The sequence below is a fragment of the Osmerus mordax genome, chromosome 17, assembly GCF_038355195.1.
Source record: "Osmerus mordax isolate fOsmMor3 chromosome 17, fOsmMor3.pri, whole genome shotgun sequence".
NCBI lineage: Eukaryota > Metazoa > Chordata > Actinopteri > Osmeriformes > Osmeridae > Osmerus > Osmerus mordax.
This window is the reverse complement of record NC_090066.1, coordinates 902,525-973,074: the sequence shown is the minus strand read 5'-3', so window position 1 is coordinate 973,074 and position 70,550 is coordinate 902,525. Positions and strand designations below refer to the sequence as shown.

At 48.8% G+C, this 70,550-nt stretch overlaps 3 protein-coding genes across 10 annotated transcripts; 1 reads left to right on the top strand and 2 right to left on the bottom strand.

Annotated features, from left to right (window-relative positions):
- Positions 1–18,668: 18,668 nt before the first annotated feature.
- LOC136960164 (transmembrane protein 53-like) lies at positions 18,669–21,790 on the bottom strand. Of its 4 annotated transcripts, none has more exons than XM_067254527.1 (3): positions 21,577–21,790; positions 20,290–21,008; positions 18,669–19,720 (listed from the first exon to the last, which is right to left on the bottom strand). In XM_067254527.1, exons 1-3 carry the CDS (start codon positions 21,600–21,602, stop codon positions 19,359–19,361), a joined length of 1,107 nt encoding a protein of 368 aa, XP_067110628.1. In that variant the 5' UTR covers positions 21,603–21,790; the 3' UTR covers positions 18,669–19,358. The 4 variants fall into 4 exon arrangements, with proteins under 4 accessions (XP_067110628.1, XP_067110629.1, XP_067110627.1 ...); XM_067254528.1 differs by having other exon boundaries at positions 21,694–21,790; XM_067254526.1 differs by having other exon boundaries at positions 21,504–21,592.
- A 5,756-nt stretch (positions 21,791–27,546) lies between these two features.
- Positions 27,547–50,850, top strand: LOC136960118 (proline-rich transmembrane protein 4-like). Its single transcript, XM_067254459.1, has 4 exons — positions 27,547–27,592; positions 34,421–35,615; positions 41,968–42,114; positions 47,962–50,850. Exons 2-4 carry the CDS (start codon positions 34,514–34,516, stop codon positions 50,016–50,018), a joined length of 3,306 nt encoding a protein of 1,101 aa, XP_067110560.1. The 5' UTR covers positions 27,547–27,592; positions 34,421–34,513; the 3' UTR covers positions 50,019–50,850.
- Positions 50,851–52,190: 1,340 nt separating this feature from the next.
- Positions 52,191–65,012, bottom strand: LOC136959899 (inosine-5'-monophosphate dehydrogenase 1b-like). Of its 5 annotated transcripts, none has more exons than XR_010878794.1 (17): positions 64,874–65,012; positions 63,540–63,638; positions 63,310–63,387; positions 60,228–60,276; positions 58,055–58,156; positions 57,665–57,739; positions 57,149–57,355; positions 56,816–56,903; positions 56,375–56,574; positions 56,205–56,295; positions 55,969–56,064; positions 55,082–55,225; positions 54,798–54,942; positions 54,118–54,261; positions 53,644–53,727; positions 53,008–53,083; positions 52,191–52,933 (listed from the first exon to the last, which is right to left on the bottom strand). XR_010878794.1 is itself a non-coding variant. In XM_067254124.1 (16 exons), exons 2-16 carry the CDS (start codon positions 63,635–63,637, stop codon positions 53,062–53,064), a joined length of 1,623 nt encoding a protein of 540 aa, XP_067110225.1. In that variant the 5' UTR covers position 63,638; positions 64,874–65,012; the 3' UTR covers positions 52,191–53,061. The 5 variants fall into 5 exon arrangements, 1 of the variants encoding a protein (XP_067110225.1); XR_010878795.1 differs by having other exon boundaries at positions 64,774–64,963; XR_010878796.1 differs by lacking the exon at positions 63,310–63,387.
- Positions 65,013–70,550: the final 5,538 nt, after the last annotated feature.

The window sequence follows — 70,550 nt, the reverse complement described above, 5'->3', positions numbered from 1 at the left end:
AAGTAATATAGCCCCTAACGATCTATGATATAGTAGCCTAATATAGATAGTAAAGTAATCACATGTTATGTGAGACTTTAATTTTGTGGCTAATTAACTGACTTAACTTAGTTTCGGTAAGTGTGTTGCTGGTGACATTTAGCCAGCTGGACATTTTAGTTAAACTGCCTGGAAGCCAAAATAACTTATTTTACAAAGAGAAGAACTCGCGTTTTGATATTCACCACATATCTAGTTCCGCCACATTCGTTTATTACATGATGATAAATGTTATGCATTTATATCAGAGGTGTGAGCATTTACATATCCCCCAGTGTGTGTGCGCGCGTGTGTGTACTTATGCAAGCGTGCGTGTGTTTGTACGCGTGTGTGCAAGCGTGCGTGCGTGTGTATAGCCTCTCTCTCCGCGTGGCACTCAAGAGTTACAGTGACATTTCTGTGAGATTTGCACTTTGTAGACTACCCTGTGGAATAGCAGGGGGCCCACTCATGCCTGCAGACAGTAAACCCTGACACTAACCACACCAGACAGACAGGCCCCTGCACTCTCAAACACTACACTCACCCATCGAGCATTAAACACACAAACATAATGCCTGGCATCAACACACACACGATCGTGTCACGCAATCAGATTGCACAGCTCTGTGCACAGCCCTGTGGAGATGGTTTAACCCTTGTGTTATCTTCGGGTCATTCTGACCCATCAGTCATTGTGACCCACCGTCGTATTGCGACAAATTTACCTCATACAAAAACAAAGTGAAGCATTTTCTTTTAACTGTCGGGCTGTCTCAGACCCCCCACATTGGAATGGTTAAAAGAAAAGAAAAAAATATTTGTTTTTGTATTGGGTAAAATTGGGTAAACACAACAATGGTTCGTTATGAACCTTTGGGTCATGTGACCCGAAGGCAGCACAAGGGTTAAGCTCAGTTTGTTACAGACATGTTCAAACTGTAACAAACACACCCTCTGGGTCTGCGCTTTACATGGGACAAGAGAGAGTTTAAAAGAGACAACTTGACGCTAGGCTAACCCGGAGAGGCATGACGCTATGCTAGGCTAACTCTGAGAGACGCTAGGCTAGGCTAACCCGGAGAGGCATGACGCTATGCTAGGCTAACTCTGAGAGACGCTAGGCTAGGCTAACCCGGAGAGGCATGACGCTATGCTAGGCTAACTCTGAGAGATGCTAGGCTAGGCTAACCCAGAGAGGTATGACGCTGTGTTAGGTTAACTCCAAGAAACGCGATGCTAGGCTAACCCGGAGAGGTATGACGCTGTGTTAGGCTAACTCCGAGAGACACGATGCTAGGCTAACCCGGACAGACGCTGTTGTGCTGTGCTTTACTGTCCTCCCTGAATACATGCTAACATACACACAAACCACACTCAGTCTTTTCACAAGCATTGTACTAATGTATGCAAGCACACACAACAAGGAGTTAATTACACACGCTAACATAAACCGCACGCTTGAACGCACAGGCTTCAGACACATGCCACAACAGGGCTCCAGCATTAGCACCGAAGGCTAAACGCAGGAAGCTTATGGATCACTTGGCTTCAGGCACGCTTTATTAACTTATTTATTGTGTTCATAATTTAAAATGCTAACCTGCTGTAACATATGCCAGTTTGACGACTTCCATCACACACTGTGAGCCCATTGTCTGCAATACCACAAGGATGAAAGCCATGCAGTATTGGTTTGAAGAAGTTCTGGAAAAGGTTGTATTTAGATGTATATTATCAAAACAGGAAGCATTAGAATTCATCTTAAATTTATATCAATGGATTGTTTTTTCTCCAGGTGGGATAATTCCTCTGACGATTACAGAACACTGAATGTGACCCTCAGTAAAAAAACTAACAAATCCACTCTATGACCTAAACAAAAAAACACGTTTAAGAACGTTCCTTTGCTATGAACTTATTCTTCATTTAAAAGGAAACTACTTGGAGTCAACAACCGTGTTCGGTCTCATAACACAGTCATGACCTTGCTGGCCAGGAGGGTGTCATTAGTAATTCACTTCCTCATTTCACCCTCCAATCATATCCATGGGTGAGTACACACACACACGCTCTCTGACTCCAGAGGACCAGAACGGCCTTTTTTCGGTCCTTCATTTTCTAATCCTGGCAATTAGAGAGAATTAATTAATGATAAAAAATATATATCTTTTTTTTTTTTTTTTTTTTACAACAGTGGGAGTCAGGGAGCCTTGAAGATATAGTAGTGCTGGGTAAGCATTCTCCTCTCCTTCTGAAGGTCCTCAAGGTCCACTGCCCTCTGGCTCTGATCCCCAGGCTGCCATGGGAGGCTGGAAGAAAGGCTTTGAAACAAGTCTGCCTACTCACTGTCTTTCTGAGTCTCTCTCTTTTTCTCCCCCTCTCTCTGTGTGTCTCTCTCTCTTTCTCCCTCCCTCTCTTTCTCTATCCTCTCCCTCTCGAGTCGACTATTTGCCATTTCTCTCTCTCTGCTTCTTCCACTTCTCTTCTTGTGTCCTCTCCTACGTCGGCTGGGCTGCTGAGACCCAGATCGAGACACGATGTTTACAGTTACACAGAATTAATTCTTGCCCTTTGCTCTCCACATCCTGTGAGATTTGGAGCACAAAAACGCCCATCCCACAGATCATTCCTGTGTATCCGAGAACGTGTGTTCATCTGTCCGCCTGTGTGTCTGTGGTACGCAGTGTGGGCTGTGTCTGTGGTACGCAGAGAGGGCTGTGTCTGTGGTACGCAGTGAGGGCTGTGTCTGTGGTACGCAGTGAGGGCTGTGTCTGTGGTACGCAGTGAGGGCTGTGTCTGTGGTACGCAGTGTGGGCTGTGTCTGTGGTACGCAGTGAGGGCTGTGTCTGTGGTACGCAGAGAGGGCTGTGTCTGTGGTACGCAGTGAGGGCTGTGTCTGTGGTACGCAGAGAGGGCTGTGTCTGTGGTACGCAGTGAGGGCTGTGTCTGTGGTACGCAGTGAGGGCTGTGTCTGTGGTACGCAGTGAGGGCTGTGTCTGTGGTACGCAGTGAGGGCTGTGTCTGTGGTACGCAGTGAGGGCTGTGTCTGTGGTACGCAGTGTGGGCTGTGTCTGTGGTACGCAGTGAGGGCTGTGTCTGTGGTACGCAGAGAGGGCTGTGTCTGTGGTACGCAGTGAGGGCTGTGTCTGTGGTACGCAGTGAGGGCTGTGTCTGTGGTACGCAGTGAGGGCTGTGTCTGTGGTACGCAGAGAGGGCTGTGTCTGTGGTACGCAGTGAGGGCTGTGTCTGTGGTACGCAGTGAGGGCTGTGTCTGTGGTACGCAGTGAGGGCTGTGTCTGTGGTACGCAGTGAGGGCTGTGTCTGTGGTACGCAGTGAGGGCTGTGTCTGTGGTACGCAGTGTGGGCTGTGTCTGTGGTACGCAGTGTGGGCTGTGTCTGTGGTACGCAGTGTGGGCTGACACTGAAAAGGTAACATGTGAAGAGCTGTGATGTGGAGAGGAAGAGAAAGGTCACAACCTTAAGGATGTCCCAGTTAGCTGCGTGCGTCTACAAAATGGGAGTGTGTGGATTGATACAAAAGAAAGTGCCATGTCATTGTGTGTCTGGAGTTGTCTTCATGTCAGGTGTGCGGTGGGGGAAGTGTGTATTTTGTGTGTCAGTGCGAGATAGTTGTGTGTGCGTGCGCCTATTGTTCAGGTCTGTGTGTCTATCTGAGATCTTCTAACAGCCACAGAAGGGTTTCTGTGGAAACTGCAATTCAAAGAAGGAGGGGGGGTGGGGGGATTTTACATTTCCCAATGACCACTACTGCCCCCTGGTGGTACTTTGTAACAACAGCATGAAAGCAGTGGCAGTGAGACTGGGTTCCAAAGCTGGGAACTCACTGAAGTCTGGAGGGATTTCTGCAGATTGCAACACCTCTATTTCCCCAATGGAGGCCTTTGATCTTGCACACATTTAAATTCCAAGGACGCAAAACAGCCGACAGGAAAGTCTCTTGTTCATTCAGAATGAGAAGTGACATGAATCTTTATGGAAATGTATGATAAGAACATACAGGCACTACTGTGTTTGTCTAAGCATTCTGAAATGTTTGCAATTAATTTGCATACTATTCTAATTATTTTGTTATGTGTTTTGCTGGAACCAATGCTGAATTTTGTACTAGCAATCTGTACTACGTTGTGTGTCTGATGCTGAATGTTTACTGAAAGCTTACAGACTATAGTGGTTTAATTATTTACTAAGACTAAAAGATTAAAAAGTATTAACCAATGTACAAGTGATTATGGTCAGAAGTTGAAAATGTCAATGACTAAGATTTTAGTTCATCTAATGTCACTGTTATTAATACTCAGAAAAATATTTATAATAAAATGTGAGTCTTCATCTTTGTCTTGTTCCTTACAGTAAGAAACAAGGAGAAGAAGCCTCTTTAGACTATTGAAACCCAGCCCAACATTCAACCGCCCCAGGATGTGAGGCGAGCGATTGTGTGCAGTTTGGCCATTCAGCCAGTAGATGGCGTCAGTTAAAAAGTTAAAAAGCAGCATGTTTCTGCCCTACTGTCTGATCTGAATCATAAACACACACAATTATCCTACCAGAAACCTCAGAAAAGGGAAAAAGTCCTCTCCTCACCTCTGGCAGCCTGGTAAAACATACATCTACAATCAATAAAAACATTGGGATTAAAAAAAGAGAAAAAGAGAGATTAGATATTGACTGAGGTAATGGAGTGAGGTGATATAAATTGCATTCACCCGACTGGGTTACATGTTCAATCTAAACCAGGGGTGATATTGAGTTTCTGTGGTTGTGTGTGTCAAGCATGCCTGTGTGATCATTGTATGTGTCAAGTATGTAATCATGACTGTAAATAGGGTTTGCTATACATGTCTTTTATTACTGTGCCGTTTTAGAAGTCTATCTGAGGGTTTGTGTGTGGTTAAGGTTCAACCAGTGTATCACAAAATACATAAAATAAATCAATCAAAAGGAACATCCCTTTTTTGTGTCTACCCTACCATGTTAGTAAATATTTGCCTACTTTTCATAAAGTAAACAGAAACACAGACAGCAGAGTAGTATTATATATGCATGATCGTGTATAATGTAAAAATGTACAAATGGTAGCAACTATACTTTTTTCAGTTGTCACAGTGATCCACTTAATCAGTAAGTCATGTAGTCTTAGAATAGATCCAAACTAACCCCAAATTATTTACGTTTCTGCCGTCCACAGTTAGGATCGAAGACAAAGACAACTTTGACTCTGTGTTTTAAGACTGATAAGAAACCTCTGTGATCTTATACGTTCCATAAGCTGTTTCCAGTCCGTTAAGATGTTTGTGTTGAATGGGCAGGGGGGGTGTAGCTCTGTTTGAACAGTTAAGCGAAATCTACATGAGCTATTTAACGCTGACTTGCTGTGTTTAGTCTCCCTCACAGTAGCTCATTAGAGGAAACCACCGCAGGGACACTACAGAAGGAAGCCAAGATACACAAGCTCTTCTCATCTCAACCACTGATATGAAAGTTCTGTATAAGATCATTACAACAGGTGATGGGTCTGTTTGTTTACTCAACAACAGGTCACATACTTAAGTAAACACAAACACAAACGCCATGCCTAACCACGCTTCATCTTTACAAGGCTGAATACAATTGCTACATCTCAGAGAGTAAGAACACACTATGAATGTTTATTTGATTTACATTTTTAGAACATTTGGCCTTCATCGATCCCAAACCTGATTTGCAATCCCTCAGGTTCTCCACACAGAGAACGAAGGAGATTAGAGGTGGATTTGGGACCAACCGTCCCTGCACCACACCTACACAACGTTTCTGAGGCCCAGCAGGTCGAACAGGAAACCACTCAGCTGATTGGTATTTGCATCATTTCCTTGGCTGAAGCTTTAGTTCAACAGGACTGTTTCGGTGGAGTACAGTAGATAAGCTTGGTTCAAGAGCAGTTGTTCACTCTGACGCTGTGAAGATTTACACAATAAAACGATAATCTAGGTATCCTGCCAGTCATTAACTGTGATGTTTAAGATTTTTATGACTGGCTGTTCAAAAGGGTGTGATCCTGGAGGAGGTCTAGAGCCTACCTAACATTGGCTACGTGATTATACATGCAACATCCTCGTCTCTTAATGACTTATCAGTAGATACCGGTTTTGCATCGACTCAATCAAACCACTTACCGCTATAGGCTCCAGATGAACTAAATAATTTGAATGAACTAAGCGTCGGCTCCTGTATCGTCTGCTTAGCGTCCCTAAGATCCCAACAGAGTCCGGGTTTAGTCATTATCATCAGTTGTCTAGGCTACAGGCTATCGCAAACCTCACTTTGTACATCCCAAAAGTCTCCTATAGTTTAATAACAACCGGGTGGCAGGTTATGGCAACTGAGTTTAGGTTAAAACGATGCTTGTAAATGACGATTAAATTCCGTGTCTGAATTTGTTGTTGGAATGATAACAGTCACCATTTAAGATGCAAAGTGTGTTAACGTCTTAACAATCCTATAGGCTAATCTACGTCTATGAAGGCTACTAAAGTGGAGACGGGTGTTCCGCGCGCATCTTGGAATAACCACAGGCAAGAAGGGAGCCCTGACTAGCTCACGTGCAAACACCTGCGTTTGAGTCACGAGGCACATGAATTTGAGCGTGAATGCATCCATGCATGTGAGCGGGAGGCATGAGCTACAGTAGGCTACGGCGCATGTCATTTGATCTTCACATTGTAACTGAATGTTTCGGACGCTTAGGGGAAGAAGATGGCGCATAATAGATGAAGCTAAAGCGATTAAGGGGGATTTGCGTCACCACTGGATAGAGGACTGGATATATGAATGGATTTATAGGGGGCCGGTGAATGATTTTGCTATATGAATGGGATAAGGGAATGAATGAATGAATGCTTTTTCTGCTTCAGACCTTAAGATTTTTATGGGCGTAGGCAATAAATGTTTTTGTATACAGTTGCACATTTAGCTGAATTTGAAAGTATTTTATGAAAATTGTCACCTAAGTGTGATTTCGATTAGTGGTCTAGGCATGTTTGTGTGATGAATCATACGGAAAAGTTAGAAGAAAGAATTGTCTGTTCGGGGTAAAGGTTGTTGTAACTTTGGCCCAGCTCACATCTCAGAATCAAGTCAATTACTAGTGGAATCAGTATCTAAATCACTTTTTAGGTTTTTATCCACAGTAGTTCAATAGTAAACATCACCCTACTCGGGTCAATGTGTCAACAATGATGTGGCTAAAATGAGGGCCAGGTGGCCATCTCTTAAAGGTCCGATACCAGGTAAAACGACGGAATTCCACGTCTCGTGGCGCACTGCCCCACGAGCCCCATGGCAAACAGATGAGCTCGCGGCACTTTCTATTTTTATCCCCGTGGCGCTGTTTCTCCTCCTCGAGCGTTTTTATATTGCAGGCGGGAATAAAATACACCAAAACCCACCCTGTCCCTCGCTCTCTGTCTTTTTATAACCAAATATCTGTTTTTAAAATGCTGCCGTTTGCTGTCCGTTGCTGCCTTTGCAGAACGCGCAAGTGTTTGGGGCCCATTGAAAGGGACAGAGGGGGTAAATCAGAAGATTATGGATTGATACAAATAGTCGGTCGCGCCAACCCCAGCCCGAGTTGAATTAATGTGTTACTATTTTTGGCACTCCTGTGTTTCCAGGGGAAACCTAATGACGCAATGACGTCAATGCAGGTCACCAGAAGAAGACTGGAGGAATTGAGTGCTTCCATTAGATTTTGCAGTATTTTCCAGAAACGCGGAAAGGACAAAATGGATTAGATGAAAAGAAAAGAAATATAAAACAATAAAACGAACGTATAGAACCTTTGGGTTTAACGACTGCCAATCAAAATCGGAAAAACAATAATGCATATCAACGGGGGTGTTCAAATTCCCTGGGATCATGCAATAAGGGAGAGACGGGAGAACAAGGAATGCACACTTCACTGGATCGGTGATTACCGGGTAAGTCCAATGTATTTACTCAATTATTGAATTTAGAAAACGGAATGTGTGCGTTGTTTTTTCGTGTTCTGTTTTTTCTAAGCAGACATAGCGAGCCATTGATATTTGTTCGTGTTTGATGGTGTGACGTCCGTGGTCAATGCTGGCGGATTGTGTTCGCTCTTGAAAGATGTCTCGTGCGATGATGAAGTCAACAGATGAAGGAACAAAATAATTCTGTATCCAACTCGAATCTAGTTGATGGACTACGTGAGCATTGCTTGTTAATTCTATAAGGCAATTGCCTGAATGTTGACCGGTTACATTTTGATGCATTTTCTAATTCATACCCTCAGCATATTCTACCCTTCGAGCATAAACGGAATAATTACAATCTTGTTGCAATGCTCATTCGTTAGATCATTTATTGGAATTCAGACATTCCAAGATATTTCATCAAATATACTGGCCACCTTAGCTCTTATCATCACTTTAAAAAGCATATGCATTGTTCGTTTATTCATGACCATGCATATGTTTATTTTAATCAAGTATGGCGAACAACAGCGTGTTATCGTTTTTCGTTTGCATGGATGCTATACTTTTCATGGCAGGGGTGGGGGGGGGGGGGCAGTCGTGCGCGTGGAGTAGAGAAGTCCCTTCTATGTGGGTTCACACACACACAAAACAGAAAGACTGCCATTGCCATCCGAGGGGCATGCGTTATTGCAACAAGTGCTAGTCAACTAATCTACACATTGTCTACCCAAATGGGGGAGAGAGAAAAAACATATTAAGAGAAAGGCAAAGTGGAAGGGTGGGCGAGAAAGAGAGAGAGGGAGAGAGACAAAGAGTAAGTGTTGGGAATATTTAAGAAATTATGTCTTCAAATAACTGTCTTAATTTACAGCAGAGCAATGGTCTTTCATTCACAAACTGGGCGTCAGTGGGAGAGGGCGTGCACCGCGCTCGAGGTGGCCTGCATTCAGCACCATGGACAACTCTCACAGCGCCACTGTTTGACGCGACATTGAGCACCATGGACAGCTTCGCCTATTCGCTGACAAAAACCTGAACAAACGGTACTTGAATTAGCTTACGCCTTTGTCAGTTACATTTAAATTAAACTATTCTTCACCAAGTGTCCCGCCCTGCGTAACTTTAAGCACAGTCTATCAAGGCGTTAAAGGTTGATCATCAAAGCTTACAGTCACGGGCCTTGTATAAACTCAATTAATGTCTAATTCTTTTTTCTCTCTCGATAATACACGAATGTTGGATCCATAATAGTAAAAACAACCATACAAAAGTATGCCGTTAGAATAGCCCACTGAGCACGGAGAACTGGCCCGCGGCCAGGACGCTTTTAGAAAACACGTAGGAGATATGACACTTTTTTTTCTCCACACATGACGCATTTTGTGAGGTAAGCGTGGCAGACGCTTACGTCTGCAGATGGCCTTGTCTGTCGGTCCTAGACCGCCTCTGGCTTGACGTAACACACAGAGTGCCTCCTCTACAGCTATGGCCGTGTGCACGCCCTTCACACAACATCCTATGTCTGCACGAGCGAGCGAGCGTCTTGTTTAGATCCGGTTTGATTCTTATCAGTCCTCTTATAAGTTCTCTTATCAGTAAACTGCTCGATAGCGGTATTTAGTTAGCATTCGTTAGTGTTTCGTAAAATTGCTGTGGAAACAAAAAGGTCCCACACCTACAGTGACGTATGCATGTAGACCAAAACCTGGTTTACAGTAATGACAACATACTTGGCACCAGGCACACACACACACACACACACACATTCCTCTTATCACAGTGGAAGTTTCATGCTAACTGAATAATTGACATGATATACAAAGCGAGTGCCACAGTTTCCTACTTATGCTCTCCCAAGAATTGATTATAACAACTTCATTTTGAGAAATGCTTAAATCACCCTCTAACTACTGTGTCCGAAACATCTATGTTGTTTCAAAACAAAATGTTTACCGTTCCTGTATTATAGTGACACCTCCCATTAGGGTCTTACACTTTGGTGCTCAAGCAGCCTAAACAAGATGTAAACACTCAGATCTGGGGCGACCCGGAAGCTGACTGTGTTGGGTGCGTACCATACATGCTAAGGCCCACACTCAGTGACCTGGGTTTGATTCCGGCTCGGGCCATTTCTGCCTGTCTCCCCCCCTCTCTCCCATACCTTTCCTGTCTGTCTCCCCCCCTCTCTCCCATACCTTTCCTGTCTGTCTCCCCCCCTCTCTCCCATACCTTTCCTGCCTGTCTCTGCCTGTCTCCCCCCCTCTCTCCCATACCTTTCCTGCCTGTCTCCCCCCCTCTCTCCCATACCTTTCCTGCCTGTCTCCCCCCTCTCTCCCATACCTTTCCTGTCTGTCTCCCCCCCTCTCTCCCATACCTTTCCTGTCTGTCTCCCCCCCTCTCTCCCATACCTTTCCTGTCTGTCTCTCCCCCTCTCTCCCATACCTTTCCTGTCTGTCTCTGTCTCTGTCCAAATGCTGTGTCTGTTAGTGGCATTCCCGTCCTCCATCTTGTCTGAAAGCACAGCAGTGCTTTAAAAGCGTTCCAGCTGTGAGCATGACGTGTTAAAGCCCAACAGGTAGAGAGGCATCACACCGGCCATTTTAAACGATGCATCTCCTGAACCTCTCGTGTCTTCGACAGATGTCTCCCTGCCAGGTCGACGTGTGGGCTTCCTCAGGTCCGCTTCCTCAGGTCCACTCCCTCAGGTCCACTCCTTCAGGTCAACTTCCTCAGATCCCCTTCCTCAGGTCCGCTCCCTCAGGTCCCCTTCCTCAGGTCCCCTTCCTCAGGTCCACTTCCTCAGGTCCACTTCCTCAGGTCCACTTCCTCAGGTCCGCTTCCTGTCCTCTGCTGGTCTTTTTGCGGTCTGGGCTTGCTGTTCCTAAGGCAGTAGCCAGGAAGCCCTTACCCCAAAAAGGATCGGCAGGGGACCCAAACGTCTCTCCTCCAGGGCCGGGAAGGGGCCCTCCTCCAGCCCGGCGCCACACCCAGAACCACACCCAGAACCAGAACCACACCCAGAACCAGAACCACACCCAGAACCAGAACCACACCCAGAACCACGAAGTAGAAGTAAAATAAGAGAAAGTTCTAAGTAGAAACTTTTACCAAAGATGGGGACACCAGCTCTTTAAGAGGTATATACACATTTCATCTATATAGATACACATTTCATCTGTATAGATACACATTTCATCTGTATGCAACAGATCTATATCTCAGGTGCTTTTGGGTTGTTCTGAATAAACAGCATGACCATAACATGAATCACCCCCAGGAGTGGAAGAGAATGGCCAGGGGCATCATGAAGTCGCACCGAGAAACACTGTTAACTGTCCTGCTGTAAGCCAAGCAAGTGACGTACGTGACAATCCCTCCTTTCCAGGGCTTTAATCAACCAGCGCTGGAAACCGATTCATAAGGAGACTTTCTAGAATGTAGAGCTGTAGGAACTTCAAGCATAGACCCTGTGACGTGTTGGGCTTACGTAAGCTTGGTAATCATCCAGGCCCATGTGCATCGACCCCCCCGGCTCTTCCTGCTTCTTGTGCACTCTCTCCCCGGGACACCAGCTAAAAGCTGCTGCTTTAACCCAAACCATGTGACACTTCACTGCCCAGGGCATCTCCCCCTTTCTCCCCCCCTGTCCTCCTCTCTCTCTCCATCTCCCCCTCTGTCTCTCACTCCCTCTGTCTCCCTCTCTCTATCCTTCTCGTTCCCTCTCTGTCTCTCTCTCCCTCCCTCTCCCCCTCTCCCTTTCCAGTCTATTTTTCCACCTCCTTGTTCTTCTTACTTGCTGGCCTCTCTTTCTTTGCTCCATACCCCCACAGCCTCTCTTCCTCAGCCTCACACTCTCTCAGTCTCTGTCCCCACAGCCTCTCAGCCTCTCTCCCCCTATCCTTCTCTCAAACAATGATTCGCATCAGATAGAGGAGGTGATGTCACTACAGAGCCACAGGTCCTGGATTAGCACCTCAGATTACGATGCTCTAACTGTGACCCAAAGAACACCAGCAAAGCTACACCATTCAGTCACTCACAAAGAACAGGAAGAAGTCCAGCGATGTCGAGTCATTGTTTAGTTGCAGATCGTGAAAAGACTCATCTGATGTCCCCAGCGCTCACATCTCCTTCCCAGAACACCCCTCTCCCTGCCCCCACGGTCAGCCCAGAACACCCCTCTCCCTGCCCCCACGGTCAGCCCAGAACACCCCTCTCCCTGCCCCCACGATCAGGAGGAAACAGCACTGGAATGACCCGGAATCAATTAACAGTGAGTGCTGCATCCGCTAATTGAGCTAACAAACCTCTGACCTTCAGATTTGGGGGCGGGACTCCTGGGAGGGGCGAGCACTGCCTATTGGGAACGCATCACGCGTCACCTAGGAAACAGGGCGACGCCTCAATTGTGTCATCAAGGGGGTGGTGGGGAGGGGGGGGGGGGGATGCAGATGGACTTTTGCTCCCCTCCATGTTGCAATAGATCTAATTAAGTTGGTGGTTTAATGGTGGAGTGTGGGGTTCTGCTAGGGCAGCGAGGGTGGAGTGTGGGGTTCTGCTAGGGCAGCGAGGGTGGTGGAGTGTGGGGTTCTGCTACGGCAGCGAGGGTGGTGGAGTGTGGGGTTCTGCTAGGGCAGCGAGGATGGTGGAGTGTGGGGTTCTGCTAGGACAGAGAGGGGCCTCGTCTCAAATGGGTCATTATGAACAGTCCCGCATGTCAACTCAGTGTGCTTTAGTTTGTGACCTCTTTGCTGACCTCAATAAACATGAAAGGAATAAAACAACTGTTTTTGAACTGTGTTTGTCTGTGATTTCTGTCCATAGTATAAACAAATGTGTTGTTGAGATAGTATAAGCAGGAACAGTCTTTGACGTAGCTTGGTAGAGATGAGTATGTGAGCAGAGCACACTTCACACTATTGAGATGCCCCCATCAGATCCCTCGACTCCGTTCTGCTCTCCGCTCTGCAAATCAAATATCTGGGTCTCTACCGCCCCCAAGAGGACACTTAAAGAACTGCAACAACCTCTTAATATTAGACCTGCAAACAAAGCTTTTTTCCCCACACGTTCTTCTGCTTCTTCATCGGTCCAACTTTTACAATAGAAATGTGTCCTGTAGATGTTTACATCCAACTTCAAATACATGCGTCTTCGTTGACGCGGGTGACCTCAGGAGTTTCACCGATTCACAGCGGTTACACAAGCAAGCAGCTAGCTAGCAAGTGGTAGTTAGTCTAGCTACTTTAACTGTGTGAATTAGATAAACCTTACTGTACCTTCGTAATTGTCGATGTAGCTCGAAACACGTTATGAAACCCTTTTCCCTCTTGCTTGAAGGGCAGCAACATAGAATCCAATGTAACTACATCCTTAATTGTCATTTTGGGAAGATCACCCAAACTCCTTGGAAAAACTGCATTTTGGGTGAGAGAACTAGGCTAGTGCTAACGTAACTTGCTAGCTATCGGAGGTTGTTGACCTGGCATGCGTGTCAAAAATATTTACAAGTAAAGAAAAAAACTAAATATGAACACCGCATATAGATTTCTATCTTTGAAACCTGAATTTAGGTGCTGAAAAGATTAGTATCTTCGAAATCCGATTTTTAAAAGGTAAATTAAGGAGTTCCATTTCCCCCAACTTTTGCAAAACAAACCATTTGAAACTTTTTGGGTATTTAAAAAAAAAAAATAATAATATTTTGGGGGGGGGGGATTTTTTTTTTTTTTTATCAACCATTTGAAAATAACACTCAAAACCTTTTTTTTAACAAACATTCATTTTTTTTTTTAACGTTTTTTTTCTTCTTGCCTTCTGCCTTGCTCCATTCTAGCTTCGTAGACTAGCTTACGTTTGGTGTGTGTGATAGCCAGGAAATGAAAAAAGGCACACAATGACAACAAATAATATTGATCATGCCTCTAAATAAAGACAAAAACTAAACTGAGTCTGGCTTTAAAATGTAATAAATAGAAAGTTCAGATATTTGTGTAAAAATGTAAGGAGTGAAAGTAAAAAGTTGTCAGAAAATAAATAGTTAAGTACTGATACCAGAAAAGTCCGCCCCCCCTAATGTTAGGAATGTTCTGGCCAATCTGGTCCAGTGTTTTCCAGATGGTGATTAATAGGCATTACAAAGTTTGGGAGAATATTGGGTCAACACTTTTTTATTGGTTGGAACAATGACTAACTTCTTGTACAATCGAAAGGTACAATAACAAACACTAACAAGTTCTGTTCGAGAAATTTATTCTGCCCTTAGGGTCTAAAGTCTGGTGAGACAATGACATGATAATGGAGAAAAGATTTGTGGAAGAATGGGGGGGGGGGTTTTCGTTGAAAAACATTTTGGGCTGTTTGCCTATTCAGTTTACTGGAAGTGACACTGACTGAACTGCGACTCACACAGATTCTTAATTGGTGCCAGGTTTGTGATCAGAATCAGAATGGGATTTATTCGCCATGCAAGTTTGCACAGACAAGGAATTTGCTTTGGCAGGAAGGTGCATACAATAAACATATAGGGACCTAAAAATTTAAATATGTGGACTATCTATACTAAGGGTACATAAACTAGCAGTACTAAGTACTAAATCAAAACACCTCTTCAGTCTGTCCCATTAAATCCTGCTCGCACTACCTTCCCCCCTCCCTCCTTCTAAGCCACTCTACCCATCCATCCCTCCATCTATCCATCCATTCATCCATCCATGTATTTATTCATCCACCCACCCACCCACCCATCCTGCCATCCATCCCATCTCGCTCTCCATCTGTAACTAAAGCACAGCTCTGTCATCCCACATTATCCAACAACGTCCTACCATGTTCCCTGTCCCAGGCCAGTCCTCAGACATACAGTAAGCGAATCCAACTGCGCTGCAAACAGTCGACCATTAGAGGCTGTCAGTGCCAATTACTGTAAGGGTTAGGGTTACTGTAAGACGGGACGTTAGTGACTTCCAACACAGCACTATTAGTCAGCAACACACTCTCTGTCTATGTCTCTCTGTCTCTCTCTGTCTCTCTCTGTCTGTCTCTCTCTGTCTCTCTCTCTCTGTCTCTCTCTGTCTGTCTCTGTCTCTCTGTCTCTCTCTGTCTCTCTCTGTCTCTCTCTCTGTCTCTCTCTCTCTCTCTCTCTCTCTGTATCTCTCAGTTCAGTTCAGTATGCTTTATTAACATGACAGTTCGGGTTGAGCAGTATTGCCAAAGCAGTCCATATTGAATGGACATTTTAACATATATATCATAACATTTTACAAGGAGTCTAACAATAATAATATGGCAAAATAACAGTAACATAGTAAGTTGAGGACTGTAGAAAAGTAACCTCTCTCTCTCTTTCTCTGTCTCTCTCTCTGTATCTCTCTCTGTCTCTCTCTGTCTCTCTGTCTCTCTCTGTCTCTCTCTCTCTGTCTCTCTTTCTCTGTCTCTCTGTCTCCCTCTCTCTCTGTCTCTCTGTCTCCCTCTCTCTCTCTCTCTCTCTCTCTCTCTCTCTCTCTCTCTCTCTCTCTCTCTCTCTCTCTCTCTCTCTCTGTGTCTCTCTGTCTGTCTCTGTCTCCCTCTCTCTGTGTCTCTCTGTCTCCCTCTCTCTGTCTCTCTCTCCACAAACACACTCACTGATTGTTTTTGGGAGAGCAGTCACCATCAATTAAAGTGACATTCCGCTGATTCACTGAGCACAGATTCAGGGACCCAATTAGTTTCTCCCTGCGTGTGCCTGAGTGGGGGAGTTCACCTAATAAGTCCATCTAATGGCAATTTAGTATGCATAAGCCACCTTATCTCAGTATCCGATTGCACTATGTTGACCACTCACGCTGATCATTTTATTCTTATTTTTATATATATTTTATTTTATATTTAAATTTTTGTATTCTTAGATTGTTTGGTTCTTAAAAATAGTTAAACTTTTGTACTTTTACTTAATTTAAGATTCGTATATGTTTAGTGTTTGCACCTCCCTGACACAGTAAATTCTGTGTTTGTATAACATACATGTTCCCTCACAGCTGAAAGGAGAAGCTGTTACACAGCCCTGCCGCTACAAGGGGACACGGGTGGGTGGTGAAGACCAGGGCAGGACATTTGGGTCTGGGGCTAGGCCTGGGGCTGAGGCTGGGGATAGGTCTGGGTCTGGGGCTAGGTCTGGGTCTGGGGCTAGGGCTGGGGCTAGGCCTGGGGCTAGGTCTGGGGCTAGGTCTGGGTCTGGGGCTAGGGCTGGGGCTAGGCCTGGGGCTGAGGCTGGGGATAGGTCTGGGGCTGGGGCTAGGGCGGGGGCTGGGGCTAGGTCTGGGGCTGGGGCTAGGTCTGGGGCTGGGTCTGGGGCTAGGTCTGGGGCTAGGTCTGGGTCTGGGGCTAGGGCTGGGGCTAGGCCTGGGGCTGAGGCTGGGGATAGGGCTGAGGCTGGGGATAGGTCTGGGGCTGGGGCAAGGGCGGGGGCTGGGGATAGGTCTGGGGATAGGTCTGGGGCTGGGGATAGGTCTAGGGTTATTCAGGAGAAATCTGGATTTCAGGAGAATCCAGATTTAATAGGTGTTCCTGGCAGCTAGGGGGGGGGGGGGGGCTTGGGGGAGGGGGGGCCACCCACACTGGGGCTCATCCCAGTGATGATTCATACCAGCTTTGAGTCCACAACACCAGGGTATAAAACTGGGAAACCCTGTTGGTCGTCACTTCTGCCCCATCCTGGCCAGACACACCAAGAAAGGTAAGTGCCTCAGCAGCCACTGGGTCTCCTGTAGGTGGGAGAAGGATTAAGGTGCTTTAGGATGTAGATATTAATAAGGGAAAAACACTTAATGGGGTGCAATCCCTTTTGAAGGTGACTTGGTGTTGTTTCTCGAGTCAGTCCTCAGGATGCGTCTCTCCCTCGCTACCTCCCTCGTCATGTTCTGCTTCTCCTCGCTGGGGGCCACATCAGCAGCACGCAACAGCACAGAAGTTCTGGAGTGGAGCATAAAATTGTTGGCCAACAACACGATCATTCAAATCAAGAGAGAGAAAGAAAGGGTACACACACTTTGCTCAGTGTTCTGAAAACCTTGTTTGATTTGTCATCAAAGCGAAATGTGTGTGTTTGATGTGGGGAGAATGTTTAGTGGATAAGATGCTTACATCCAACATGTTGAACATTAATTTAGTCACTCTGGCATGTCTCTTGATCTTAAATCATTCAGAGACAAATCTTCAAATGACAGAAGATAAAATAATAATGTTTAATTTAGTCGAGGTCCATTCAACACTATAAATCATCAAACCACACTGAGACTGACAAGACCACAGAGACAGGATCAACAGGATTCTCATCACTCTTCTCTTGCACCCAGTTACTCAAGGACAGCCATATAACTATGGACCTGCCAGCCATCCCCCCTATCCAAGGCCTGGTCTCCCTCCTACACAACCTGGCCACCCTGAAGAGACAGCTGCAGAGCTCTCGGCTCTCGGTTCCGGAACAGATCCAGGTCAACATCTCCACCATGAAGAACGACGTGGAGAGATTAAACCGGATCCTGGAGTGCCCAGGCTGGGTCCAGGGTCCAGGGGAGCTCCCGAGTGCCCAGGCTGGGTCCAGGGTCCAGGGGAGCTCCCGAGTGCCCAGGCTGGGTCCAGGGTCCAGGGGAGCTCCCGAGTGCCCAGGCTGGGTCCAGGGTCCAGGGGAGCTCCCGAGTGCCCAGGCTGGGTCCAGGGTCCAGGGTCCAGGGGTGCCCAGGCTGGGTCCAGGGTCCAGGGTCCAGGGTCCAGGGGTGCCCAGGCTGGGTCCAGGGTCCAGGGTCCAGGGTCCAGGGGAGCTCCCGAGTCTAAATGCCCCTGGGAGATTCAGGGAGAGTCAAACCTTAGAGAGTCTGGAACTGGTGCAGCGCTACATGGAGACACTGATGCTGAACACCGCCAAGCTCAGCGTGTGCTGATGAGGGAGAGGTCTTTTTTAGTACAAACACATTTATACCCACTCACACAGGCCTGAAGAGATGTGTGACCCTATTTTCAATTCACTTTTTCAACATGCTGTATAAAACAAAGATACAAATGCATATATATAGAGAGAGTAACTTAAAACACCATGTAGCCGACAACAAACAGTAATAACGGCACTTAGGAATGCTTGGCTGGACCTGATGTTAGTTTCCTCCAGGATCACAATGACTCGTATTGAGAGACTTGTTGCTCTTGTTGGTTAGTTGTAACGGTTTTAAATTCTTGTACTCGCTGTGAAATATTTTACTGTTGTTGTTTTGTCTTCTTTTCTACGGGTACACTCTTGCACTTTTTGAGCTTCATGTTGTTTAATTGTAACTTGTTAAGATAAGATTTCCAGAAGACACCCAAGTTCTCCTAACCCTCCAGGACAGCGTCTTGTTTTAACTAATTATTATTATATAATTATCAATAATTATTAATATTATCATAGCAGCCTTTCAACAACAGTGTGCATCATCTAGCAAGTATGGGTGGGTTTAAGAAAGAGTTTGGAAATAGAAATGCTTAGGGATCAGTCACAGTAACTTTGGCCTTAATAGACTGGATCCTAGGAAGAGCAAAGGTTGACAAACAGAAATGATTAAAGTGCAGAGGGCAGCTTACTGAACATGAAGAAAGTTACATGTCTTTGAGTCAATGAAATTAGCACCACACATTATGTCAGTATCAGGTTCACTTCTTTTTAAAGTTCAAGTAAATAAAACATTTTGTCTGTTAGCTCAACAGATTCCTTGCGTTTCATAAAAACAAACATGTTTTTCCACTCACTGTTATCGTGTAACCCTAACCCCAAACTCTGAGTTTACAAACTAAACAGAATTGAACTCACATGGCTTTGGCTTGACCTATATCACCCGTGTAATTTATTGTATGTAACTGTGTCACTCAAGTTGTTTAAAGCACCACAAGATAAGATTGGATCAAATATTGATGCATGGTACTGTACCGTAGAAAAACATCTTGCCCCACAAGACAATACTGTGAACGCTAAAGATAAATACAAAACAAACTGGTATATATGGACAACTTATTGATTTGCAAACTGTTTATACACTTTATGAACAGATGAATATTTGAGTACAATAAGTCAAATCAGATCAATAAATAAGTTCAAATGTTATTTTTGTTAGTGAAACTTAAAGACTCTTCTGGGGGGGGGAAGTGTTATACATTACATTTCTATAGTGAGAATGTCACTTCTTTCAGACAGAAGGTATATCTGCAATGTGCCAACTGGTAAAAGTACTAATTTCTCAAAGATAATCAATAATCAATAGCACTGCCTTTTCCAGTGAAGTGAGGATCAGATGGAACATACTCTGACAGTTTGACCTGGGTGCACCAGCAGCATGGCCGTTACATCTTCGCCTGGAGAGGGTCGAGGGAGAGAGAGTTCACAAACGTCTCCAACATGGAGAGATATTCCTGCGGGTGACAGCGCAGATGCCCCGCGTGTATAGACTCTTTCCACTTCCTGGTTTCCACGACAACGCCCCTCTTCCTCCAGTGGTCGATGACCGCCTCCATAGCAACGGGGTTGCACAGACAATCGTTTTCACAGAAGAAGAAGAGAGCAGGGGAGGTCACAGGGCTGTTGTAGAACACCTGGATGCAGTTCAGGTAAGTGTCTGCTGTGTGGGTCTTAAAGAGCCAAAAGTACCCCAAGGCCAGTCTCCTCACCAGAACCTCCATCCGAGGAAACAGTGTCTTTCCTAGACCTGAAGGACACACAGAGAGATACACACACACAAACACACAAGATAGTTATTCAGACTATGCGATTGCAACAAGCCTCACAGCAGCTAGACAGCTTACTTCACAGTTGCAAGTTGGATTGAAAGCAGACATCAGCTTAACATAATTTCACTTGAGAAATCATCGTACTTAGCTCCTACAAGCATAAAAAACAGGTTTTATATTTCTTCTTTGACATATGATTGGAACGTGTAAAGTATAATAGCAGTTGATAAGAGGGCTGATTAAAGCTCATTAAGTTGACCTCAGTAAGTTGGACATTTACATTTAGTCATTTAGCAGACGCTCTTATCCAGAGCGACTTACAGTAAGTACAGGGACATTCCCCCGAGGCAAGTAGGGTGAAGTGCCTTGCCCAAGGACACAACGTCATTTTTCACAGTCAGGAATCGAACTGGTAACCTTCTAATTACTAGCCCGAATCCTTAACCGCTCAGCCACCTGAACCCCGGACTCCTGGACAACCCAACCTGCACAGCCAGAGGCTTAACAACATACGTGAGCACACTACGGTCTTCCTTCTTTGCCTTACCTGTCGCCATCTGCTCCAGGGACCCCACCACCATGCTGTCGTACACCTGACCTCTGACCCTGCGGGCCAGGTGGGAGAGCTCCCCGGGCCCCTGGGCCATGTGCATGAGCAGCTGGGTGAAGGTGAAGCCGCCGATGGAGGAGGCGTGCACCAGCAGGGGGCGCTGTGTGAAGCGCGGGTCTCCCAGGACCTGGAGGACCTCGGCCCCGTACTCCAGCGCCCAGCGGGGCCACAGGAAGAGCCACACGTTGCTCTCCACCACCAGCACGTCCAGGCCGCGACCCAGGTAGAGGTCCCGGTACTTTGCGATGCCGGCCGGCCTTGCGCCCAGCCAGGGGAAGAGGAGGAGGAGTGGACGGACGGGGGAGGAGAGGGGGAGGAGGGGGGAGGAGGGGAGGACGGGTGAGTCTGAGGGGGAGAGGGGTGCAAGGATGTAGGGTGAGTCTGAGGACGGGGGGCGAATGGAGGATTCTGGGGGAGAGGAGGGAGGGGGGTCTGTGTGAGATGTGGCTGTTTCAGGGAGGAAGGGAGGAGAGGATGTGGAAGGTGACTGGGTCGAGGACAGGGAGGTGAAGGGAGAGGAGGAGGAAGGGTTGGAGGGACGTGGGCCCATGTCTGCCTGGGTAGGGCTGCTGGAGTAGTAGATGATGTTTTTGCTGATCCTTTGTGCGATGATCCCGTCCTCACACATCACAGACATCTTGGCGCTGGAGTGGGAGCTGCAGGGAACACATTCAACATGTCAATGATTCCAGCAAGGAAATTATTCACAGCTTATCACACGCTCAAACACATACACACACTGCTAATCGCATCAACAAAAATATGTTACAGTGGTTCAATTGTGTTCTAGTGGTTTGTAGACTACAGGTTTAAATGTTACAGGCTAAGCCTGTTGCCACTTAAGAGACTGTTGCTGCTAATGAGAGATTGGGCTTAAAGCATAAATGTGGTAACAGAAGTAGGCATACTCTACCACTTTTCCTGGTTTTGCAGTAATATTGGTTACAGCTGATAAAGCGTAAACCTTTGTATTCCATAAAACACGTCCTCCTTCCGTGAACATTAGGCTGCATAATTAACCAGAATAAGTGCTGGGACATTATTACAAACACTAAAAACACGCTCTGTTATGTTTCCTGCCCTCGAAAAGCTACGAAATATAAAAGTCGGAACAAACCCATCATCGCGGTCAGTAAAACAGTCAATCCTACCTATTTCCATGCAAGTTATCGTATGGTAGAGCAATCAACGTTACACACATGCAGTGCTCATGTTTAACTTTACCCCCACAAGAAATCGAAAATCCCCATTGCAGCTTGAAGTCGTTGTTGGGAATTAACCCCTTAACAGATAACCCATCAAATATTAACACAATTGGAGGTGTTCGCAGAATAAACGGACTGTCTGTTCGTCATCCCACTTGGGTCGATAAGGAACGGTGCTCAATGCCAAAAGTCTTTACTCCGCCTCCACGAGCTCCTCTTCCGTACCCCTCAGCTGCGCGTGACCAGTTTCCATCAACGTAGAACTGCGCTCAGCACAGTAAACTGCGTTATCGGTAGCGCCGCCCCGTCGATTAGATCTGACGAGGTTGGATGTTTTATTGCTATAGGCTAGTAAAAATAGGAAGTGTCAGTTGTTTATATTGTGTTCTTAATCCATCCGAGGTTATTTTTACTACGTAGGCCTACACCCTGATCCTGATAGCTCTACAAATCTACAGATGTTTTTAAATACTGCACTCCAGAAATAAAAAAAAATCACTTGGCAATTGAATTCAAGCATAATTATTCTTGATTGTCATGGCTTTTTTCTCTCGGTCCTGTGCTGCAAGGTGTCACGTCGACCCCTTGAGTTTCATCTTAGGTTTCAAATAACACGACATTCTGTATTAGGACATGGCGCTGTTGCAATGAGTTGGTGGCATGAAATTGTGATGACGTGGCCCAACTGACTTCCACGCGGTGGTGCCAGACACCAATTCAAATATCTTGCATCGATTCAGAAGTCTGGACGAGCGGAAATGACAGCTCCCGTGCTCGCTTTTTCTCGAATAACCGTTTCCATGGGTTTGAAAACATGTAAACTTTTCAATATTTTTATTTAATTATACATCAAGCACCTCCTACTATACGATTATTATTAATAAGACTTTATTTATATAACGCATTTCATACAATAATTGAAGCTCAATGTTCTTTACATAAAATCAATAAAAACAATAATACAAGTGATAAAAGTAATACAAATAAATACGAAATTCAAATATAACTCAACAAAGTACAAGCCGCAGTCTTATTGTTGATATATCTTTGTAATATGTTTTTTCGAAGAAATGTAATAATATTTCTGTATTTTTTTTTTTAACTTTCCATGGGTTAGCTACTGAACAACCCCTCTCACCCAGTCCGTCAGGTAGGTTACTAAGTGTTACCTGAGTAAGGGCATATGGCGTTACTCAGCGTGATATGGCGTGAGTGGATATGACGGTTAGGCTTGTCTATTTTCCAAACATGTTTCTCTTCTAAAATACTGGAATTCTGCTATAGCTCACTTGTAAATTAACTGAAACTGAACATATTTGTATGCATGTTTTAGTTTGAGTATTGTTTGGTCAAGGCGTAACACATTACTGCATTTTTAATCAGTGATTAATCATTCGATTTTTGATTAATGTTCTCCGTCAGAATAACACAAACAAATCCGACCACTGTTTATTTGAAAGGTCAAAGATAAATAGCCTAAGCCATATCCATATTCATGGAATTTCATGTTCTGATGGTCAGGCTTTCCTTGGTCAGGCTCTAGACTGTAAGGACATTTGTTTGGGTGAAAAACCACACTAAATAACACAATATCTTATATCAGGGAGTCAGGTGGCTGAGCGGTGAGGGAATCGGGCTAGTAATCTGAAGGTTGCCAGTTCAATTCCCAGCCGTGCCAAATGACGTTGTGTCCTTGGGCAAGGCACTTCACCCTACTTGCTTCGGGGGGGATGTCCCTGTACTTACTGTAAGTCGCTCTGGATAAGAGCGTCTGCTAAATGACTAAAATGTAAAAAAAAAAAATATCCTGGAATCTCCATGGACACGGACATACCAGGAACAAGCCATATCAGTATATCCAAAAGTACAGATTGTCATGGATGAAGCACACTCAATGGAGCTTTTGTGATATTATTAGAAGCTGGCTGTGTGACCACAGTATGTGACGATGTGTGTGTGTGTGTTATCAGTGCCCCCTAGTCTTTCTCAGGACATGATTCAGAGGTAGTTTCAGTTCATCCTCCAAATGTCCTCGGTCGTACCGTGACACCAACATTTCTTTATTTCATCTTTTATGAAACATATTTCATCTCTGTCTGCTTCTCACTCTCCCCGCCACCTCACCCCCCTTCAACACCCCCACTCTTTATCACCTCTCACTGTCATGATAGCTCTGCTGTCAGCTGTCAGAGTGGCCACTGTGCGTGTGTGTGTGTCTGGTGAAATATCTAACTGAACTATAAGTGTTGACATACTGAATCTGTCTTTACATTTACATTTAGTCATTTAGCAGACGCTCTTATCCAGAGCGACTTACAGTAAGTACAGGGACATTCCCCCGGAGGCAAGTAGGGTGAAGTGCCTTGCCTAAGGACACAACGTCATTTGGCACGGCTGGGAATCGTACTGGCAACCTTCAGATTACTAGCCCGACTCCCTCACCACTCAGCCATCTGACTCCCTTTAAGGGGTAGTCTTTAAGAGCTAGTGAGGCAGATAATCGTCTCTCTCTCTCTCTTTCACTCAAACCCAACCTTACTCTATCTCTTTCACACACTCATTCTCTCTCTCACGCACACACACATTAACAAAACATACCCCTTCACTCATGTAATCCTCTAAGGCTCTCTTAAACACACATCCCTCACCCTCTAAAATACAACCAGCTCACCCTACCCTACCCTAACCTACCCTGCCCTGCCCCCCTCCTCATCCCAGACCCCCCTTGTTGCTGTCACGTATTCAGCCGTGCAGCCTCTTCCTCGGTCATTGTTTCTCCATGGCCCCTATTGTCCAGGGAGAGGGAAGAGGAGGAGATGGAGAGAGGGGAGCGAGGCATGGGGGAGGAAGGAGAGAGAGTTCTCTGGCTACGGGAGACCTCCCACTAGCCAGGGAGGTTCTGATGTTCTCTCTAACCCTCTTTCGATGTCTCGCGCCTCAGCAACCTCTCCCTTCTCTGTTAACATGCTCAACATCTACATTTCCCAGACATCTCCAGCCCTCTTCAGCCAGGATGGGACCGCTGTCACCAGCGTAGCTGAATCCCCCCCAGTCGTGTGGAACACGTCAAGAATCCCCCAGCCAGACAAGCTCATGTATTAAACATGCTCTCATCGATTAGGATAAACACATGTATATTCCATGGATACATTGCCAATGCATGTTCGGAGTTGGAATGGCAATGCCAGACTTAGTATGGAAATTCAATTCAAGATGCAGTTTTATCTATCTATCTACATACATAAACTTTAACAATGACACATAATTCTCACACGCCCGCGCCTCGCACGCCCGCGCCTCGCACGCCCGCGCCTCGCACGCCCGCGCCTCGCACGCCCGCGCCTCGCACGCCCGCGCCTCGCACGCCCGCGCCTCGCACGCCCGCGCCTCGCACGCCCGCGCCTCGCACGCCCGCGCCTTGCACGCCCGCGTTGACATTTACATGAATGAAAACAAGCACACACACTACTGAGTACACAAGGACCAGGGGAATGCTTGAATGCACATTTCCTGAAAACACCTGCTTTTCCTGTGTGTGTGTGTGTTTAACACATAAATATGCATAGGCTATTTACATAATGAAAAGGATCCCATTACAGTGCCCACAGAACAGAAAATATTGATGGTGGCTGACACGTAGTGTAGAGGCCTGAACACACACACACACATACACCACAACAGCAACTAATAACAGTATAAAACACATGTTGTGATTTGGTGTTCTGCCAGGAGCTCTATAAAAAGCCAAACAGTGGCAGGGCAGGGTGTGTATATGCCATGGATAATAATGACTGCTGCAGTCCATTGTTCCCTATGAACAAAGAAACATCATCAACATCACAAGGTGCCACATTGTTTCATTGTTTCACCCTTTCCGGATTCTAAGAGCCGGCAGAGCCAGTTCGGAGAGACATAACAACACACACACACATGTACACACACACACATGTACAGACACACACACACATGTACACACATGTACGCACACACATGTACAGACACACACACACATGTACACACACACACACACATGTACACACACACACACACACATGTACACACACCATGTATACACACACACACACATTTACACGCACACACATGTACACACTGACTTTTGACTGGGCTGCAGAATGAGAAAGATGAGTCGAGCGTGTTGGATAAAGGAACTGACTGATCTGTTTAATAATAAAGTAGTAGATATTCACTGTCAGCATGTTTGATTCAAGAGACAAACTGAACACTGATGTACTGTGGAAAATGTGACGCTTAGGCAAGAACACACTCACACACTGTCAGATGAACACTAATAACACACAACACACAAGTAGGGCATTCACTAGAGATCAATAGTGTTTGACTGTATCATATCTGAAAGAAACTGAGACCCACAACAGTCAACAAGGCCCCATGGGAAATATTCTAATCATCCATCAGCCCATTGGCTGTGTCCCTGGTGACCGACAACAATATTGATCTGTGCAGGAGGTCTGTTTAAAGAGTACTGGGTGGTTTAAAATTAAACCTCTTTGAAGTTCCATGGCGAACTTCTATGTTTTCATTACTGAAATATCAAAAAAATAGATTAGTTTTGGGGCTGGCTGTATGGTGTTGTTCTAGATGTTGGAGAAAACAGGATGGTGTTTATAAGTGAAAGTGTGTGGGAACTGCAGCCTGTTTTTCAATCATACCCTCAAACTGCTGTTATGGTTTCCTTCCACAACAGATCTCATGTCAGCTCACCCTCTCTCATTTCCACAGTAAAAGATCAGTCTTTGAGGAAAAGGTTATCAACCTCATTCCTCTTCTCCTCCGTGTATCAGTATTATGCTGTTCTAAGCAGCTTCCAAATACAGCAAACCCAGAATCACAACGTTTAAAACAAGGTAGAAGGCTCAGGCCACAAGAACAGGCTCCCACAGAACCATCATGAAGGAATCTAATGTCCTGTGTCTCTCCAGGGCAAAAGCAAGAGTCAGGATTAGAAAGGAGGGCCAAGGTCAGTCCTGTTATTGAGATCGTACCGGTTACTGCCGAGGGGACCAGACTCTGACAAATTCATCTCATACAAAAGAGCGCTCCTCTCCATTCAGGAAATGATGTTTCCCCTGCGCAAGGACCCTCCATGATTGTTTCTATATTTGGCATTGTTCCTGGGGATGGGGTGCACAGTGACATTCTCCAATCGGACATCTCAGATTGGCATCGCTGATAAGCGATTGAGAAACGAACCGTTCAGAAACATGTCAAAGGTCAACATCCTCTTTCACGCAACATGGGACTTCGTTGGTCTTTGCTCGGGTTTGGAGTGAAATTACACATCCAGACAGAGGATCCAGAGAATGTTTCACATTCTGCACGTGGTGTTTTGATCTGTGTGGTGTCAGATATTTACTTGATCTTATCTACCAGCTTACTACACGAATGTGTGCGTGAGTGTGTGCGAGTGTGTGAGCCATTATTGTTTGCCTAACTCCGACACCCAGTGTCCATAGAGCCGACTCTGCTAATGAACAATTTGCTCAGTGAGGTGTGACCATCGTCATTGTGGTAGAGCCTAACCCTGGACTACTGATGCAGGGGGTGAGAGGAGAGAGAGGGAGAGGAGGGAGAGAGAGGGAGAGAGAGAGAGAGAGAGAGGAGAGGGAGAAAGAGGAGAGAGAGGGAGAGAGAGGAGAGAGGAGAAAGGGAGAAAGAGGAGAGAGAGGAGAGGGAGAAAGAGGAGAGAGGGAGAAAGAGGAGAGAGGACGGAGGGAGAGAGAGAGCGAGAGAGAGAGAAAGAGAGAGGAGAGAGAGAGCGAGAGAAAGAGAGCGAGGAGAAAGGGAAACAGAGGTTGGACAGAAAGAGAGAAAGCCAGAGCTGGGAGGGAAAGTGAGCGAGCGAGGGACAGAGAGAGTGGGAGGGAGACTGTAACTCTCTCACACACACACACACACACAGACGGGCTCACACACAGACGAGGCAGGGAGACGGAACAGTCCAGCAGCTAACCACTGGCTTTGGTAGATGCAGCATCTCTACAGCGTTTAAGGGGGTGAGTAATTCTTATTCACATTGAACATGCAGTCTGGTGTGTGTGTGTCTAGTTTGTGTGTGAGGGTGGATTGAAGTGCAGGTGTGCGTAGGCATGTGTGGATTTGTACGCGTGTTTTTTCCATAATTCACACATCTAGAACATGGGTGAGCACAGCAGCAGAGGAGAAGATGGATCATGTCAGTAAGACTAACCATGGTATCACCACGACGTCAACACCCTTACAACCCCCACACACACCTCGTCTGGGAATGATTGGAGGGGTGTGGATTCAGCGGATCAACCTTGGTACACACACACACACACATACTTCTGTGAGCAGTGGGTGTGTTGGTTGTGGCTGCTAGCCGCTAGCTGCAGCATAAGAGCTGGAGAGACCAGGAGGAATCATGCAGAGATACATCTGCAGTTTACACTGGGCTATATGTGAGCAGGTGTGTGTGTGTGTGCTACGATGCCAGCTGATGTTTCACCAGGCTTAGCTGTCTTCATTTGGCATGTTTGTTATAGCACAAGTACAGTCAGCAAGCGTGTGTTTACTGCATCCCACAAAACACCTCTATATTATGTGGCAGTTTGAATGTTTGTGTTGAGAGAGCAGTAATCTGTTCAATAAAGATGCCGACATGACAGGCTGCTTGAGCAAGCAAAGGATATTTGTGTGCATTCTCTGTGTGTGTGTGTGTGTGTGTGTGTGTGTGTGTGTGTGTGTGTGTGTGTGTGTGTGTGTGTGTGTGTGTGTGTGTGTGTGTGTGTGTGTGTGTGTGTGTGTGTGTGTGTGTGTGTGTGTGTGTGTGTGTGTAGCAGCGATCTCCGAAAAGCGGCACAGCGTTCCCTAAAAAGAAGCTCAAATCGCTAGGATTAGACACGTCTTTGGCTTCGTCCGTAACCATGGCAAAGGCAGCTGGTGTAAAACCCGCATTTGAGTGTTCCGTTAGTCTCATCCAGATTTACCGCGACCACGCATCACAGTCAGTAGACGTTTTTCAGTAGCCTACTCAATAGTTCACACTCAGACTGAGAGAGAGCAGGTGAAAATAGGGCAACGGAGAGGCAGAAAGAACAGTGTTTATACAGGGAATCAATGCGATGGTTTAGAATAGCCTGTCATGTATGCGGATGCTTTCCTGTGGGTATCAACAGGTTATTACGGTGCAAATGACATAGGCTACTGTAGCACCGAAGACCGTTATCAAATTTGTGTATCAACCTTAAATTATTTGATACAGCAGCATACCGTATATTTAATTTATTTAAGGCTACTGTAGGTAGCCTATGGGTTGCTTGTTTGTAGCCAGTGCTAACTGAATGTGGTGGTGAACTAACCAGTAGTAGCTACGGCTGTAAACTCGAAGTCGATCACATTGGCCAACGGAAGAAAATGTTAGTTCATTCGCTATGGTTAGTCATAACACACATAATCTGCCGGGACCGGGCCTGTGTTGGCTATTGCGAGTAGCTTCGACTGCTCTCTGTGACAACAAGGTAAACCAGGACACGGAAGCGGTCGCGGTCACGCTCGATATCCCCGGGAGGATGATGTGACCGTGACCGCTCATGCTCACTCTTTGTGTTGGGGACAATCTCCCCTCACATAAGCCTACGACTTTATACAGAGCTGGGTGAAGTTCACTGCTCTGTCGACTGTTGAGTTGATTCAACTTGGAGGGTCGTGAGGGCAATAAGGAGCACGGTTGATTCTCTGTGTTTAAATGTAAAAATCTGATGCCATTTTCAGAGAAATAGGCTATAGTAGGCTACAGAATTTAACTTGCTTCAGAGGATTTAAATCACAATTTACAAATCAGTATCACTTCCGAATGAAGATTATTCTGACCGTGATTCGTAAAAAAATATAATTTAAAAATATATAAATATTCCTGACAATGTGTTAGTTGACAAAATTAACCTTATCCAGAACTGGAATCACTTACTGTACAAAACATATATAAAATTACATACATATTTCATATAGGCCTAGATGGGTCAACAGAGGCTTGTTCCAGGCTGATGCCCACTGATGTGTAAAATTACCCTGTAGTAGCATCTTACTGAATCAACAACATGTGGCGAGGCATACTTCAGCATATCTCCACACACACACACCTTCCTGGTTTCATTATAAAAACATGCCTCCAAAAGAAATCATTTCACACATGGATACACTGATTGATTCAACTGATTTGAATAAAGTACATTCTGCAATAATATTCAATTAAGGGGATTTGAAAAGAAAGATATGACTTCTGATGTGAAACCGTGACTGTACCGTACCCATGAGCGAGTGACTTAATTTGTGACCTGTTTTTGTCACATTAAGAACCATGTTAGAGGTGAAGCCAGTTGTGCCATCTACTGTCCTGGTTTCAGACAGGATTGCCTGTAACTGCTCGTCATTTCTCAAACGACTTGACGTGGGCTGGGGTATATTGAGGATCTTGGATGATCTTGACGTGGGCTGGGGTATATTGAGGATCTTGGATGATCTTGACGTGGGCTGGGGTATATTCAGGATCTTGGATGATCTTGACGTGGGCTGGGGTATATTGAGGATCTTGGATGATCTTGACGTGGGCTGGGGTATATTCAGGATCTTGGATGATCTTGACGTGGGCTGGGGTATATTCAGGATCTTGGATGATCTTGACGTGGGCTGGGGTATATTCAGGATCTTGGATGATACATTAGAGACTAAAATACATCAGTTTCGTGACACTCAGCCCTCTCTCCCCCTCTCATACTGTCAAACACACTCACACATGCACACACACACACAGACTCTCACATACGTAACCCAGACACTCTCAGGGACGTAGATCAGTCTATTATCAAGGAGCACGCGACATCGATCCCAGAGTGTGGCTATGGTCTGTTTAATATAAGTGGAGTTGCCCACAGTCAATCTATCTCCATTTGTGAGTTCTCAGTCCAGGAGAAATCATTTTAATATCTCAGAAAGAAGTGGCTGGCTACTCCTCTAATTCAGTGGAGAGCTTTTCAGCTCTCTCTGTTTCCCCCCTATCTCTCTCTCCCTCTATCTATCTATCTATCTATCTATCACCTCTTCTGTCTCTTAATAAACATACATTCATGAAGCAAAATTGATGCTGAAAGCCTAGACTTCCAATCAGATTGATCAGTGTTCAGCCCCCTCACACAGGAAGGAGTTTTCATAGACATGAACTCTGTCCTGCAACGACACAGATCGAGTAATGATGGGACTCAACACCACAGAGGACAGAGTTGGGTTTTAATTTGACGTCTAAATGAGGTTCTCAGAGGTTGGGAAAGCGCGCTCACAAGCACGCACACACACAGGCTACCCATACTGTGTGTTGTCAGAGTTAATAAACAGGGTTTTGGCAGAGTAGAGGGATTTGCCTCAGAGAGACTAGAGAAGAGCTGATTCCTCAAATCTAAATACCACAATTAGAATGTCTAAAATGCCTCCTCCATCCCTCCCTCTCTCTTTCTCTCTCTCCCCCTATCTCTCTCTCTCTCTCCCTCCTCTCCATCTCTCTCTCTCTTTCTCAGCTCAGCCTAGCTCGGCCCTCTCTCTCTCTACATCCGTTTCCCTTTCAGCCCTGCATTCTCTTCTTTCTTACCTCTCCATTTCTCTCTTTCTCTCTTCCCCTCTTTATCTTTCTCTGTCATCCTCTCTCTGCTCCGGTGAGCACCGACTGGGCAGAGTCCTGCCTTTGTGAGGAGCAACGAGACGAAACGCCAAAGAGAGGGAGAGGGAGGGGGGGAACTCGTAAATTTCCCCACAGACGTTTTTTATCCTCTTTTCAAACTCTTTTCTCTCTGTTTGGTCTGCTACCCATCAGGCCAGACAGCCAACGTGTATATTTCCTTTTTATTTGATGATAAGTGCTCTAAGACTGAGTTGATTGCTGATTGAGGATGAAAGTAGAACAGTCTGGAGCTGTATACTGATGTTGCTGTTTCTTAGAACCCAGTAAAGTAACTAGTTTATCTTTGGATCTTTAACGGAGAGTGTAGCTTAGTGGGTAGAGCATTTGACTACAGATCTAGAGGTTGCAGGTTCATGTGCTGTACGTCAGTATGGATAAAAGCATCAGTTAAATGAATACATTATTATTATTAAGATCATCAAATGTCTGATTATGGCCAAATCAAAAGCTGATTATATCATCACATTATCATGTCGGTTTCACGGCGACCACATTCAGAAAACTGCAGTATGCTCTCATGGTCTCATTCATTATAGAACAGAACACTTGAAAGACACGTTTTATCTTTGCGTTACCTCACAGCTGTACCAAGTACAGCTATGAAACCGATTCTCTCCTCTAACAAGTTAAAAATATCCTGTCCTGGATATAGTTTGGTTTCATGTAACGTTAAATATTTACATTTACATTTAGTCATTTAGCAGACGCTCTTATCCAGAGCGACTTACAGTAAGTACAGGGACATTCCCCCCGAGGCAAGTAGGGTGAAGTGCCTTGCCCAAGGACACAACGTCAGTTGGCATGACCGGGAATCGAACTGGCAACCTTCGGATTACTAGCCCGATTCCCTCACCGCTCAGCCACCTGACTCCCATTTGGAAGCATTCCAATCCTGTCCCGTATATTAATGTGTTATAAGGTACGAGGATAGATAAAATTTCTGGTCTGTAATATGATGGTAGTTTACCTCTCAGACATTTAACACCAGGTGCCAACCATAGTAAATTGATACTGAGGGAAAGTGAAATTTGAGAGTATTAGCCCAAATAAATTATACATAATACCATGTGCGTTAATAATTGATTCTTGCTGTGTCACATTTTCAATGCTGTTGGGTAATTTTCCCCAAAGCTTCCGTTTAGCCAATTAAAATAGCTTGACTGTGAAAATGAAAATAACCAATTTCACAAGAAATATTTTAACAGAACCAAACATTTGACTTGCCCCCATGCAACACTTCATGACCTATTCAGCCACCATGGTGTCTGGGCTGTTTCCACTGATAGAAATGTGTGTGTGTAATGTGTGTGTGTGTTTTCAGTTTGGTGTATTTCTTCAGGATCTGTGGGTGTATGTACATTGTGTCTCATTCTATTTCTGTGAAGGAGGGTGTGGGGTGGAGCGTGAACACGAGTCTAAAAACAGCCTAACTCAATGGAAATTGATTTCAGGGTGTTCACTACGGAGCTAGCACAATGTGTGGGCAGCCCTACCAGTGTGTACGTGTGTGTGTGCACTGTGTCTGTTTGTGTGAGGGTATTGTGTGTGTGTTTACTGTGTATATGTGTGTGTACTGCGTGTGTGTGTGTGTGTGAGAGAGCCCCCGTGCGTGCTCCTCGTGTGTCCCCAAGGAGCTGCAGAGCACTGGGCCCCACTCAGGTCAGCGAGGTACCAGAGCCGCGTTACAGAGAGGAAGGCTCAGGGCTCCTGAAGGAAGATCTGGCGGAGATAGAGAAGTTAGAAGTGGGTCGAACGATGAGAGGGAGTTGGAGAGAGAGAGACAGTGGGAGGGAGGAGGAGCAGAGATATGGGGAGAGAGAGGGGGAGAGAGGGAGAGAGAGTGTCTCAAAACACAAGATAACTGCTTGTGTGCGTCCTTGCATGCAAGTGCGTACTGTATGAGATGAGCAGGAGGCCCCAGGAACAACACAACACATAAAAAAGACGGATTCTGTTTCGGTTGTGAAAGAGTCAGAGCAGAGAAGTAGATGAAAAACAGAACCTAGAAAAACAAGACAAGAGTTAAAGAGAGAAAGAAGAAAATATAACATGTGTTGAGCAATCAGCAAACAGAGAGAGACAGCAAGAGAGACCGACAGCAAGAGAGACCGACAGCAAGAGAGACAGACAGCAAGAGAGACAGAGAGCAAGAGAGACAGGCAGCAAGAGAGACAGGCAGCAAGAGAGACCGACAGCAAGAGAGACAGACAGCAAGAGAGACCGACAGCAAGAGAGACAGACAGCAAGAGAGACAGAGAGCAAGAGAAACAGGCAGAAAGAGAGACAGGCAGCAAGAGAAACAGCCATCAAGAGACAGACAGCAAGAGAGACAGGCAGCAAGAGACACAGGCATCAAGAGACAGACAGCAAGAGAGACAGGCAGCAAGTCACACAGGCACGGCTCAGCTGTTTGTTGATTGCTTGTAATATGGACCTTCTCATTAGATAGAAAACCCCCACTCTGAGACGGTGTCTCCTTCTGCTTGTGTTTGGGGGAGGGCAGAGCACACTGGTTGCTCTCGCAGGGGAAATTCCACTGCAGCTCAAGCCTTTTCACTGAGGCAACTGGCTAGTGACTTTGAACCCCCCCTTTCTACTCCACAGACAGAAGGGGGGAGGGGGGTGGGGCTTATTATGGGGATTGAGGCCCCCACATGCCTCCTTAGCACACACACACACACACAGTTGCGCAAACACACATGCACACCTCGTTATTTCCTGGTCAGTGCTCACAAAGGACAGCAACTTCCTTGCCTGCAAATGTCTGCATTACACACCCACTGATCAGCTCACTGCCCACTAATTACATGCCTCCAGTAATACATACATTCTTCTTGTGACTAACAGTGGTTGGAAACGTATATTTCATCGCTGCAAACTTCAGCAGTGCCTTTTAATGGCTGGTATACTTTACAGTGGGTGACACAGTTTCGGCAGTGTGATGGTATGTGCAAGAAAGATAGCCCCAAAACAGGTCATCCACTAAAAGAAACACTCACATACACCATGGACTGAACAGACACCATGGACTGAACAGACACCATGGAGTTCTCTGCTTGTGTGCTTCAGTCAAGCTCTCTGTCAAACGATCCAGAAAGTGTGTCACTCAGTGTTCCGTGTTTCTGTCTTTCAGGTCACCTCAGCTGCCAGCCAGCCACATGTGCCACGGGGGCGGGAGAATGGAGGACAGCATGTGACCAGGGCCCCCAGCTCCACTGTCGGCAGCATGCTTGGTCTCCGCCGGATGCTGGCTCTGTGTTTCTGGTGCTCTCTGCTTGCCTTGCTCCACACCCCGGTGTCCGCTGACGAGGAGGCCCACCTGGGAACGCCCCGGTCGACCGGCGGGCCAGGGGGGCATCTACCCCCCAAAAGGGACGGCTCTTCCTCATGGTTGCCGGTGAAACTTCCTTCCATCCCCTCATTTCCATTTAAAATCCCTTCATCTCCATTTAAAATCCCTTCATCTCCATTTGAAATCCCTTCATCTCCATTTGAAATCCCGTGGCTGTGGAGCTCCAAGGAGAAGGACGCTGGGGTTCCCGGAAGCACAAGCGCGGTGCCGCCAGCCACCCAGACTGAGACTGCAGAGGCCCTCAGAGGAGGAACGCAAGAAGAACAGTCTGGATTTGGAGAGGATGCTGCAGCTAGGCCTCAGACATCCACCCACACTCCTCTGGGGCCCCTCGCCAGCTCTGCAGGGATGGCAGCTCATCTCTCGGGGACAAGCCCACCGGAAGATGCAGCACACACAAACACACACACAGTGCAGGGTCCTACCTCCTACCCGCCCCTGACTGTGTCCAGCAGGGATGACCTGTCCTCCCTCACCACTGCCGCCACAAACACACCAACGCCAACTCCAACACACATTTACCCATCAGCCAACACTGCCAAGACCCAGGGCTACGATGGGATCACCACGACACGGGACTATAACAAGGATCCGACCCCTCACCATGACCCACTGGGGACTTTAACGCCATCAACTATCACACCAGAAACCACAGTCCCCACTGCTATGATGATGTGGACACAACCAAAGGCTACCAGAAACCCAGCGCAGGTGGAGACTACATTACCCAGACACCCTTCGCGGACGGCCGGCCCGGAGTCACCCGTTAGCGTTAGCTTCGACGCTAACGTAGTCACAAGCACAGAGAGTCAGCCCTGGCAGAGCCCACCTGACCTGGGTGTGTCGGAGGCCAAGGCTGGGCCTGTGGAGAAGCGACCCCGGATCAACACTACCACGCGGGCGCGAGGACGATTAGAGGAGCACGACCCATCCAGCTCTACTCAACAGCCATGGGTTAACTCCCCGACACCAGGAGGTAAGGCTGGAGCCAAGCAGATCAATGGAAGTTATATCGACTTGGTGAACGTGATCAATTACGGCCTCCGTTGGGAGATCTTTTGTCTTTTCACAAAAAAGAAAGCTGTCAGTAGGTGGTTGATCGGTGTGATTGATGGTATCTCTGTGTCCTATGCTACCCTGTGACCAGCAGCCTGACTCGAGTCCTCATCAATACTCCTCTCATATTTATTTTCTTTCTTGAGATGGTCTCTGATCTTAATTGAGAGGATTGGCAATGCAGGTGTGTGCTACGCAGAGCAACCTGTCCTGGAGAAGGTTTAGTAATGTGAGTCAGAGACCAAACAGAATGTGTCTTTTAACAAAGTCCAGAGTGAAAGGAATGCAAACGTAGGGAGTCAGGTGGCCGAGCGGTTAGGGAATCGGGGCTAGTAATCAGAAGGTTGCCGGTTCGATTCTCGGCTGTGCAAAATGACGTTGTGTCCTTGGGCAAGGCACTTCACCCTACTTGCCTCAGGGAAAATGTCCCTGTACTTACTGTAAGTCACTCTGGATAAGAGCGTCTGCTAAATGACTAAATGAGAGTGTGAATGATTCACGTTCTTCCTAAAGGAACGGAAAGGTGCCGGACATTATAATGCTTCTCTGTGCTCATGGGGGAAGCAGGACTGGGGAGAGTGTAGATAGGTAGGTCTGCTGTACAGAGGTCGTTTCATTGAATCACTTTCACACGACATTGAAGGATTCTCACTGTCTCCTTCGCCCATCCCCCCTCGCCATGGCTACTCACCATGGCTACCGTCGCTGCCCACGTCTGTCTGCAACCTGGATGCACAATAAGCTTCCTGGAAGACCCTCCCCTTTCACAGAAACATCCATCATAGAGGAGGTGAAAGGGCAGGTCTAGCAATGATGATCATCATTACCAGCCTGAAGCTGGTGGAACGATGCCATGATGGATCTGTTAGCTCGATCATTATAATAACACATGGATGATGCAGTGGACTGGTGTGGCCTTGTACAATTAGCATGGCACTGGCTTGAACAGCCCATAACCGAGGTAACAGTCTAATATAATTTGAGAAGTAATTCTAAAACGTGAAATTAGATTATTAAGTATGAGGTTGTTTGTGACACGTGTCGTGTGACATTGTGGTTTTAGATTAGCGATGTGTGAGATTAGCAATGTATCTTTGTTATGTTGGTGCTAGCGCAATAGCGTGTGTGTACAGTATGTTTGTTATGTTGGTGCTAGCGTAGTGCTAGCGCAGTAGCGTGTGAGAAAGTATGTTTGTTATGTTGGTGCTAGCGTAGTGCTAGCGCAGTAGCGTGTGAGACAGTATGTTTGTTATGTTGGTGCTAGCGTAGTGCTAGCACAGTAGCGTGTGAGACAGTGTGTTTGTTATGTTGGTGCTAGCGTAGTGCTAGCGCAGTAGCGTGTGAGACAGTGCGTCAGTGCGCAGCAGTCTGTTAACCACTGGCAGGACTGTCTTTGTGGCATGTATCAGTATTCCAGAAGCATGCTCAGCAAAACGACCGCTGTTCCTGTGGGACCATCCCTTCGCCAGTCGCTGTTCATGGATGCTGAACATGTTCCTGGCCATTTAGTCCCTCTGTCTACCCCCCTCTTCCTCCTCCCCCCTCTTCCTCCCTCCCCCTCTTCCTCCCTCCACCCTCTTCCTCCCTCCCCCTCTTCCTCCCTCCACCCTCTTCCTCCCTCCCCCTCTTCCTCCCTCCACCCTCTTCCTCCCTCCCCCTCTTCCTCCCTCCACCCTCTTCCTTCCTCCCTCCCTCCTCCTCGCTCCCCTCCTCCCTGAGGCGACTGAGGCTCGCACAATCACCAAAGGGCACCAGAGGAGAGTCAAACGTTGGGAAAAAATAATAATCCTTTAAGGACAAGAACACCGTACGTCAACGTATTACCATACATGATCCTGCTACGGCAGTGTGTGCAGTGTTGAACAGGGAGGGCTTCTCTCTGCAGGAGATGTGGAGGTCCTGTTCAAACACCCAGGGGGGGGGGTGTTGTGTGTTGTTTAGTCTCCTCGCTGTCCTTGAAGAGGGTGAGAGAGAAGGAACGGCATGGTCGTCTCTCAAGACACAAAACCAAGGTAGTCGATACCAAGGTCAATTATGAGAGATGAGATGAAGCACTGAGGAGAGGAAGGGAGTGGGAGACTGAGGGAGGGGGTGGATGACTGAGGGAGGGGGTGGATGACTGAGGGAGGGGGTGGATGACTGAGGGAGGGGGTGGATGACTGAGGGAGGGAGGGGATGAATGAGGGAGGGGGTGGATGACTGAGGGAGGGAGGGGATGAATGAGGGAGGGGGTGGATGACTGAGGGAGGGAGGGGATGACTGAGGGAGGGAGGGGGTGACTGAGGGAGGGAGGGGGGTGGAGGTGGCGAGGGGGATGAAAAATGAGGTCCTTTAAGCCCACTACACTCCTTGATACCCATCTCCTCTGTTCTCTCCCAAATAGGTTTTTCTCCCCCCCTCCATCTCCTCCCTCCCCCCTCTCTCTGCACCTGCATTAGCATATGGTGCACTAATGGGGGTTACATAGGCCTACCATGATTCAAAACATTCACTATCTCGACTGCATGCCATAAAGATTCCCTATTCAGCAGAACCAATGAATTATGAAAGACTGAATTGATTAGTAAAAGTGTCACAAGCACACATCTGCATTCCGCACACCAGTCATGTGACGGCATGGATACCTTATGTCATTAGACGCTACTGTAGCCTAGTGTCGTGATGATAGTAATCAGCACATCCGTTTTGAATGGCATTAACATTGTGATAAAAGCTTAGTCTTTGACTGAACACAACAGACGCCAATCCCAAAGTGATTAAGGCTGATGCGTTTCAATAAAGTGGCGTCTTTAATCTTGGGCTTTGACGCTAAGATCCGATACAAACCACCACTTAGCGGTTAGCAAGACCGGCTACAGTAAAGTGCCACTACGTTACCGTGGCAACCATGATTATTTTGCTGGCGTGTGCGGATCCTGAGCGGTCAGGTCGCAAAACCATCGTCGGTCAGGCACATACACTTGCCTCCGACGTTAACAAGAACACGTTAATCACCTCTCATTACTACCTACACAGTCTCCCATTGAAATATTAATTAAGAGTAGTCACGGAATGCAAATGCAATTCCACTGCTATGTCTAGACAAGCTGCTGCATCGTGATGCAATGTTCTCATTGGAATGTGCAACCAGAACAGAGAGGAAATTGCAGGATGAGGTATTTTAGCTATTAAATCCACTTTTAATGACACAAGATAGATTATGAATATCTGGCTGTCTACTTGCCTATTGGATTGACCTTTTCTCTCTTATTACCTAGTCGGATGGTGTCTGTGTGTGTGAGTGAGAGAGATGGAGAAAAAGAGAGAGAGAGAGACATGAGTGATAGATATAAGATGGTGTGTGTGTTTATGTGTGAGAGAGAAAGAGAGAGAGAAGGAGAGAAAGAGGGAGAGAGAGAGAGATACAGGAGTGTGCTTGCGGAAGTGGGAGCAGCATTATGCAGCATCATATCTAATCTTCTCTTCATTAATCAGTGGGTGAAGGACAGACTGAGAGAAGCAGTGTATCTCACTACGCTACAGTACAGCACACCTAATGAACTGACCTGTGAAACTACAGGGAACATTTCTGGTTGGCCAACATCTGCTGGTGATTGGAGACAAAACAGACATCCTGTTTTTGAGGAGATGATCATGGTCAACAGAGCAAAGTTGATTCCTCTCTGTCTGTAACAGTGAGACACAATCAAGTAATGACCTGCTTGAGACAGACTTAACGTTGCATGACAGGTAGCGGCCAGGCAGATGCTATGGTGAGACCCACCATGTTGAAAGACTGTGACGGTTAAAGCGCTTCATCAGATCTAGATCTGCCGTCTGTTGAGATGCTGCTTTCTCTCTGACAGTCCCAGAGCTTTTCTCACAGTTACAAGATGTGTGTGTGCGTGTCTGTGTGTTGTCCAATCATGCAGTGTGTGTGTGCGTGCGGCATCCAACCATGCATATCCATTCCAGATCCATTTACAGCAGGAGACCGTGTGAGAGACCTACTTAGAGCAGAGAGAAACCAAACTCAGAATCATGCTCTCTCCCAAACACAGAACACTTCCAAGCTAGAGAACATGATCTCTATCCCAGATGAACCTCCTCACCACAGCAGTACAGACACACACGCAAGAGGCCGACACATGCACCAACCAACCACACACGCACAAACCAAACACACACCAACACAAGAGTCAGACACACAGACACGAGAGTCAGACACACACACAAGAGTCAGACACACACACACAAGAGTCAGACACACACACAAGAGTCAGACACACAGACACGAGAGTCAGACACACACACAAGAGTCAGACACACACACACAAGAGTCAGACACACAGACACAAGAGTCAGACACACAGACACAAGAGTCAGACACACACACAAGAGTCAGACACACAGACACGAGAGTCAGACACACACACAAGTCTTGGTTGTACACGGTTCAGCCGGATCAGCTGTATCGGAGCACAGATTTACGTAACTTTGTGATGAGCAGACACTACAGCTAAAGGCTGCTGCAGGAGGCTGGCACATGACAGTAGAGCATGGAGAGAGGGGGGGAAGAGAGAGAGAAACAGCAGTGAGAGAGACAGGAGAGAGAGACAGGAGAGAGAGATGAGAGAGAGATAGCAGTGATAGTGACAGGACAGAGAGACAGAAGAGAGAGATGAGAGAGAGAGAGCAGTGATAGTGACAGAAGAGAGAGACAGGAGAGAGAGGAGAGAGAGACAGCAGTGAGAGAGACAGGAGAGAGAGGAGAGAAACAGCAGTGAGAGAGACAGGAGAGAGAGACAGGAGAGAGAGGAGAGAGAGACAGCAGTGAGAGAGACAGGAGAGAGAGAGAGGAGAGAGAGAGGAGACAGAGAGACAGCAGTGAGAGTAACAGGAGAGAGAGACAGGAGAGAGAGACAGGAGAGAGAGAGAGGAGAGAGAGACAGCAGTGAGAGACACAGGAGAGAGAGAGAGGAGAGAGGATGCAGTACCACTCCCTCGTTCACTGTCCCTCTTCCTGTGCTTTGGTGCAAAGCTCCTTCCTCCTGCTAGTGAACACTAACACAGGAGCCACGCCGGCTAGCCTCCCGGCTGCACAGCTCTGCCTGCCGCTGGCACCTCGCCAGCTAGCCTCTCCTCCTCTAGTCAGCTACCACACACAGCAGCTAGCCTCTCCTCCTCTAGTCAGCTACCACACACAGCAGCTAGCCTCTCCTCCTCTAGTCAGCTACCACACACAGCAGCTAGCCTCTCCTCCTCTAGTCAGCTACCACACACAGCTAGCCTCTCCTCCTCTAGTCAGCTACCACACACAGCAGCTAGCCTCTCCTCCTCTAGTCAGCTACCACACACAGCAGCTAGCCTCTCCTCCTCTAGTCAGCTACCACACACAGCAGCTAGCCTCTCCTCCTCTAGTCAGCTACCACACACTAGCCTCTCCTCCTCTAGTCAGCTACCACACACAGCTAGCCTCTCCTCCTCTAGTCAGCTACCACACACAGCTAGCCTCTCCTCCTCTAGTCAGCTACCACACACTAGCCTCTCCTCCTCTAGTCAGCTACCACACACAGCATATAACCATTGCCATAACCATTTTTATTTTACTAAAACATATTTTTTCTAAACCTTTTTTAAAGGTATTTTTTTCAACCTTTTGAAACTTTGTTTCCACTAATTGCACTCCTTATATACCCATATATATACATATATCACTATATACCATTCAACAAGTTTCACTTTACTGTATTTCTGATCTGCTCTGTGGTTCCAGTCAACAGTTTTCTCACTGAAGGAAAGAACACAGACTGTGTTAAACCAACACCGCCCGCTCTGTGTCTTAGAACTGAGGCTTCAGCTTTGTTTTCATCTTGTGATGTCTGGAAAGTGTATGATGTTGTTTTGGTTCGTAACAGACCAGGCTAAATGTACTGTACTGTGTACACACACACACACACACACACACGCAGGGAGGGAGGTCAATGCGATTAGACTGCACGGCCCAGACTACAGTGTTTTGGATGGATGGGCAAAGCTAAGTGGATGAGAGAGCGATCCGTTTGACATAACTGGGTTAAGAAAAATATTCCCTGTATTCTACCACACAGTCTCACACTCAAGCAGAGCACATTGAGGTGAAGTCCCTCCTCTGCAAGCTCAAGATTACCGCGTCCTTACAGTCATCTCTGATTCACTAACTAATTATTGGACTTGGGCTGGGAAGAGCAGTGTTAGGGTTGGATTGCTGTGAAAAGAAAGTGTAGAAGTTTGACCTGTGTGTGTCCCAGCAGAGCCTGAGGAGGGGGAGGAAGAGGAGGAGGAAGAGGAGGAGGACGAGGAGGAGGAGGAAGAGGAGGAGACGACAGGAGATCTTGTAGAGACCGGCTGGGATGTGAGGACAACAGGAGTAGCCACCACCAAAATGTCCTTGACTACAGGTCTGTTCGACACACATTCACACACACATCCATGCTCACACACACACACACACACACACACTATAGCTCCCATCAGGTCCCTCGTTTTTAAACCAGTTTTGCATCTCCCAGTCTGTCTGCTGTGAGGCAGGGCAGCATGGCTCTGCTGTGAGGCAGGGCAGGATGGATCTGCTCTGAGGCAGGGCAGCATGGTTCTGCTGTGAGGCAGGGCAGCATGGTTCTGCTGTGAGGCAGGGCAGCATGGCTCTGCTCTGAGGCAGGGCAGCATGGCTCTGCTCTGAGGCAGGTCAGCATGGATCTGCTCTGAGGCAGGTCAACATGGATCTGCTCTGAGGCAGGGCAGCATGGTTCTGCTCTGAGGCAGGGCAGCATGGCTCTGCTCTGAGGCAGGGCAGCATGGTTCTGCTCTGAGGCAGGGCAGCATGGCTCTGCTCTGAGGCAGGGCAGCATGGCTCTGCTCTGAGGCAGGGCAGCATGGTTCTGCTCTGAGGCAGGGCAGCATGGCTCTGCTCTGAGGCAGGGCAGCATGGTTCTGCTCTGAGGCAGGGCAGCATGGCTCTGCTCTGAGGCAGGGCAGCATGGCTCTGCTGTGTTTTTGAACAATCCCCCAGCAGCTAACTGGATAAGGGCCTCTCTGGTCCTCACACTCTGTCTCCATCACAGGTTCAAAAAATAACTACACCTCTGATGGTCCCTGTCAGTGTTACATTTAATGAATTATGAAAATCTTATCAAGATTTCTTCTTTTTTTTGCCACTATATTCTCTGTGGTGGATGTAACCCACATTAACTGGCTCTGAAATAGCTCATTGAAGTCACCTGATTTTCCAAAATAGAGCAGTTACATGTGCTGCAGTTCAACCGCAGGATAGATGGTGCTGGCCTCTAACATGCAGTATCTGCATGGACAGGAGGATTTCCTTCAATGCCCCAGTGACCATTAATAATAGAATCACAACATCCACTTGACTTAATGAGGCTGTAAGAAGTTTGGATGATTTGATCCAGTTGTGTGATAAGTCAATCTTGTTTGTGATCAGATCTAATCTCTCCCTGCCTCTGGTCTGCTCCTCTACATGAGGAGACTCCTCTCAGATTACTTTCTCTGAAAGCAGTGAAAATTGAAACGAAGCCTTGGTTTCCTCCCACGCTGACATAACTCAAGATGAAGGCTGATACAAAAGACCAGTCCGGTTCCAAAGTCCTGTATGTCTGGGATTCACTTTTGAACCCCATTTAAAATACCGTTGCCCTTTTTTCTTACGGACCGCAGATGATTTATGATAGCGGTCGGGCGCAGATTTCAGACAGAGTAAGATGTGGACAGGAGAAATCTGATCCAGGGTTGGATAAAGTCTTCAGCAGTGATATGGGGCATGGCCTCAACGAATGCCCTTCTGACTAACCTAATTCTGCTGTGTCCCATGTTTACCACCAAACAGAACCCACAGACAGAAAAAACAACATCCACGTAGGCTGATCATAGTCAAAGTTTATCAGAGAATCTGACAGGTTACCGAACATCCCACAGTGCAGTTGACCTGACCACGCTATCTCGGTCACTCACTCACATTCAAACCCACCAATCAGGCCACTGGCACGCTGGTCGGATGCTCCAATTGGTAGATTGGTTGACCTCAGCTTCCTGGCAGGACCGTCTGGCGAGGGTCCAGAGCCCGGTCCTGTTTTCCCCCCTGTGCCGCCCGGATGCCAGGGCGCTGCCCGGGCCCCGTGGCGTCGCCCGGGAAGGTAAACAATCAGGACGGACACGCAGCGCGCCTGCCACAACACAACACACCCTTATCATAGGGCGGGCCTGTCACTCACACTTCCTGTTTGTCTCAAACTCCGCCCACACTCGAGGAGGGTGACTGTTATTACAGGATGACATCATTAATGTGAAGGCACCAGTTCTTGTTACAGCTCCTTCCGTTAACAAAGACGTGACTAACACAGTGACCTGGGTCCGAATCTGGCCCTGGCACTTGGCTGCATGCCCCCCCCCCCCCTCTCTCTCTCTCCCCCTGCCTTTCCTGTCTTCCTTGAACTTTCCTACCCAATAAAGCATGAAAAAGCCAAAAACATAATAAATAATAAAACATAATAACAAAACAAGACAAGAATGAGGTCCCCTCACAAGCATCATGCAGGTGCTGCAGGGAGGACTTCACCAGGGTCCCCGAAACGGCACCAACACATCTGTCTCCCCCAGCCAGATATCTGCTCTGTTTCTCCCTCACAGGGGAGGCAGCACAGAGGCAGCTCCGGGGATACAATCCTCCCCTGTTTCATTTCCAGCTATTAAAGATTCAGCAGGCCTAATTAGAGAACCCTGCATCAATCCCAAAACAAAGCATCTTAAAACCACCATCAGTTGGTATTTCTCAGTCGGAGCTGCGATTAAGCTCACGACGCAACTGTCAAGCGTAATAAATACAAATATATAAATTGCGATGTCGCTAGACAGATAACTCGCGGTGGATTTTTCTGAGCTTGACGTTTTCATCCCGATCTGGTGCGGTGATTCAGTTTAGGAGCCCTACAGACAGGCCTGGAGACAGGCCTGGAGACAGGCCTGGAGACAGGCCTGGTGACAGGCCTGGAGACAGGCCTGGTGACAGGCCGAGAGCTACAGAAGTAGCTCTTAGCAGGAAAGCTCTGAGGTTTGTGTTTAAGCTCCTGTTCTGAAGCACCAGACACTCTGTCTTTGATAACAGTGGGAAGGAGGCATGTTAGTGCTCCAGCTTCCTGATTACAGCAGCGGAGAAGTACTCTGGTAGACTGATGAGGGCCAAACGAGGTCCAGACACACACACACACGTACACAGACACACACATACACACTATAATATGTATATTGTTGCAGATATGTCACATGAATCAAAGACTAAGATCATTGGACTTCTTGTATTTTTGTTTGGCACTAGCTGCAGGGTTACTATGACACCAAGTCATATGACACCCACACCGTCCCGTCCCCCCCCCCCCCCCCCCCCCCCGCCCCACAGCTAAACACGTTAGAGCTTAATGGAGCCAGCAAGTGCAAGCTAGCATCGAGGAAAAGAGACAGAGACAAAGAAGGAGGGAGGGAGGGAGGGAGGGAGGGAGGGAGGGAGGGAGGGAGGGAGGGAGGGAGGGAGGGAGGGAGGGAGGGAGGGAGGGAGGGAGGGAGGGAGGGAGGGAGGGAGGGAGGGAGGGAGGGAGGGAGGGAGGGAAGAGAGGATAAATGACAAGCAGGAAGAGGAATGACAGCAAGAGGTAAAAACTGTACAGGAAAGAAAGAGACAAAATACGCCCGGCCCACCAGACGTCGCTTGTTTTCCTCCAAGAGGAAACTGGTTTCTAAAGACCCACCCCACCTCTGGGTGTCACCCCCTCTGCTGGCTCTGTTACCCACCTCTGGGTGTCACCCCCTCTGCTGGCTCTGTTCTGATGTCATGAACAATACTGAGCATTAGAGGGCTGAGGCAGGGCAGTGCAGAACAAGCGAGGGTCGCACTTCTAATCCCAAAATAAAATCCAAGCAAGGTCTTTATTTTTTCTCTCTCTATTTGCCAAGGGAAACGTTTTAGTTTAATGACTTGTGGGTTTTGAGGTGGGTGAATCTGGGACTTGTACCAACACGCTATACCAACACTAGACACGCTATTATAACATATATATATATATATATATATATATAACAACACATGACATGATGTATTTTCCATTGGAGATGGAAGTAAAAACATGACACTACACTCAAATATTCTCCTTTTAAAGTGTCTGCCGCCACCCAGCGCTACAGCTACGATCACGTACGGACAATGATATGACGGTATCCAATCAGATCATACTTACTTTAAAGGTCATTTCTAAATAATCTTATTTTGATGACACATCACAGGTCACCATGACACCCAGCATCTGGACATGCATCCAGTCCTGTTTCTGTTTGTAGTGTGTGTGTGTGTGTGTGTGTGTGTTTGTTTCCCCTTTGAAGAAGCCTTCTGCTCATTCCTCTCTGTCTCGGTAGTCCATTAAGGAGCCTGGCTCTTAATGATGGGCTGATGGTCTCTGATAGGCCCTGGCTCTTAATGATGGGCCGATGGTCTCTGATAGGCCCTGGCTCTTAATGATGGGCTGATGGTCTCTGATAGGCCCTCTGCAGAATGACTGATGAGGCTGTGAGTGTATCTGCAGGAGATGCAGTCAGTACTGCTCCTCTATCATGAGCCGTTCCTCTATCAGGACGAGAAACAAACGCTGAAGATTTACCCACTGACTGAGTGATGTTGTTTAAGGGTCTACAGAAACCCCCAGGGTGAACGGTCAGCCTGCTGGGCTGATGCTGGGACGTTTCTAAAGATCACGTTTGATGGAAGCAGAGAAGCCGAACCGACAAATCCCAGTCATCTCCTTCTGATTTCACTTACAAACAGCGTCTTTAAACAAGGGATGTTGAGAGCGTTAATGAGTGTAACAGACATCTCGACAGTGTTTGTACAAGCGCCTATTTACAACTTCAACAGGCACTCCCTCGTCGGTTGAGCCAAACCAGCAGTTACTCCCTCCGTGCTGTAAACTACGTACAGTACAATCATAACTAGCTGTGTTTGTATCACAACAACAGATGTCGACTCTGAGCTTATGTAATACGAGGAAGGCAGCGTGGTCGAGCAGGGCTCCTTACGAGCCCTGCCTGTCTCACCCTCTCCTACCCTGTCTCACCCCTCCTGCCCTGCCTGTCTCACCTCCTCCTGCCCTGCCTGTCTCACCCCTCCTGCCCTGCCTGTCTCACCCCCTCCTGCCCTGTCTCACCCCCTCCTGCCCTGTCTCACCCCCTCCTGCCCTGCCTGTCTCACCCCCTCCTGCCCTGCCTTTCTCACCCCCTCCTACCCTGTCTCACCCTTCCTGCCCTGCCTGTCTCACCTCCTCCTGCCCTGCCTGTCTCACCCCTCCTGCCCTGCCTGTCTCACCCCCTCCTGCCCTGTCTCACCCCCTCCTGCCCTGTCTCACCCCCTCCTGCCCTGCCTGTCTCACCCCCTCCTGCCCTGCCTTTCTCACCCCCTCCTGCCCTGTCTCAACCCCTCCTGCCCTGCGTGTCTCACCCCCTCCTTCCCTGTCTCACCTCCTCCTGCCCTGCCCTGTCTCACCCCCTCCTGCCCTGTCTCACCCCCTCCTGCCCTGTCTCACCCCCTCCTGCCCTGTCTCACCCCTCCTGCCCTGCCTGTCTCACCCCCTCCTGCCCTGTCTCACCCCCTCCTGCCCTGTCTCACCTTCTCCTGCCCTGTCTCACCGTTCCTGCCCTGCCTGTCTCACCTCCTCCTGCCCTGACTGTCTCTCCAGAAGATGAAGGCATTAGAAAGAGAGAAAACTTTGATAGCGTTGGCACTGAGCCAAAGTGTCTCTGCTCTGATGGGTGTGTTAGAAGTGTCCCTGTTTTCTCTGGATGTGCCTGCCTGAGTGATGCCCTCTGGTGGTGAAATGCTGATACTTCCAGTCTGAAAAACATCCGTTTTGGTGACTGTAGGTGTGAAGGAACATCTTTCCCTGTGCTGTGAGCAGCGGGACACATAGCTTACATATTACGTGTTCATTAATGATTCATCCCTTCATCTCACTGGCATGGCACTGACATGTTAACACGCCAGTGAAAAATTGCTTCTGGGAAGAGCTGAAAATTTGATGGAATTGAAATTGAAACCCTGTCTCCCCCCGTCTCCCCCGTCTCCCCCCCCCCCTGTCTCCCCCCCCCCCCTGTCTCTCCCCCCCACACACCCTGTCTCCCCCCCCCCCCTGTCTCCCCCCCCCCACACACCCTGTCTCCCCCCCCCCCCCGTCTCTCTCACCCCCCCTGTTTCCCAGGCTCACCCCCTGACGCTGAAGACTGGCTTACCGACTCGACGGCCAGCGACTTCACCTTCCTCCCGGACTGCAACCAGGAACGTTCCGGAATCTGCAACTCCTCCGACACCTGGGTGTTCCCCACCGTCTCCATGGTTACGCCAACCGCCAACGCCACCTCCAGCAACGCCACCAACAGCCCCTCCCTGATCCTGGCCCCGCCCATGTTTGTCCCCCTCCTCTCGGACTGGAACAGCGCCCTGGCGGCCTGGGGGCTGGCGTGGGAGGCCCACGTCTACGGCCTAGGGTCCGTGTTCGCCATGGTGACCCTGGCGTCGGCGCTCAACCTGCTGTGCCTGCCCCTGCGCTGCCCCTCCGGGTGTGGCTACTTCGCTCTGGTCAGCCTGTTCCTCCTGGCGGCGGGCTGCACCCGGGCCTTCTCCCTCCTCTACGACGCCTACGGCCACCTGGACCGCCTGGCCTCCGCGGAGGCCTCCCTCCTGCTGTGCGAGGCCCCGTTCCCCTGCCTCACGGCGGCCTTCGGCCTGGTGTTCCTCCTGCTCTCCATGCGCTCGAGGATGCAGCTGTTCCTGCTCTCCATGCGCTCGAGGATGCAGCTGTCCTACTCTGCCTTCCAGAGGCCCTGCTTCCTGGCCTGCCTGGTGCTGCTGCACTTTCTGGCAGCCTTCGGGCCGGCCGCGCTGCTGAAGTTCTACCACCAGAGGGCGACCTTCGGCCTTTTCCTGTCGCTGGTCTCGCGCGGGGCGTTCGTGGCTCTGGCCTCGTTCCTGTCTGCGGCGTATTTCGTGTTTTACTGCTACGTGCGGGCGGACTCCAAGCACATCTACCATCTCAACAACACCTCGCCCACGCCGGCTGAGCGCTACAACCGTTGCCCGTTCGCCGAGAGCCGAGCCTGGGACCGAGCGGCGGCCACGGTGTGCCTGTCGGCGCTGTTCTCTCTGGCCTGCGCCGGGCTGCAGCTCTACGCCATGCTCCACGCCCTCGGCCTGGCCGGCGGGGCCCAGGTCTTCCGCCCCTGGCCGTGGTGGGCCTTCCAGTTCAGCTGCAGGGTCTGCGAGGTGGGGGTCTGCCTCACCCTGGCCTTGGTGGTGGCCCAGCCGGTGTACTGCTCAGATCACCTCCCGCAGGCCGCTAGCTGCTGGACGGAGCTGCTGGCCGCCAAGTCTCCCATCATCCCCGGGAGCTACCAGTGGACTCTGAGCCACCAGGAGAAGCTGGCCATCTGCGACCCCGTGGGCCATGGAGAGACTGAGTGCCTGCCTCTTTACACGCTGGTGGACGAGAGGCTGGGCAGCAGCCTGAACGGCCTGGACCTCCTGTATCACAGCAACCAGGGCTTGGCGTACCGGGACCTGGACCTGCCGGGGGCCGGCCCGCAGGAGGAGCCGGTGGGAGGAGCCACGTCCGGGGGCTCGTCGTTTACCAGCGACTCCACGGCCGACCTGAGGCCTCCCTCGCCCATCAACCTGCGGCGCAGCATCGACGAGGCGCTCTTCAGCGACGCGCTGTTTCCCATGAGCCTCTTTGGGCCTTCCAGACCTTTCCGCTGCAGCGATCTCTCCCTCAACGGCCCCCTGGGGCCCCCCAACGGAGGCCAGGCTCTCCGGGAGACCCTCTCGGCCGACCCGGGCCTGTACCGGACCTCCTCCTGTGTGGACGTGGCCCCCCAGCCCTCGGCCCCCCAGCCCTCGGCCCCTCGTCCAGGGGACGCCTCGCCCCCCCAGTCCCTCTCCTCCTCCGCCAGCTCCTCGCCAGATCGCTGGAGGGGAACCTCCTCCTCCTGTTCCCTGTACAGACCCTCCCTCGGAGACTCCTCCCTGGTCCTCTGCTCCAGCCCCGATGGCCTCGGTCCTGGGAGCTCCGGCCGTGAAGTGCCCCCGGGGAGCCAGGGGGTTCACCCCCAGGGACGGTACCTCACCCTGGGGTCGGCCTCTCAGGAGAGTCTGGATCTGGACGTCTCCTCCGAGGCAGACCGGTCCGTCCAGGAGGAGTTCATGACCGCGTGTCGGCAGATTGATTCTCTGAGCGTCTGTAGTGAGACGATTGACCTGTAGGGAGAGCTGTGAGCGTCTGTAGTGAGACGATTGACCTGTAGGGAGAGCTGTGAGCGTCTGTAGTGAGACGATTGACCTGTAGGGGGAGCTGTGAAGGGGGTTGAGGCCAATGTTGGCGGGTGTTCTTGATGAAGTAAGCAAGATGGTCATATTCGAAGGTGCTTATCAGTTCCCTTCTGAGTTCCTTCCTGGTTGAGGAAAAGTTTGATTGTGCCAAATGCTTTAGGGTTTGTTGATCAAGATTGTTTGAAATGAAACACCGAAATGTTTGTTTGCTAATGTTTCTGAGGGACCTTTAAGTGCCACAGAAAGCCATGACATGGGTAATTTGTAAGTGACTTTTTCATGTTTGATATTGGATGTTGCAGTTTGATACTCCTATACAACGTATGGATGTCCTTGTACATTTGGATATAGGGGATGAGGACAGTAACCCATTTGTACAAACCCTATTTTGCAATTAGATACTACTGTGATTATAATCAGCACTTATTACATGAGACTACTGAAAATATTAGACAAGTATATACTTTCAAGTCTAATAGAATAATATTGTCATTCAATGCCAAGTTGCTTTGATGCAGTTAACATCATAGTATTCTGTATGTAAGCCTCTAGTTGCCCTCCATGCAGTTTCCTGTGTATCAGCTGGGTTTTCCAGCTGCGTCGTAGCAGAGCTGCAGTGCCCCCTTCAGGCAGGATGCATTTACTGCGAGGCAGCTGCAAAACTGCAGTACACTGTACACTGTCCAAAACCAGCTTCACTAATTTATTCATGTGTTAAAAATATAATTATTACCGGTGTTTGAGATACTCTTGAATAAACACACACAAATGATTTTGCTTGTATTCCTTCATTTTACATCTTAGTTTCACCTGTCAAACATGATGTCCCAGTTTCCCAAACATGGATTACATTTAGTCATTTAGCACACGCTCTCAGGATTAAGCTTCGTCCTAGAATCAACTTTTCAAATGGAGATCTTTAGGACTAGACTTAATCCAAGTCTGGGAAACTGGTTCTGTATGATTATGTATGTTTCCATGACAAGAGACAACACTCACAGTTCATTTGACTTTTATTTATTTTACAATATTTAACAGAAAAAGCATAATCTAAATCTGTTGCGTGTCCGGTTGTAAACAAGGTCAGGTTCAAAGTAGAGGATTTTAACACGTCATCAATTCCAATTGGACAGAGGTTTATAATTCTCCATCTTTAGGTACATTTACCTACAAATCCTACAAACTGCAAAAGTCTCATTGGTCCTTGTGACCTGTGAGAGGAAACATCAGCACAGCGACCGCTAACACATCCTAGAAAAGATCTGGCGAAAGGACATCGATCACGACATTAGAAAACGCATTTTCCTACATCTGCCAACTTACAGGAATACTTTACAATATTTCAAAAGTGACACAAAAGGAGGAGCGAGGGCGTGTAGTGTCATGCACATCAACGCCTTCAGATGGAAATCTGTTCCTGGGTCATGTGCAGCCATAATCCTGACCCTGTCTCAAGGCATCTCTCTGGTGAGAGCAGGTTTCAACTCTACAACAAGCAGACAAGCGGTGCCACAATCTTGTACAGGACATGGTGGATCAGAGGGAGAGGGTGCTTATTTTGGCTTTGATATAACAAAAAGAGCGTGTCAGACCACGTCACACTTGGCAGTACATAACTGATTATAAAAACAAAGAGTAGAAACACCTCTACATCGAGGCCTGTCGAAAAGAACTGAGGAAAAGCATGCGTAGAAAACAAAACCCCATCATGCTCACATTCCGTCACGTTGGTTTCTCTAAAACGCTTCTCAGCAGAGGAGGTTCTTGATGCACTTGCGGTCCTCGAATCAACCACCTGCGGTTTAAAAACATCCCTGATCTACAGACGAGTCTAGCTCTTGGTCCAAAACACTCAAGGGTTAGGGTTAGCTCAAGGTCCCCAGCTAGCTCTGAGGAGCCCCGGGGTTCATTTGGTTCACAACATCTAACGCAGGGAGGGGGGAGGATGGAGGGGGGAGGGTCACAGGGAGGGGGAGGATGGAGGGGGGAGGATGGAGGGTCACAGGGAGGGGGGAGGATGGAGGGGGGAGGGTCACAGGGAGGGGGGAGGATGGAGGGTCACAGGGAGGGGGGAGGATGGAGGGTCACAGGGAGGGGGGAGGGTCACAGGGAGGGGGGAGGGGGGAGGATGGAGGGGGGAGGAAAACACTCACATATGATTGAAGGTCTGGTTCCCAGAGACGCAGGTCAGGGGCTGGTTCCACCACAGTACCAAACTACCAAGACGCCTTCATAACGGCCCGAGACTCGTCGTACCTCAAGCAAGGAGTCTCACGGTAAAAACGTTCGCCTAAACAATATACTCAAAGCAGTTAACATGTGGAACTCTTAGAGTGTCAGCTGAGGACATAGATAAGGGAGGATCTGCCACGATGCACATGGCAAGACCAGGGGGCTGTGGTCTGCGCAAGCGAGGGGGGACACGGGGGGCCTGGAGCCGGGTGGCAGCTCGCTGGCGAGAGAGTGCACCAGGACGTGGAGGAGACGAGCATGGCTACACTTCCATCAGGACCAGGACAGGCCTTCTTCAGAAGCCTGGCTCATCCCATTTTGGCCTCCACACACACACACACACACACACACACACACACAACAGACCCACATGCAGTCTAATCAGAACCCTGGTTCTCCTCACCTGGAGAGCAGAACCCCATGTGACAGTCCTCCTGCAAATGCTCCCCTCTCCTCCTCACCTCCCTCCCGGCCCAGACACCAGGCACCCTGGGTGGAGAGGGGGGGGGAGGAGCCTTCCGGGGAGCTGAGTGTGATGTGTGTGTGAGGTGAGTGTGTGTGATCAGATGTGGCGGCTGCGTTTGGTCACGGTGGGGGAGGGGGCGTCGGGGGCACACCTGGTCCTGGGGAGGGGGGGGGGCGTCGGGGGCACACCTGGTCTTGGGGGAGGGGGGGGGCGTCGGGGGCACACCTTGTCCTGGGGGGGGGGGGGGCGTCGGGGGCACACCTGGTCCTGCCTTGTCCTCTAGTAGAGCCGCTTCTCATAACTGTGGACAGAGGAAGACGTCACGACCACCACGCCGCAACCAGGAAGTACCAATATCACCCACACTGACACCTCACTGACATTAAACAGATTACTGCTATAAAACGGTCAATATCTTGGGTGAAAATACAAAAAAATGCAGTTTAAGAATAATTAAACTCTTGAAAAAATGTATTGTACAAAGAATTTTGTACGACAACACAAACTTAAGTGTTTGACTATTGTTTGTGTCCCCACTACTGTGAATCTACGCATCTGGGCCCAAAGGACAAGGGAGAAGACAGCTGGGTTCTGCAGGACTGGGAGAGGAGAACCAGGAGACCCAGGAGAACCAGGAGGGGAACATCAAGCGCAGCCTGATATGTGTACACAACTCCTAGTTATGTGTACTAAAACATCTGCATATAAAACTCCTCCATGTACATACTTACATGGGACAAAAGCATATCTATGGTGCAAGAGAAAAACAGAAGGACACTTTTGATGTCTTCTGGATTTTCCACGTGCCAGACAGTTTTACTGTTAACTAGTGTGTGTGTGTGTGTGTGTGTGTGTACTTACGAGTGGAGCCCGTGAACTCCTCCCTCCACCTGAGCAGACATGGTCCTCTTCTCAAACTTGAGCTCTCCAGAGTACATCATGGAGCTGGAGGACACAGCTCAGGGTCAGGAGGTCACCTCACCTTCACCCACAATGCACCTCACCTTCACCCACAATGCACCTCACCTTCACCCACAGTGCACATCCACTTCCTCCCAAGCACAGTCGTGTGTTTAAACAACAAAGACTGAACTGCTGTGTTGTGAGCTCTGCGCTGTGTGCTGCGCTGTGTGCTGCGTTGTGTGCTGCGCTGTGTGCTGCGCTGTGTGCTGCGCTGTGTGCTGCGCTGTGTGCTGCGCTGTGTGCTGCGCTGTGTGCTGCGCTGTGAGCTGTGTTGTGAGCTCTGCGCTGTGTGCTGCGTTGTGTGCTGCGCTGTGTGCTGTGTTGTGAGCTCTGTGCTGTGTGCTGTGTGTAAGCTGCAGCTGGTCCACTCACCGCAGCACAGACAGGCTCTTGGCTCCGATGTCTTGGCAGCCATGCTGGATCCCTGCGATCAGGTAGGGGACAAACTTGTGGATGGATCCCTTGTCCTGGACCGAGCCAGACACCCCCTGGGCCACCTTCACGTTGTCCCCCTCACTGTGGACGAGAGGACAGGCTTCAGGGAGGGAACGCCAGGGAGGGAACGCCAGGGAGGGAACGCCAGCCTGGGAACGCCAGCCTGGGAACGCCAGCCTGGGAACGCCAGCCTGGGAACGCCAGCCTGGGAACGCCAGCCTGGGATCGCCAGCCTGGGAACGCCAGCCTGGGAACGCCAGGGAGGGAACGCCAGGGAGGGAACGCCAGGGAGGGAACGCCAGGGAGGGAACGCCAGGGAGGGAACGCCAGCCTGGGAACGCCAGCCTGGGAACGCCAGCCTGGGAACGCCAGGGAGGGAACGCCAGGGAGGGAACGCCAGGGAGGGAACGCCAGCGAGGGAACGCCAGGGAGGGAACGCCAGGGAGGGAACGCCAGCCTGGGAACGCCAGCCTGGGAACGCCAGCCTGGGAACGCCAGCCTGGGAACGCCAGCCTGGGCTCACGGTTGGTACCCAATTCACTTATGTCTCTACCAGTGTGATCTCTGGTAACCAGTATCTAGTGTGATCGTGTCTCCATGACAACCCCTCCTGGTACCTGAAGTAGCGTTTCTGGCTGCTGGTGCTGGTCTCCATGGCGTCCAGGGAGCCCATACCGCGGTACTTCTTCAGCCGCACACCGTCAGAGAAGAAGTACTCTCCGGGAGCCTCTGTGGTCGCCGCTAGCAACGAGCCCATCATCACTGGAGGGGAACGGAGAAAACTGGGTCGATTACCAGGTCGTTAAGGCCGATAGCCAGGGAGATAACCAGGTCGTTAAGGCAGTCGGTAACCACACCTCAGTGTGTGTGTGTGTGTGTGTGTGGGGGGGGGGGGGGCTACCTGTGGATGCCCCCAGTGACAGGGCCTTCACCACGTGGCCCACGGTCTGAATCCCCCCGTCGGCGATCACGGGCACCCCGAACCGCCTTGCGTACTCAGCCACCTTGTAGACGGAGGTGCCCTGGGGCCGCCCACACGCCATGACTGCAACACAGGAAACAGGAAGCGCATCAGGATACTGTGAGGGATGGTGATTGGTGTGCTCACAGGGTTCAAATGCCTTCAAGTGGCCCTTTAATAACGCTGCATCAGAAGTCCTGCCCTCAGTGCCCTCTAACAGGAACATGCTGCCATCACAACTACATCTTTTATTTGGATGTATTTTCATTACTTAAATATATTTTTATTGATAATGTATTTTTTTGTCCTTTTCTGTTATCTTTCAACATGACCTTGTTTGAACGAGAGGCATGTCCCCATGGCAACCCAGATCACCATGACAACACCATCTGCCTATTTATGTGCTTGCTTTCGTAACCGACTGGGTGTCAGTTTAACTGCATCTTCCAATACTGACTGACAGATCACAGAGCACAGAGATCACACCTCAAATCAGTTGGAGTTTGACGAGAAAAAACTACAAAAAAAAAGATAAACATACATATAGTTTTAAATCTGCAATACATTCCTACTGTGTGTACCTACTGTGTGTGGTGTGGTGTGGGTGTAGGGCAGGTGGCTTAGCGGTTAGAGAATCGGGCTAGCAATCAGAAGGTCGCTAGTTCGATTCCCGGCCGTGTCAAATGACGTTGTGTCCTTGGGCAAGGCACTTCACCCTACTTGCCTCGGGGGGAATGTCCCTGTACTTACTGTAAGTCGCTCTGGATAAGAGCGTCTGCTAAATGACTAAATGTAAATGTGGGTGGAGGGCAGGTGGAGGTGCTTACCTTCCTGGGTGATGCAGATGGAGCCACACCCCATGCCTACCCTGAGCGCGTCCACGCCTGCGTCGATCAGGTTCTTAGCCTGGGCTGCAGTCACCACTGCAACACACACATGGTCATGCGTTTCATACAAAGGACGTTACACAAGAGACCACACACACACACACTCTCTGCAGGATGTCATGTGACATACGCTTGGGGCTTTATAATTGGATGCAAAAACATGCCATGTAGCTGACCGTTTCCTCCCACCACTTGCAGCTCTGGGTGTTTCTGCTTGATGTAGTTGATCATGTTGATCTGATACACAGAGTTCCCCTGGGACGAGTCCTGCAGAGAGACACAAGCATTATCCACAATGCTGCTTGAGAACTGGCTTCTGAAAGTGCCGTGTTTCCCCTGAACCCACCAGCACCACCACGTCCACGCCGGCCTGCACCAGCAGGTCCAGGCGGTACTTGTCGTCCTCCCGCGTGCCGATGGCGGCGCCGCAGAGCAGCTGCTTGCGGGAGTCCTTGGAGGCCAGAGGGTAATCCCGGTTCTTCTTCAAGTCCGTCCGGGCGATGATGGCCACCAGCTCGTCACTGTCGTTCACGATGGGGAGCTTCCCTGGACACACGGACACACACGTCAGGAAACAGCAGCCATGTTTGTGGACTGACAGAGCCAACTAGAACACCCACAGGTTGATAAACGTTTTAAGTTTGTAGAATGTTTTGTATTACGCTGAAACAGATTTACCGAGGATAGGACAGTCTACTACGTAGAAGGTAACCCAACCATCGATACAAATACAACATTCTTTCATCGTGCAAACAAACTGACAAGACCTGAGATAAAAATGTCCGACCTTTTTTGCTCCTCTGCAGGATGTCGTTGGCCTCCTTCAAGGTGACGCCAGCAGGAGCCACCACTAGCTCCTCCCTCTTAGTCATCGCCTGGGAAACCAGAACCAGTCAGAGAAAGTTAAAGATTTCATCCCATTCTCCAATATGAGTGCAAACACACAATAGGAATTCTTACTACAGGTGTACATGATTTATTAGGAGGTTTAGATTGTCCGCTAGGGATCGTCAAGAGCAGCAGGATCAAAGAAAACCTGAACGAAAGATGTACCTGAACGTGTTACAAACGCAAAAACAAACTTCAAACTTGAACACAGAAACACCCCCCACACACACACCTCCTCCAGCGGCCGGCTGTGGTCCTTCTCTGACAGGAAGTCGATGTCTCTGGAGGTGACGATGCCCACCAGCTTCCCGCCCATCTTGCCTGTCTCGGTCACAGGGATCCCGGAGAAGCCGTGTCGCTGCTTGGCCTCGATCACGTCTCCCACCGTGTGGCGTGGGCTCATCACCAGCGGGTCTGTGATGAAGCCCTGCTCGAACCGCTGCAGGAGCCACCACACACACACACACACACACACACACACACACACACACACACACACACACACACAACCACAGGGTCCACCAAGTGATCCAGTCAGGGGTGCATGTTATTATACATGATGTTATAGATATAACTATGTAGTGTCATCACTTTTTGAAAACGGCAAATCTGTTCAAGCCGCTTTTTATTGAGAAAGCCATGTTTGACTGCATAAATGCCAAGTTAAGTTTCGCTTATTCTTAAAACAAGTAAATGTAGCTGCCAGTGCAGTAAGAATTGTATTTAACAAACTTCATAAACTTCTTACCTTGACCTTGCGGACCTCGTTGGCTTGGAACTCGGGGGTGCAGTTGTGATGGATCATCCCGATGCCTCCCATCAGCTACAACACAGAACAGTCAGTCAGGCCCCTCCCTCCTGGACACACACCAGCCACACACTCATTTTACATTTTTTTGTCATTTAGCAGACGCTCTTATCCAGAGCGACTTACAGTAAGTACAGGGACATTCCCCCGAGGCAAGTAGGGTGAAGTGCCTTGCCCAAGGACACAACGTCAGTTGGCATGACCGGGAATCGAACTTGCAACCTTCAGATTACTAGCCAGATTCCCTCACCGCTCAGCCACCTGACTCCCTATATCTCACTCACATATCATAAACCCAACCACCCGCACACAGTGAACCCAGGACCTTACCGCCATGGCGATGGCCATAGCAGACTCTGTGACAGTGTCCATGGGGGAGGAGATGAGGGGGGTCTTGATGGTGATCTTCCTGGTCAGGGCAGAGGTCAGGTCCTGGGGGAACGAGACACAACAGTTACCATCCCAGCCCTGCAGAGCATCCACATCATAAACACCCTGGGAGGAATGTCCAATGGCTCAACAGGTAAGAGCACATACCACACAGGCCTTAACTGAAGGGCCTGGGTTCGATTCCTGCCCGGGACATTTCCTGCATGTCTTCCCCACTCTCCCTCTTTCTGTAATCACCTCTCTCCTCTCTCTCCCCTCCCCTCTCTCATAACAACAACAAAAGCCAAACAATATTGTTTGGAATAGTTCATGTTCCACTTAGCAGAGGTAGCATGAGCAGAGGACAACCAGAATGTCTCTGTGTCCACTAGGGGGCGTACATCCAGAGAGCATGGTCATCCACCTGTGACCAGACCTCAGAGAAACCATCAAATGATTTAACTGCCGCGTTGAACCTACTTAACCCGACAACATGGCTCATGAGGTGCACATGACAGAGGACACTGCAGTGGTTGGGGCAAGATATGGTTAACCGAATCAGGGGAAACCTAAATAATCCTGTGACCTTCACTCTTAACTATGTGGACAGGCTTGGGAACGTCCTTGCTTTGATAAACTACCTTGAGAGGGTTGTTATTTCCCAGCTCCCCCACACAGCACCTCACTTCTCCCGCCTGAGAGAGATGCTGCACACATTCCTCCTTCCTGGGAAACCAGAACGTGTTTGACAACATCCCGGCTGGCCTCCCATGTCCAGACATAAACTACAGACTCCAGCCCTTCTGAACGTAGAGAGTTCATCTGCAGGCGAGGCAAGCACAGAGACTAACGTTTAGGATGCCATTTTGAACGCTCATCTTCCACCGAAACGCGAGATTCCACAAGCCCCTAACCTGCGAGGCGAAGGACGTATCGACAGGTTGGACGAGAGGGGGGACATTTCCACGGAAGGACGAGTTTTAGCACCTCGCTGCGAGGCGGACGGAGGCACGGCCGACTGTTTGGGCGTTACGTAAACTGGCCTGCATCCTCAGGTTGGAATGAGGACAAACGCAAGGGAGTGGAAGTTATTCAGGCGTGTGTCTGCTTCCTGAGCAGGGAAACTAGGCCAGGACTCAACCCTAAGAAGACAACCCTCAACCACACAGGGATCCAGCAGACACTACACTTCTGCTCTACACTGAATAAAATAAAGGGGAGGGGGGGGGGATTAGATATCAATTAGATTAAAATGCCCAAAGATGGACAGCAGAGAGGGGAGGGATTTCACCTAAAGCCTGAGATTAACACTCCCATCATCCCCCTGATAGGTCGGGGGGAGGGAGAGAGAAGAGGGGTGGATGGAGAGAGTGGGGGGGGGACAGAGAGAGAGAGAGAGAGAGAGAGAGAGAGAGAGAGAGAGAGAGCGAGAGCAGTGCAGAGCAGCCTTCATGGTACAACCATAAACACAGAGGACAGCTGCCATTTTGACTGAAATAGAACAGCCAGATTGGAGTGACTCGGACGCTCAGAAAGACACCAAAACACCTTCAGGAAAACATGCAATTACCAGAAAAGATCTGGTTTACGTTAGTGTGTCTAACTCTGTGCTGTAATAAGATTTATGGTCTAGGAAAGAGGCAGGGTCAGCGTAGGAGTGTCTGGTGACTAAAAGTTAAATACGGGGATTGTGGCCTAGTAAAAACCTTCCCCCAGTCACAAACCTCAAACACAGAGGGGAGGGCCCGTCCGCTTCCAGTGGGCTGGAATACAAGTCCTACATCTTCACCCTACTGCTCAAACATGTCTCCCTAAATCTGCGTACATGAGTTCTGGAGAAATGGAGAATGAGTATTGATTGTTCAGAGTCAGCCATACTGCTACGGACATCGACACATCTTGACTGTATCGCTCACCTAGTACTGCTCACCTCTACTTAAACATGAGGTCAAGACAAATGGAGAATGGACATTGATTGATCGATTGTTACGGACTTCCGGGACCATACTGCTCAAATCCACTCTAACCCTCCTCCTGAACGTGTGGAGATGAGATGAGAGAGGAGAGATGAGAGAGGAGAGAGGAGAGATGAGAGATGAGAGATGAGAGGAGAGATGAGAGAGGAGAGACTCACCACTTCGTCTGAGCTGAAGTCGATGAAGCCGGGCAGGATCAGAAAGTCACTGGAAGACAAGAGGCAGAATGAAAGGTCAGGGGTCAGGTGTAGAACGCACGGTCATGTTCGCCACAATAGCAAAACGCAACCATGAACCCCACCGAGGGCAGGCGTGGGTGCAGACACACCAAGACCGGTTCAGACCAGTTCTCGGTCAGTTCACCTCGGACGGGGTGCTGGCGGGTCGCTAAGCCCGACCTGGCACAGCTGGCTCAGACTGAGAGTCCTGCAGAGCCCTGCAGAGCCCTGCAGAGCCCAGCCGAGTCCTGCAGAGCCCAGCCGAGTCCTGCAGAGCCCAGCCGAGCCCTGCAGAGCCCAGCCGAGTCCTGCAGAGCCCAGCCGAGCCCTGCAGAGCCCAGCCGAGCCCTGCAGAGCCCTGCAGAGCCCAGCCGAGTCCTGCAGAGCCCAGCCGAGTCCTGCAGAGCCCTGCCACGCCCGCTAACCACACCTGCTCATCCTCTGAAGTCTCAGTACCCAACGTTGTTTGGCAAACAGAGCGACGCGTCGTGTGTTACGCTCTCTCCTGCTGAATTCATAACTCTCGCTTCCTCCGCCTGACTTATTTAAAAGCTTCAAACCCAGAGGTGTTGAGAGTTGGCACACACCAGGAAACGTTTACGTTTGTCCCATCTGGTCAGGAGGCTGAACAGGGAGAACAAGCAGGAAACCAGCAGGCCGTGACTGCAAACACACACACAACTAGGACACGGATGTGCTGTGAATGTAACTCTGCTGGGCCGGTCAGGGGCTGTGTGGACGACAACTTGATTTGAGTTCTAGGAAGCATGTGACGTAAATAGAACACACAGTTTAACAAAAGCTTATCTTCCAACATTTTAAGACCTATAACATGACCTTGCTGGATATTCTTGCAGTGCATCTGTATATCTCAATCCATTCATATATTAATAGATGGTTTAAAATATTAAATACTAAACTTTTGGGGGGGTTTGCAGGGAACAGATGGTGACTGCCTCCCACTGCACAAACACAACCCAGACAGCAGGACTGAGAAGGGGAGAGGGAGACAGAGAGAAAGCGAACAGCGAGGAGTGTTTTTCGCAGACGGGTGTATATTTGGTGGTTTGGCGAGAGGGTGTAAAAACACAGACAGCAGGAGGAGAAGGAGGGCTTTGTCTGTGACCAGAGGGAAGGAAGGAGAGAGACAGGAGGAGGAGAGGGAGGGAGGGGACAGGAGGAGGAGAGGGAGGGAGGGGACAGGAGGAGGAGAGGGAGGGAGGGGACAGGAGGAGGAGAGGGAGGGAGGGGGGGAGGGTACAGGAGGAGGAGAGGGAGGGAGGGGGGGAGGGTGCAGGAGGAGGAGAGGGATGGAGGGGACAGGAGGAGGAGACAGGAGGAGGAGGAGAGACCACAAGCGTCTCCTGGAGCTGGAAAGGTGGCACAGCGGATGGAGTAGGAGTTGAGCGTGAGGTAGTGGAACACAGAACACGATAGGACAGTGACGCACACACACACACACTAAACTCAGTTTCTCACGCGGAACGAGAGGGAGGAGTGTGTGCTTCACTCCAGACACAAACAGGAACAGACCACCGACACAAACATCTGCCAGCGCTTAGCCACCTTACCTCCAGCCAAAACAGGCCTCAGTACCCCGCCCAGAGCTACGGCTTTAGAACCAGGCCTCAGTACCCCGCCCAGAGCTACGGCTTTAACACCAGGCCTCAGTACCCCGCCCAGAGCTACGGCTTTAGAACCAGGCCTCAGTACCCCGCCCAGAGCTACGGCTTTAGAACCAGGCCTCAGTACCCCGCCCAGAGCTACGGCTTTAGAACCAGGCCTCAGTACCCCGCCCAGAGCTACGGCTTTAGAACCAGGCCTCAGTACCCCGCCCAGAGCTACGGCTTTAGAACCAGGCCTCAGTACCCCGCCCAGAGCTACGGCTTTAGAACCAGAGTCCAGCCCCAACAAGAGAAGCACCCTGGGATAGTCTAATCTAACCCTCTCCCTACATAACCCTTCCCCTCCTTCTCCTGTTAAACAGCTCACATGACAGTACCTCAGGATGGTCATGTGCACAGCCTTCCCATTCAGTACAGCACGCTTCATTACTGTGCAGGGGGACGATCTGCACACACACACACACACACACACCCACACACCCACACACCCACACACCCACACACCCACACACCCACACACCCCCCCCCCCCCCAAGTAACCCAGCAAACTTGAGCTGTCACGGTCACATCTTGTGCATGGACAGTTGCTGTCCTATCAACATGAAACAGTAGACTCTCCCTAGTTTAGGCTGTTCATCCTATGCAACTACACACAGACCCACGTTCAGAGCTTTCCTGAACCGCATCACTACTTCACAGAATGTCGCTCTGCACCCTGGACTACCAGAACCTTTACCCAGAGGTACGTTCGAGAAGCAAAACATTTCCAAAAGGTTTGGGAAACAGTCTTAGATGTTAGAAGACCTACAGATACTGATTACACTGATGACTAGCAGGTCAAAGTACCATGTCTGGGGACCAAACACAGCATCTGGAAATCAAGTGAGTTCAAGAAGGATTATCACTGAGGATGCAGTATTAGTGAAAGTGAAATGAGTATTAAATCGTAGGAGACAGTGCTTTAGGTGACAGAGGGTGGATGAAGAGGAGCCTGGAGAAAAGAAGTGACGAACAAGATCTCCGCGTTGAAAGACAACAAGGAATTCAGTGTCACAAAGAATCAGATAGCAGCTCATGCGGATTCTTAGTGGCAGATATGGATGCAGTCATATCAACACTGGAAGCAAATATCCGCCCTGTGGCATTGTTAGCGTAGCAATAATACCCTTCCCCTCAACTCCCAACTGTGAATTTAGTTAAACAAGCTTAGAGGAAACTAGGGTACTAGGTACTAGGATGTCAAGAAGGCATTTCTTTGAACCAAAATTGTGGATGATCAGTTTAGCGTTCGAAGGACCATGATTTGCTTCCCCTGTATGAACGCATCATCTGACTAGAATTCTGTTGTTTTTTTTTGTGACAGTGTAAAATGGTTAGAAGTTAACCGTTCTACTCACTTGTAAGTCACCCCGTCCCCTTTAGAGCAAAGCTCTTCTGCCGTTAGACCGTCGGCGTCAACACACTGTTGGTCAGATCTGCCGGTTCAAAATGCGTTTCCCGTTACATTACGCCGCCCGCATCCCACCCAACATCGCGAGTGGCTTTCAGACAGATCCTGACCTTACTCAGACAATCTACCTAACAACTCAATGACTAACTTCACTCGTAGTGTCGTAGACCAACTTACTTGTACGTGAGACCGTCTCCGATGGAGAATAACTGCTGAGCCGAAAGACCATCTTCTGGGACGTAGCCAGTTCCTCCGCTGATCAAGTAGTCTGCCATGCTGTCAGAGAACAAAATAATTAGCTGTTTGATGAATAACGTTCAGGTCTGACAACGCACTCTTTAAATAAACAAAACCAGAACTAGTCCAGCGTTAGGGATATAGACAATTCTAGCCTGTGTCACAATGTCTGTATCAGTGATTAAAATCATAAATTCACGGCTGGCAACATGTACAGAAACAGTTAGCTGCTGGCACATGGATGCCCTGCCCCTGACATGACTACGCATCGGGAAGTGGGTGACCCACTAACACTTAGCAGACATTTTTTCTAGACGGCACAGGGGTGTGTAAACAAAACTCGAGCATGAATAAAATATCCGCGTCTAAACAAACACATCTGAAACGGCCACACAGACGTTGATATTACTCACGTTCACTTTGACATGTTTTACCACAACATTGTTCGCCTTACTGACCTAGACTACATAGGTTAAACAACGACGCATCCACGGAAAGCACACAATCGATTGTAGCTAGACTAGCAACTAGACTGTCACACCCATGACATGAAAACAAAACATCCGACTAGCTACAAAACCCTGAAATTTCAGTTCAATCGTCATTCATTTTTTACAACTAGCCATGGTCACACAGGGCCGTTTGCATAGAGGGCTATATGAATCTGACATGCAATAAACAAGGAATTTACGATGGTAGCCATGGCTAATCTATAAACATCTGAAAGCAAATTACTCGGATGCTATAACTACTGTATCACCGCTCGCACACCATTAGCTTGTTAGCTTGTAGCTGATCAGACATGTCGGTAGGAAATTATGAACCAGACAGTGCATACACTAACGTTACGTTAAAACAATAGTGTCACCAGTATACGCCGTTAACTACATTGTAAACGCAAAGTAATATGAGAATAATCATCATATCCTGCTAGCTAGTTTCATGCCACGCATGAGGTACAAAATACGTGTTCAATTCACAACGCATGTGTCAGCTAGCTAGCGATGCGTTATGCTCGTATTGTTTGCTATTTAGGTAGCATATCTCTAGAAAAATATAAGACATTCAGTACATATACAATTCCAAACGTTCTCCTACTCTCTGGAATTGCACGTTGGTCGTTTTCAGTTGCTAGCTGATAAGAACTTCACAGCTGTGTACTGTGCTAGCTTACTCTTAGCTTACTGGCTCAGTCTAGTCGCAGGAACGTGTTCAGAAAATTAGTGAAAACACAAGACTAGTAGCTTGCAAATTACAATCAAACCCAAACTGACTTCCAATAAGATGTAGGCTTCAGTCGGAATTGAGATCCCAAGTGATGCTGCTGAATAGCTAGTCCAAAGTGATTGCCTAGCTGGCAAACTATCCTGGTTATGTATGCTGTGTCAGTCTAGTCATCTCATCTCCCCCGGTCTCCTCTCTCCTAAAACAGCACGTGGGACCAAGGCGCGTGCTTAACCCTATGAGTTTGGTTAATCAATAAACTTCCACCGTCATTGATAGTAATACATCTGATTGCATATTGTGTTTCAAAGGTTCAGTTGATCAATTATATTGGGATTTTGGTCTGAAATTGGACAGCACCACTATCTGATTTAAGCATCACATGACACGAACCTTTCAATTCCACCGGATGTGCTGCTACTGGAAGAGCCACTCTATTCAGACCACATTCTGCAACAGGCTAAATTCTCACTTTCGGTAGAAAACCCGCTTAACCTGTGAAAGGTTACTTTTTAATTTAGCGCACCCCAAAGTTCGAAGGTACAGTTAAAAAAAAGGAATTCCCCAGTGTATTTAACGTCAGTAACGTAGTCAGTGTTGTAAGCCACACTGAATAGATTAAAGCAGAAGTGTGTGCTGTATGAATTGATGGAAGACAATCATGATCTTCTCCCTCACCTTAGATAAACAGAAACATACTTCCTCTCTGGCCATCTCCCTATCTCCCTCCCCCCCTCTCTCTGTCTCTCTTTCCACCCCCCCTCTCTCTCTTTCTGCACCCCCCCACCCCCCTCTCTCTCCCTCTGTAAGTAGACAGGATCCACTGTAGCTGAGTTGCTGGTGCCTTCTAAGAGCTTTTAAAGCTTCCAGCTGGAACTGTATGTTGGTTATTTCCAAGCATGCTTACATAACAGCTATCATGGTACCACTTAAATGTTGTCACTTATTCCTAATGCAGCAGAAATGGATAGTCGGCTTATAGTCTGTTGACAAGGTAAAACAAAAGTTGAGCTGTCCTGAGAGAATGGATTTGTTCTGTTCTTGGTTGTAAATCAAAATGGAGAGCTGAGGAATGATGTGTTGACGAAGAAACTCCTGTGTAGTGCATGAGCTACATGGACTTGCAGAATCTAGGGAGTCAGGTGGCTGAGCGGTTAGGGAGTCGGGCTAGTAATCCGAAGGTTGCCAGTTCGATTCCCGGTCATGCCAACTGACGTTGTGTCCTTGGGCAAGGCACTTCACCCTACTTGCCTCGGGGGAATGTCCCTGTACTTACTGTAAGTCGCTCTGGATAAGAGCGTCTGCTAAATGACTAAATGTAATGTAAATGTAATCTATTGCTGCTGTGAGGGTTCCCTAGTACTCCCGGGGTGACTGTGTGTGTGTGTGTGTTAGTGTCAGGTTAAATGTGGGTCATTGCAAATATGGGTCACAGATTCCTCCTCAAACAGTGACAGTGTTCTGTGGCTATTTTGAGCACCTAATTCATACCGAACCCCCCTCTACAGACACTCTCTGTCTGATCTAGCATTACAGAAGAGGGCGTCATATCATTCTCAAAATAGCTGCATGATTTAAGAGAGAAGCTGTTTTATGCTGTTCAACCCTGCTCCTGGAGAGATACCCTCCTGTAGGTTTACCATACAACCCTGCTCCTGTAGAGATACCCTCCTGTAGGTTTACCCTACAACCCCAGCTGAAAAAAATATGATTCATCTTGTCAAACAGGTATTTGTTTAAATCAGGTGTCCTGGATTAGGGTTGTGATGAAAACGTTCAGGGTGGCAGCTCTCCAGGAACAGGCTAGGGCAGCCCTGATCCACAGCTGAACCACCCCTGAGCCTTTGAGATTCATCTTCCTCTCACTAAGTGGGGCCTCTTTAAGCATGTTTACAAGTCAAATATATTTGTCAGTTGGTTATGGTATAACAAGGAGAGATTTACCTTCAAGGGTGAGTCACAGTGTGTGTAAACACAGCTGGGAGGATAGTGAGAGTGGATCCTTCCAGCTTTATTTACATTTTGGTGGTTGTGAAGACAGAGCCATGAGAATCACACAATGTTGCAGCGAGAGACTCAGACCTGAATACATGCTTCTTGTATCCTCAAAACACTGACATGCTGTCAGGAAACTGCCAAGTACTTCTATTAGAAGTCCTAGTACTTTGCAGTATGTGCTTTAAATAGCACCTGGCAGCAACAGTCATTCAACTTAACCAACAATTCACCTACATTTAGCAGTAGCGTGCATTAGTAAATAACCTCTACTTAGATTACCCCTGTGCTTCACTCTCCATGCCTTCATATTTCACTTTTACTAGGTCTCTGTCTCACGATTGATGATAGGACAAATATAAAAATATATACATTACTGTGTTTAAGTCTTACACACACAAGATTTTTTACATGAACATTGTCTTAAATATAATTTGTTATCTTCTATATTTGTACGGCAGTGTAGAAGTGCAATGTCGAGATTTTTTGGGGGGGGTCTTTTCATAGAAAAATTTCTCAAAGCATTTTTGCTTTACTTTTTAAATGAACAGTTTTTGTTTGTGCCTAAGACTTCTCCACAGTTATATGACATATCTCAGTTCCTCTGGATGCCTTGGTGGCTCTGCGCCCTCGGGGCCAGACTCACCTCTCAGGCCCCAGCCCAGCCTGGATGCGTGTGGCGCTGTAGCGCTGGGCGGCCGTCTCGTGGCCCTGTCCGTGGGGGCTCAGCCGGAGGGGCTGGTCCCCTCCCCAGGGAGACTTGCCAGCGGGGCGGGGCTCTTCGTTCCCCATGGTCCTCTGGGAGTCCAGCTGGCGGCTGCCCCTGTCCCCCCTGAAGTGCTCGTGTCCATAACCCTCCATCTCGGACCGGGTGTTCGGCTCAGCTTGGTTAACAACTTCCCGCACGGTCGCCTCGGCCACCTACCGGTCCTCCCCTGCAGTCGAGGCTGACTCTGTTCTCTCCTGGACTAAACGCTTGTTCCTCTGGAGTAGGGCACACCCTGTATCAGTGTTGGTACACGGAGAACCAAATAGTCAAATGAGCCGAGAGGCAACCCCGCCGCAGACAAACACAACAAGAAGCTTTCTCCCGTGTCAGCACATTCTTATCTCAGGTCCCACAGGTTCATCTTCAGAGTTGACTGCGGTCCAGAGTGTTTCCCCAGTGAGCAGCAGAGTGGTGAGGGCAGAGAGGAGGGAGCGCTGTGACTCCCCGCGTGCCTCCCCAGGGCGCACCTGCTGCCCACAAACCACAAGAGCTGCTTGAGGCGTGTCACAAGAGGGCGTCGCCTTAGCGATGGTCCTGACAAGAGGGCGTCGCCTTAGCGATGCTCCCGGTCGCTGTGGAGATGATGCCAGCAGGAGAGAGATGCTTGTCGCGGCGGAGAAGCGCTTGTTTCGCTCGCCTCTCAAGAGAACCAGTTGCAACTGGCCCAGAGGGATTCATGGGGCGGACGGGGGCAGCATGGAAGGAGTAAAGAGGTCTAGATGAAAGGAGAGGGACAGATAATGGGTCAGACACGAGCCAGAGGCTGGTGGAGATGATGAATAGGATGTGTGGAGGGATGGAGTTTTGTCTAGTTGAGTGCTCTATGAATGTCTCTCTCTCACTCGTTCCCTCTTTCTCTCTCTCTCCACTTTCAGTATCCATCGTTGCACGGCTTAACCCTGAAGGCTTAGAGGATTGGAGAATTAGATGGAGTGGGATAACTATGGAGGCACAGGACAGTTAAACACATCACAAACAGCCTATCACTGTCACTAGTAAAGTGTGTGTGTGTGTGTGTGTGCAGGAGAGGGGGGTTCAAGGCTGTGGGATAAGACAAACCAAAGTAAAGTATGTGTCTCACAGGCGCCTGGAGACAGCAGGCCATCCCCCTTAAGAGGAATGTTTGTGTAACCGAGAGGCCAAGGAAGAACACCCTGGCACACTGAGAGAGGCTGTTATACTGGTTTCTCCTGCAAACCTTCTCGAACAGTCTTCGGATCGATGTTCCCACGCGGACTGACGTGTGACCAGATATTAGTAGAAGCCATTTTGAGGCCCTCTCCTATAACACCTATATCTCTGACGGTGTTCTATGTGCAAACATACCAACACAGTCCCAGGTCAAGGTTGACTCCCCTGACTGCAGCGAGCTTAAAGCTTTTCATCTATAAGGTTGTGAGTTCAAGTCCCACATTGGCAACACATACTGAGAATACATATTGACTGGGTTTGGCATTCAGTCCTGCATCCTTGAAGGGTGGAAATAGACTCACGTATGTGCAAAGTGTGTGTGTGTGTGTGTGTGTGTGTGTGAATGTGTGTGTGCGTGTGCAGGGGAGTTTCCCCCCCCTTGAGAAGGATCACCTGCAGATGATGTTTGTGACAGAGTTGCAGACGTTAGGATGGAAAATCCTCTTATGCAGTCAATGGACGTCATGGAAACGCCCCTCACTCCCCTCCTCTTCTCTCCCCCCTCCTCCCCTCTTAGCCCTCTCCCCCCTCTCCCCACTCCTCCCCTCTCCCCCCCTCTCCTCCCTCTCCCCACTCCTCCCTCCCCACTCCTCCCCTCTCCCCACTCCTCCCTCTCCCCACTCCTCCCCCCTCTCCCCACTCCTCCCCTCTCCCCCCTCTCCTCTCCTCTCTCCCCCCTCCTCCCCTCTCTCTCCACTCCTCCCCTCTCCCCACTCCTCCCCTCTCCCCATTCCTCCCCTCTCCCCACTCCTCCCCTCTCCCCCCCTCCTCCCCTCTCCCCCCTCCTCCCCTCTCTCCCCCCTCCTCCCTCTCCCCACTCCTCCCCTCTCCCCTCTCTCCCCCCTCCTCCCCTCTCCCCACTCCTCCCCTCTCCCCACTCCTCCCTCTCCCCCCTCCTCCCCTCTCTCCCCCCTCCTCCCCTCTCCCCATTCCTCCCCTCTCCCCATTCCTCCCCTCTCCCCACTCCTCCCCTCTCCCCCCTCTCCCCCCTCTCCCCCCTCTCCTCCCCTCTCTCCCCCCTCCTCCCCTCTCCCCCCCCTCCTCCCCTCTCTCCCCCCTCCTCCCCTCTCTCCCCCCTCCTCCCCTCTCAGCCCCTGAGAGCTGTCTTGACTCAGTAGCTTGTAATTTGAGGATTTCAAACGTGACATGAGTGTGACTTTAATTTAGAGGAAATCGGAGCAGGAAAGTCACATGGTGACTGTGTGAAAAATTGGAATTACAAAGAGTTCAAGTGGAAGCAGTCCTTGGCATTAAAATTAATGAAACACACACACACGGCAACATGGAGCATCCTGTTGTAACCTTTCACTTTTATACTTTTGTGTGTATGTGTGTGTGTGTGTGTCTGTGCACGTCTTCCCTCCACTCACTTGATTACCATGACGATAATGTTTCTCATGTGCAGAGACACACGAGACTCCTACCAGGATGTCCTCCTTACAGTCACAGCCTTGTGTGTGTGTGTGTGTATGTGTGTGTATCTGTGAGTGTGTGTGTACTATTGTATATGTGCTTAAAGGGCCAGAAGTCCCTAGTGAGTCCCTACAACACTGACCGCTGATCCCAGGGGTCACAGCAACAGTTTGAAAACCACCACATTACTATGCTGCGTTTCCACTCATGTTCCCAGTTGACTCCTAGTGACAGCATTGCTCCATGATATTATCGGAAGGTTATCGCCACCTAGTGGACGCGAGTTGTTACTGCCAAAACCTCGCTGTGGTTTCCCTTTTTTCCCTCTGAGATAATATGAACAAGCGCGGTGACATCAT

Excerpts from the sequence above, each read along its gene's own strand:
- LOC136960164 (XM_067254526.1), bottom strand. The coding sequence starts at position 21,553 with ATGTGTGTAACGTTGATTGCTCTACCATACGATAACTTGCATGGAAAT. Across the intron at positions 21,009-21,503 it reads GATAACTTGCATGGAAATAG|CTCCCACTCCAGCGCCAAGA; the intron begins GTAGGATTGACT and ends TGTTCCCTGCAG. Across the intron at positions 19,721-20,289 it reads CCTGGAGCAGATGGCGACAG|GTCTAGGAAAGACACTGTTT; the intron begins GTAAGGCAAAGA and ends TGTGTCCTTCAG.
- LOC136960118 (XM_067254459.1), top strand. The coding sequence starts at position 34,514 with ATGCTTGGTCTCCGCCGGATGCTGGCTCTGTGTTTCTGGTGCTCTCTG. Across the intron at positions 35,616-41,967 it reads TAACTCCCCGACACCAGGAG|AGCCTGAGGAGGGGGAGGAA; the intron begins GTAAGGCTGGAG and ends GTGTCCCAGCAG. Across the intron at positions 42,115-47,961 it reads CAAAATGTCCTTGACTACAG|GCTCACCCCCTGACGCTGAA; the intron begins GTCTGTTCGACA and ends CCTGTTTCCCAG.
- LOC136959899 (XM_067254124.1), bottom strand. The coding sequence starts at position 63,637 with ATGGCAGACTACTTGATCAGCGGAGGAACTGGCTACGTCCCAGAAGAT. Across the intron at positions 53,728-54,117 it reads AAGAGCCTGTCTGTGCTGCG|CTCCATGATGTACTCTGGAG; the intron begins GTGAGTGGACCA and ends TGTGTCCTCCAG. Across the intron at positions 53,084-53,643 it reads GGAGTTCACGGGCTCCACTC|TTATGAGAAGCGGCTCTACT; the intron begins GTAAGTACACAC and ends CTCTGTCCACAG.